Source organism: Pituophis catenifer, unplaced genomic scaffold (genome assembly GCF_029215685.1).
Source record: "Pituophis catenifer annectens isolate HBS135680 unplaced genomic scaffold, rPitCat1.0.hap2 SCAF_3, whole genome shotgun sequence".
Lineage (NCBI taxonomy): Eukaryota > Metazoa > Chordata > Lepidosauria > Squamata > Colubridae > Pituophis > Pituophis catenifer.
The window spans coordinates 168,376,242-168,448,330 of NW_027256883.1; the positions used below are offsets into that span (position 1 = coordinate 168,376,242).

The 72,089-nt window shown below is 39.0% G+C and overlaps 3 protein-coding genes across 4 annotated transcripts; 1 reads left to right on the plus strand and 2 right to left on the minus strand.

Annotated features, from left to right (window-relative positions):
* Positions 1–4,107: 4,107 nt before the first annotated feature.
* On the minus strand, positions 4,108–12,271 carry MED20 (mediator complex subunit 20). 2 transcript variants are annotated; one of them, XM_070939744.1, is made up of 4 exons: positions 12,132–12,271; positions 10,148–10,302; positions 7,550–7,803; positions 4,108–6,204 (listed from the first exon to the last, which is right to left on the minus strand). In XM_070939744.1, exons 1-4 carry the CDS (start codon positions 12,143–12,145, stop codon positions 5,989–5,991), a joined length of 639 nt encoding a protein of 212 aa, XP_070795845.1. In that variant the 5' UTR covers positions 12,146–12,271; the 3' UTR covers positions 4,108–5,988. The 2 variants fall into 2 exon arrangements, with proteins under 2 accessions (XP_070795845.1, XP_070795846.1); XM_070939745.1 differs by lacking the exon at positions 12,132–12,271 and having other exon boundaries at positions 7,550–7,798; positions 10,148–10,201.
* A 1,369-nt stretch (positions 12,272–13,640) lies between these two features.
* On the plus strand, positions 13,641–26,253 carry BYSL (bystin like). The gene is made up of 7 exons (XM_070939747.1): positions 13,641–13,935; positions 15,329–15,491; positions 18,904–19,042; positions 19,837–19,970; positions 22,065–22,225; positions 24,340–24,442; positions 25,801–26,253. Exons 1-7 carry the CDS (start codon positions 13,653–13,655, stop codon positions 26,147–26,149), a joined length of 1,332 nt encoding a protein of 443 aa, XP_070795848.1. The 5' UTR covers positions 13,641–13,652; the 3' UTR covers positions 26,150–26,253.
* Positions 26,254–31,562: 5,309 nt separating this feature from the next.
* Positions 31,563–55,132, minus strand: CCND3 (cyclin D3). Its single transcript, XM_070941519.1, has 5 exons — positions 54,752–55,132; positions 52,539–52,754; positions 41,866–42,025; positions 39,577–39,719; positions 31,563–33,735 (listed from the first exon to the last, which is right to left on the minus strand). The coding sequence occupies exons 1-5, from the start codon at positions 54,938–54,940 to the stop codon at positions 33,565–33,567; spliced, it is 879 nt and encodes a 292-aa protein (XP_070797620.1). The 5' UTR covers positions 54,941–55,132; the 3' UTR covers positions 31,563–33,564.
* Between the last annotated feature and the right edge of the window lie 16,957 nt (positions 55,133–72,089).

Below are 72,089 nucleotides of genomic sequence, written 5' to 3' on the forward strand. Positions count from 1 at the left end.
CCTTTACCCGCCCACCCAGTGGGATTTTTTGGGAGTCAAGAACCAAACGGTGCATTAGTGGCAACTGAAATAATCTAATTTAAGAATAAAGATTACTGGTTGGCTTTGAGTCTGAACCCTCCTTCAATATCCAGCAAACCCCAAAAGGAGAACCTGTCTTTCCTTTGCCTTATGCCACCTCTTTGGCAAAGGATTCTGCTGAACCATCTCCCCTTGTGTTTTCCAGGGCTCTATCAAAAACCCATCAAAATTGAGGTCTGTAAAAATCACAAAGCTGCTTTAGCGTGGTTGACATGGCCCATTAAGGAACTAGAAAAGCATAGAGAGCGGATCTGGAAAACTCTTGGTCTTTCCAATTGTATCTCCTTTCATTGGTTTATTAGCTGCTGCCTTATAGTGTGAGGAGGAAGGGCCACACCAGCTTTTATTTCAAACATGCTGAGCAAGCCGCTTCTGTCAGATGCTTTCCCTGGGTATTTTGGGGGGAAGGGGAGAAACTTTTTTCTGTGTGGCAAGAATTAAAATTAAAAAGGGAATTTTAATTTTAACCTGTACAGCTCAATGAAAGGCAATCATCACACCCGACAGAACACCAAAGCCAAGTCCCTAATAAACCTATTTCACATCGTTTTTATGATAGCTTTTTCATTAAATTAAGAGGCTAAAATAAGAGGCAGAATATTTGTTGCAATGTGTAGACTAGACTTTTCAAGAAAGACAGTTAAGAAACAGCAAAAGAGACACTTATTCTATCCATAGAAAATTTATATTGGACTCAAGCCTGTTATCTATTTGGAAAATATGCTATGGCTTCAAAGAACACAAAGCAGAAATGCTGTAGAATTTCATGACATAAATACCAGGAATCTGTAGAGAAGAACTACAGGCTGATGAAAGCAAAATATTAACCTGTCAGAGTACAATGACAGTCTTTAGAATTTGGGTATCAGTGTTTTATGGCAGCTATACCAAACCAACCTAGCAAAACTGCTCTTTGGATTATTTGAAAATACCTTGAACCAAGTTTAAAATCATGGTTTTGATTGGAAAAAAAAAAACCCAGGAATTACAGAATCTGCTCACTCACTCCTTAGCTTCCTGAATAAAACACACATTTGTGGAATTGTTCAACATGGTGCTTGAGTACCTGGCTGTAAATTAACATATTAAGGCTTGTGCAGGAAAACAGGACAAATTTGAAAGTTTATCCCAGAGTTACATTTTTGTTTCTCATCAAATGGGTAATAGATTATGAAATAATTCCAATATTTTGTTTTTAAATAATACAGAAAGTGATTAAGATATGACAGAACTAGATTATATTGGCAATTCTGAATCAAATCAAGAATTGAATTAATATAAAAGGTTATATTTTTTCTATTCATATTCAAAGCTTCAGAAATAGAATTTGAAAAAGCAGCTATTCAGATTCAAGTAATTAAAGTGATAACATTAAATCAACAATTATGTTCATAAATAAAAGTCCTTTCTTTGAGTTACAAGATTCTAGATGTCTGCATTAATTTCAGTGCTCAATTTCAATACCCCTTTGATTCAATACCTGTGGTATCAATACCAGTCATCCAGGTCATATTTGCCTCAAAAGTCCCTTTTCAAAAGGCAACTGGACTGTTATTTTCCTTGAGGAACAAAACATTTCATTTCTCATCCAAGAAACTTCATCAGTTGTGGGGGGAGGGGAGGAATAATAGGCACTGAGAGTTGAGCCTGGGTGGTGGGATGGAAGGATAGGTTCTGACAGGATGGAAGGATTGTATTTCTTTGCGGTCATCTGGTCTGTTAGTATCATCTGGTTAGGTCATCTGGTCTCTGAGAGCTCTTGAGGCTACTTGGGGGTTTATCTTTGCTCTTGGTGTGTAATTGGTTGTGGAATCTTTTTGGCACTGCTGCAAGAGCTGTGTTGTAGACTGGAGATAGGTGGTATCCTATCCTTTTGACTTTTTCCTTAGATGGCCAGTAGGTGGCTTTCATTACATTTTTTTTCCTTAGGCTAGCAATGTCTTTTCAGTTCCTTTGTCAATTTGCCTTTTATTAAATTGAAATACATACTGGTACTATATTTCTGTGGCAAAATCTCGGACTCCATAGTTTCACACAGTTTTCATGCCAATACTCGTTACAGTATTCAATTTCTCAGTTATATATTGAACATGGTAGCTCATTATCTGGATAAACCAAGCAGTAATTTCCTTGGAAAATCATTTTACACCCATGGTTTGTCTGTTCTTGTAGTTGAAAGACTGTTTTCCAAACATGGTATTTAATACACCATGAATCAGCATTTTTATATCTGTTTCTCATTAGTTCTACAAATCAAATTGTTCCCTAGTTTTTGTCTATTTGCAAAGAACAACAGGTACTTAACTTTCACTAATTAAATAAACTAGTTTGAGCTCTTGAAATACTAGAATATTAGCCAAGTGCACAAGTGAATTTGACTTCATTAGGTAGGTTATTAAGATTTATGGTACAAATTTTTTCTCTGGCAATACAAGGTTTGGCTTTGCTCCCACTTCTTTTCCAGTCATCTAGTCATCACTTTGGAGTTTATCTCTTCCTCTTCTACACAGTGCAACAGTCTTTCATATGGAGATTGCTTCTCCAGAAGCACTTCCTGCCTGCTAATTTAAATCATACTGCTTCTGATTTTACTTATTTTCTCAGATTGTTTTCTAAAATTACATTCTTACAAACAAAAGTCAATGTTTAGTTTTCTTCCGTCCAAAAAATATTAATATTAATCCCCTGATGTTTTGAAGGCAAATTGCAAAATGTGCTTCTTTTAGTTGCTTCAGATAATATTTTATTTTGGCTTTCTAAGTGCTTTAAAATTTCCAGAAATGAATCCATATGAGTTGATAATTCTTTGCAACTGAAAGCTTCTTGTTATAGAGTTATATAGCTGAGAAATCCTGCTGCTTTGCTGAAATAGTCCCTGCAGTTTACCCGCATTTTACCCCCTCCAAAAGTGTATTGTGCCCTTGGAGTCAATGAACACATTGACTCCTGTATTGTATCTTTTATTTTGCTTTGCATCATGACCCGATAAAACTATTCTAACCCCTTTTCCTGGATATTCAAATAAAATTTTATATTAAACTGATATTACTCTCTGGTAAAGTCCCTGCTCTTGAAAACATCCTTCCCTCAGAGATTAGAATGACTCAGACTCTCTTGTCTTCTAATAAATCCTTAAAAACTTGCCAATGCCCCCAGGTCTGGGGCCCCAAATGTGTGAAGGGCATCTTCAATAGACTCAGTTCCCTGTGTTGGACACATCCATTCAGACTGCTTAATTTGTCTTGAACACAAACTTGATACTTTAGGGAAATATCTCAAAGGTGCTTTTCAAATGGCAACTGGACTTCTTGGTTTTTTTCCCTTGAAAACGTTTTGCTTCTCATCCAAGAAGCTTATTCAGTTCTAAACAACCATGACCTGAATGACTGAGAATCTCCATAGACATTCAGGAGAAATACAATCTTTTTCAGAACTCCTCAACCAGACATAACAACCATCTACAACAGGAATATCAAACTCAAGACCCCGGGGCTGGATCCGGCCCGCAGAGTGCTTAGGCCTGGCCCATGGGGCCACCCTGGAAACAATGGAGGACTGGCCCACAATGTCTCTGCCAGCAATAATAAACTTACTTCATCCAAGATTGACTGGATTTGATCAGCCACCCTTTAAATCTGACCCAGAAAGAGGATGCTGATCACAAGTCTCTAGGCCAGGGCTGTCAAACTCCAGGCCTGCTGGATGTGTCACGCACTGGACATGCCCACGCCCGGTTTAGCGAAGGGGGAAAAAGTCTAGGCCAATTTCTCCTCTTATCACATTACCGTCTTTGATGATGATCCAATGATTCTTTGTTTTGTAAGGATTAAAAAAAAATCTCCTGACCCAGTTAAATTCCCCATTCCAGATCTAATAAGCCATTAGGACCAAGGATCAAATGGGTAGTTAGCTGAGCAAAGCTTATCTATATCCTCATGTCTTAAAATGTAAACCCATTCAAAGCAATCTAATCAAATAATACTTTGGATACCTTTACATACTGAATTATCAAAGCTGGAGTCCAGATCATGATAAATATGAATATTGTGACTTTATTTACAAAGGCAGTCTGGCTGGAAAGGCAAAAAGTAAGCTCTATGTACATGTATCATTCTTCAGTCTTTTTGACTTTTTAATGTTTTACTTCCATGTATATACATTTAGAACAAATATTTAACTCCTTTAAATGCACAATATCAACAACCCAAAGGCCTGAGTCTTCAGTCTTTTTTGCCTGCAGTTCATCAGCAACCACGAAAATCCCAACATATTAAAGTTACATATGATTCATGGATCAGATTCAATTATCTTACGTTAAAATTACTCATTTGCTTACAATACAGACAATTTTCTGCATATATTAACAATTAATTTGTCAAAACTTTCTGGGCTCATAGCCAATGAGTAAGATTAAAAATACTGAGAAACATTTCTATGTACTTCAATGTTTTAACATATAGACTTAAAATGACAGTTGCTTACCTAATAAAAATAAATAATTTGGGCAATATTTGTTTTGAACCAATCAATAATATTGACCATAATGTTTAATTCTATATAGTTTTAATGTTTTCTAATGGAAAAAAACATAGACCAAATATTAACGACTGCAGCACAAAACCAAAACTTCAAATAAATGTTTACTCTCTTTTTCAACAGGACAATGCTTATTATGCATAGACAAATAAAAGTTATTACATTCCAAAATCAGTTACAAAAGAAGAGTCGCTACTTTGACTATATAGTCTCTGACTGAATAAAAAAAATATCCATATAAAATCCTAATGAAATTTCCACGTTTATGACTTTAACATTGAAAAACTGAAATCTTTCTTTTAAAATACTGTATTTTTATCCTCTAGTTCTGTAACTTAAAACAGCTACCCATATGCAAGGAATCAAAAAGCTCAGGTTGCATTTTAAATTCACACCAGAGTCTTTATATGGACGGCAATAAAAATAAATTACTGAAATATACTTTTTTTCACAGCCAAGTTGTTAATCTATATGGAATTGATTTGATACTGACAATTCAGAATTGAAGATAATCTCTAAAGTATATTTAAATCTCTAAAATACATTCTGAAACTTGGTTCAACCATATGTTTAGCCATTCTACAAATATTAGTGTACCTGATTTATATTAGGGTTCAGTGATATTTAAGATGTACTGTTAGGTGTTATTAATGGCTACCATTCCCATTAGCAAAAACATATGCCTAAATTCTTTGGTCCAATTGATAATTGATAAATAGAACTTTTTTTTAAAGGCTATGGTTATCTCTGTAAAAGGAAGGAAATTCATTTCTATTTAGGAAGGGAATTCATTACTAGGGTCTCATTAAAACTTAGAGTCTTGTTTTTCTTGCATCAAACAACATAAAATTCAACAAACAGAGTATATGGAAAGGTTATTGTACAGAGATAGTTGCGGTACATAGGCAGTTAATTATCAAGACTTCGCTCAATTAATTAGAAAATAGCTTTTAACAGCTTTTTAATTGGGAAGATTAATATATTTATGCGAGAACTAGCAAAAAGTTTTGCAGGAGTAAAATACAAACTAAACAATAATTAATCCCTACTAGATAGAAGAATACAATTAATCAACATCTTTAAAACCAATAGAAACAGATTCTGTGTTTTCATTAATATCAAATTATTTAACTATGTATAACAGTACAGATATTGGTTTCCATGACCAGATTCCCTGAATCTAAAACAAGGGCAAAGAAACTATGGCACACATTTCTGAGAGTCTGATATGAGACAGCATTCATCTTCAACAAGAAGATATTTACAAGAGAGACATTGCTTTGATGGATAACAACTGCCATCTGGAATACTGGATTGAATTTGCTATTCAACAAGTGGTTGCTTACTTGAAGACACTTTTCTGACATTTCTTCATCTGATACCTGCAACAGGCACCTGCTGCTGCTTGCGAATTTTGTTGAAAAGTTCCATGTATTGAACTATTGTATCAGCTGGATTGTAGATGCTGTCATGCTTATTATTGAACACAGAGGGGATACCGGGGGCATGATTTCCCATAAAGCTCTGCATGAATTCCATTACAAGGTTCCAACAGTCAGTGGCTACCACACATGGACAATAGTCCACCTGACAACAATAACAAAAAAATAAATAAATTACGAATCAATCATAATTAGCTCCATAGCTAACAACAATTAGAAAACTTGAGGGAAAAGGGAATTTTCACACTAATGTTCCCAAGTCTAGTTACGTTTAAATTTGGGCATGTAGCATATTGCTGTTCTGTGACAAAACAAATACAGGGCTTTCTTGCAGATAAGATTCAAAATGTAAATATGCATCTTATAAAATGACTCAGCAAGTAAGTTTTTAAAATTTTCTACAAAATTATAATAAAAAACACCAATCCTTTCACAAACTTTCATTCTTTGCTACAGACCTATACTATCCCAAAATCTCTCTACCAACATATCTTAAAATTTCTCCATGCATTTCCTACTTTTTTACTAAGCATTCTAACAATACCTGCACTCACTACAAACTATTTAGTTGTTAACTAACACCATGGCATTGTTTGTGATCGAAAGAGCGTGCATATTCAAGATCTCAATATATCTCTAATGTTATCATTGCATTATTTTTTTGTGTCATTTCATCTTGTTTTTTTACCCATTCAGTCAAGTCAGTGAAATAACCCTGGATTCCATCCATTTGGAATGTTGCAATTCCCCCCTCCCCCCAAATTCATTCCTGGCTCTTGCATTATTACCCTTCAACTATCACCAACCTACAAATTTCTATTTTCATATGCACCCAGAACTCTCATGCTGGCTGGGCTGGGAAATTCTGGGAGTTGAAATCCACAAGTCTTAAAATTTCCAAGGTTGGATACTCCTGATCTAGATGATTGAAAAACATTTTTTTTAGCTCCAACCCTGTTATTTATTTACTGACTTAAGTCACCTAAATTTTAGACTCTAGGCAGCTTTCATTACAATTAAATCTATATTTTCACTTCCATGTATATATTCTACTCTCCAAGATCAGAGCAATTTCATCCACATTTATATCATTCTTCCACTTTCTCTTAGTCTGGTCAACTTTCTAGTCTGGTGGTGACTTTTGTCAATTCAGGTTCTTATATAACACTTTATAGTAAATAAGAGGAACACGTAAATTACCGGCTTTAATCATATCCATGCTACATTAAGCATTCCCTGCTGCTAATCCTAAGGCACAGATGTCAGTTTTGAATATTTTAGCCAGTTTGCCACAAGACAAACTCCAGTTTTATCCCAAGCTTATTCATTCTGTTCTAGTCAAGATAGGTTCCCTACCAACATACTATGGTCACCTTTCACTAACTATGCTATATGTGCAGCATGATGAAATATTCAGGATATGATCTCAAATAAAAAGCTATTATTCTAAATATTAATAATGCTATTTATTTATTTCAGCCAACCCTTACCTCAACAGATATTCCACGGGCACTGGGCCCCATGGTGACTGTGCCGACCTTCACCAAAAAATCACAGTACTGGTACCGAGTGCCACGGCTCTCTATTTTGTTCCCTTTGGCATTTTGAAAGAAGCCTTTCAATTTCACCATAAGTATGTCAAAGTTGGTATCTGCTATGAGGCATGGTCCATTTTCAAAGAGAGCAAAACAGCTGAGGGGATATTCTGAATTGTGCATCACATACATCAGTTTGGCAGCCTGTCCTGAAACAATAGCAAAACAACAGAAAACTATTTTTTTTCTCAGAAACCAAAAAAATTGTAACATCTGTTATATCTTTGTCCCTTTTTCAAAGCACTTGATTTTATTACAGAATCTTTATCTGATTCTTTCTCCATAAAAGATTTGATGGTTGCTGATGATTTATGTAAGTGAAATGTAATTATGTTATTCAGCTACCTCAAACACTATTCCAAGCTAGAGGAACATTTACCTTATCTAACTAGAATCTTAAAGTAGCAATTGAGTTACTTTATTCAATTCAGAAAACTATTGCTTGTTCAACTCTGTTCAGTACTATTTTGTATGGAACTGATTTTTTTTTCCTGTTGACATTCTAATGCACTGGTCCCCAACCTTTCCAGCTTTGGGAAACTGACAGAAGTGGGGGGAGCCCCCCCCAGCAAGCATGCTTACGTGCACAGCTGCATTTGCGCGAGTGGTGGACACACTCACCCACCACTCATGCAAGTGGAGCTGTGTGCACTTGCACACTTACCTGCTGCTTGTGCAGCCCGGTTCCAAATAGGCCATGGCCTGGTACCAGGCCACAGTCCAGGAGTTGGGGACCACTGTTCTAGTGGGCATACTTTAAGGTGCCTGAAAACAAAACCGACAGGAATCATTCTTGCACAGAACCTTAATAAATATCTGCAAAACGTAACAATACAATCCAGGAAAGGAAGATAACTTAGCAAAACATGGAAGAGACTTCATGCAGTAGGAATTTACTTCCAGATTAATGGATTTTAGCCTTAAATGTGAAGGATGTATCTTTCAAACAAGCATAGAGCTTGCTTCCAGATGACTTGAAAGAAAAGGGATTTTCTCTGCTGTGAACGTTTAGGCCTAAGCAAAACTAATTTTCAGGAGAAGCAGCAGTATGTTCTGTGGACAGCCACATAAACAAATGTTTAAACAGAATATTTAATCCTGACATGAATTTCCTTACAGCTAGCATCTAGAACTGGTAAATACTATCTACCTATCTTTTCTAATACAGATCAGGAGAACGCTCCCTAAATAAGTGTTGTTAATACTGCAGTGTTTTAAACCTTATAAAAAGTTAATTCTCTGCTTGCTCTATTGAGTAGATAGAAGGCAACTTTTAAAACAAAATGGTACCAAAAAGGAAAGCATATTTATTTACATAAAAACAGGACGAAAATGCAGAAATAGTTCTGAAAAGCATTAAAATAGCATTCTACTCATAACGGGACAATTAAATCACTGAGTTCAATCCTGCTTTGTCCAAAAATCCTATTTAAAGCATTCCCAACAGCTTATTTAGATTCTTCTTCAATGCTTCTAGAGCAGAACTGGTAACTGGTTCCACTGTTACTCTTACCATTTGGAATTTTTTCCTAATATCAAGAATTTGACTTTTTGTAACTTAAGATAATTTCATTTTTTCTATTCTAACATGATCATGGCCTTCTTCTCTGAGACATCTCTTCAGATGTCAGTCACTGTTTTTCAAGGAATATTTAATCAGTTCCTTTAGTCTCTCCTTATAGGATTTACTTTCCAGACAGTTATCCTCACTGGTCTTCTTTAGGAAGGATTATATCAAACAGAAATGTGCAAAATACGGTTCCTGTAACTGGTTATGTAAGACAAGAGTTTACTGGCCTATATAAAATAAAATGGAACTATTTCTTCCAATCATTAGGAAATTATATTTCTAGTAATGGAACCCAAAACTGAGACTGAGTTTTTAGCCACATCTTGCTACTGTTTGTGACTAACTACAGTTCCAAGTTATATAGTAAATAATTCTTTCTGGCAACCAGGCAAGAAGTAAGAAAGCTTGATATTGACCAGGTGCATTTGAGCAGACAAGAATTTTTTTGCACTTGGGAAAAAATGCAGTGTTGCTGTAAATATCAAGATTCCTGTTACCTCAGATGACATACTATTAAGTCTTGGGCGATAGGAAAAGCTTATCGCCCAAGACTTAATAGTATGTCATCTGAGGTAAGACAAAGAAACAACTAAAGCACAGAAACTTACAATACTTCAGTAAAGTATCCAAATTAATGAAACAGCCAACAGGAGAGCATTGTGTGATAAAATATTTTACATACACTATGTACTAGATTTCCAACATGCTTCTTTACAACCTCATTAGTTCATGATTAGTATATGAAGATTAATTACTATATGTCCAAAAGTTACTCTTTGCATGATAAAAGTTACTTTGCAGAAAAAGTTGGCTATAAAGTTACTTGCTGAGATGCATCTAAATGTCTCTATGTTCCAATTAAAGAATAGAAATGTACTGGAACGATCTGAATATATCAATTTTTGAAGACAGAAAAAACTCACCTTGACTGCCCATTGTGGAGGCTGCAGTGTGGTAGGTTTCACAATCCACACAAAATGTTCCTTGTTTTTCTGCACCAAGTAGCTCCAGTTTTCTTGTTAAGATTTCAACTGTTTGCTGAACACTTTTTCCCTCTGCTACTGGCATCTGAGATACACTAGCACAAGAAATATGACTTTTTAACTATGAAAAACTAATACCTCCAAAAAACCTATTTTTAATGCAATGGGAGACAACACACACAAGGAAATAAGTGTAAGAAATGGAACATCCTTACTCTGCATCAAATGAAAAGACTGCTTCTATATCACAATAGCACTTTCACTAAACATTATCTAGTACTAACTATAGGCAAGAAAATGTTCTATGTCCAATAACAGACAAATCAGGATTGATTTAGCTGTTAGGCAACATTTTTGCCTGTATTCGCAGTGACTAGCCAATAACATTTTCTGATTTCACACTATAGCAAAAAGCCACAGTTGTCCAAATGTGTCCAAAATCACTTTTATGCTTTTTGTGTCCTTGTTATCTCCTTTCCTGTGAGTATGAATTGAGGAACAGGAAGAAAACATAGTTTACCTAGAGAGACTTCACTTGAACACCCCCCCCCACACACACACTTTAATTTCCCACCCATGTCCTTTTGATCCTGAGAAGCCAAAATTAAAGTACAAGGTAAGCCATACATGTGATCCCTTCAGATAATACGTTAGGACTCAGAGCAAACTGGCAAAGACAGCATATGACTGAAGTCTTTGTCTCTGTATGTTAAGCTGTCAATATTTTCCCCAGTTAAACATAAATGACATCTAAACCATAGCCTCATACTCTTGGAGTCTGTCGTTGCCCAAATACTTTTCTACGAAAATAAAGATAAAAATTATGTTTGGTCCAAACAAAACTGAAAACAGTGAAGCCTACAATCCCACACAGTCGATTTACTAATACATTAGTACACAAAAAACATTTTTGGAGCCGACATTAAACATGCTCCTTCCCAAGTATATAATTAGTTTTACTTTTGAGCAACAGCCTACATACAAGTTAAATAAAGTATATTTTTCTTACAGCAGTTTTAGATTCGGATTACTTAATAAAAATATATCAAGCAAATTTATAGCACGTAAGAAGTTATTTCTCTCTGCAACCGGTGCAACTTCAAGGAATGATTCAGATATAACACTTTGATTTGATAGAATAAGATCAGATGTAGGTTCACAATTCTATTTCTGGAGGTGTAAACGTTCATGAGGAAATACCCGGAACATTTAGGAAATCCACCACCACCACAATTGAACACTTTTTAAAAGATTGGCTGAGGATGCGGCCATGGGCTAGCTAACCGTTGCTGCAAATAAAAGCAGCAGCAGCAGCCGTCAAAACATCACAAAACCACGGAACGTGAGGCTCTCGGGGATTATTATTTTTTTTCCATGTTAGCCGCGTCTTTTCTTCGGTATCGCGATCTGTGACAACCCTGGCGCCCTCCGGGTGTGTTGGACGACGATGCCCACCTTCTATAACTGAGCGGACTGAAAGCAACGGGCGGTAGTCTAGAGCATCTTGCGTTATAAATATTTCCTTGACAGCAAGAGGGTATCAAGGAATCAGAAACTCCACCACCCGTAGGAAAAGTCTCTTTAAAGCAGTGTTTCTCAACCTTGGTAGCTTGAAGATGGGTGGACTTCAACTCCCAGAATCCCCCAGCCAGCGCTGCTGGCTGGGGGATTCTGGGAGTTGAAGTCCACCCATCTTCAAGCTACCAAGGTTGAGAAACACTGCTTTAAAGCGTCTGCAGCTTACTCGGGCTGTTCCACGGCCTCTCTCGTTACTTGCGATTGGCAGCGTTTTAAGATACAAACCTATTACAGTCCCAGATCCTCTTCGGTTAGGCGCCAACCTCGTCCTGGCACATTTAAGGGCTCTCAAACCAAAACGTTTCACTACATTATCAGCTTCGTAACATCAACAAAATAACCTTACCAGGTGACGCCCATGCTTGCCACGGCCTCCGCGTGCGATGGGGTCGGTTTTTTTTTTTTTTGCACCAAGGGCGCCCCCAACTCCGGGTTGCTTCCTCTCGGATTGTTCAACGTGCAGCGACTTCCCAGCCAGACCCGCCTTCCTTGCCTTCGCTTCCAACAGAAGAAACCAAAGCGGAAGTGACGTAGCCGAACGACGACTGGGGCGCTCGTGGCTTTGGGAGCAGCGTCTCTTGCTTGAATAAACGCTGCTTATTCCCTTTGTGATATTTAGGGAGAATTAATCCCACTTAACTCTGCAAGAAACACACCCCGATAAGAATAAATAAAGGAGATTTAAACAAATAAATAAATAAAGGAGATCGTTTGCGATAATAGCACATTAAACCAAAGTGGTGCTTTGTACATGTGCCTCAGTGCACCAGGTGCCTCCACATTTGTGGTGTGCGCGTATCGTTTTTAACGGAGGCGAGAGGAATGCAAATTTTAAAGTAGGCGAAGGAGGTTTGTTCTCCCATGCATTGCTGAATTATCACCTCCAGCATTACTCAGTTTGGTCATTTTAAGTTGGTCTGTTACCTGGAGACCGGTGGATTCCCACTTCGGCTTTAACGGGCACATTAAACTTAGTTTCATTTAGGTATCGCTTTGACTGTTTTAACTATAGAAGAGAATATCTGTAGGTCAGGGTTGAACTGTGGGGATCTTGAGTTTGGGTTTTTTTTTCCCCCTTGCAGACGTTTCATTACCCAACTAGGTAATCATCAGTGTTAGAAGGGTGTGGGGTTTTAACTATATCTAGGGCAATTGCGACCACACTACTGTAATCTTAAGGATCATGCAAGTGACAATCTGAACGCCTTGTGACTTTGAGGAAGTGAGCACGGCTATAAGGAGGTGGAGAAAGGGCTTTGCTCCCGCCTCTCCTCAAGTCGACGGTCTCAAATATAAACTTACATAATTTTTAGATTGAGTCGAAAGGCTACTTTGTTTTCAATGGGGGCGACAGGAATTACCAATTCAGTACCAATTGGTAATTTGGTACCAATTACCAATTGGTACTGAATCAGTACCAATTCAGAACTGACCAATTAATCAGTTCTGAATTGATTAAGCACAAGTCTGCGGCGTGCTCTCAATTCGCAATAAACAATACACCGCAGAGTCTCGGGCACCTTCATCTTAAATTCTCGACAGGTCAAAGACTACTACACGAATGGCCACCGCTGATTCTGCCCAGCCGCACTCCTTCTTCCCCCTGAAATCAGTACATGGCAACTGTGTTGCAATGCCACATGCAGCGCTCTTCTCAAAAAGGTCAGGCGAAGATAATAACCAAAAAACAGCTTCCAAGAAAAAAAGCAGGAAATTGCCTCTTATATCTCTCGGGGAGGTTTTAAGGATCTCCGGAGTCACCTCTGCTTTCAGCTGTAGCTCCGCAACCGGGTGACGCGCATTGAGCGCATGCGTGTATGGGCAGCCCTATTTCTTCCCGGTGCTGCGTGCTCCATCGGCGGGGAACATGCCTAAAGTGAAGCGGCCGAGAGGCTCCGGTGGGGCAACGGCGACGAGCGTCCCCTTGGCCGAGCAGATTGCTCAGAGCGATGCCGTGAAGCCCGTCACGAGGGTCAAGCGACGGGGCCAGGCAGGGAAGCGTGGTGGTGGGGGAGAAGTGGAGGACGAGTATGTGGACGAGAAGCTCTCCCGGCGGATCTTGCAACAGGCACGCATCCAGCAAGACGAGCTGGAGGCCGAGCACGGCGCCGGCAGGAGCCACGAGCCCAGGAAGAAGACGACGGTCCTGGGTGAGTGTGTCTAGGAAGCTTGTGGCTGGAAAGGCGGGACAAAGTATTTCCTTGGCTCAGCCAAAGTGTTCTGAAAAACACGTGGTTTTTTTTTTAAAAGAACATTTTTGCTGCGGTTTACCCGAAAATGATAAATGATTTAAACACAATATGCAACAAATTGGAGGGAGGGAGAGAGTAATCCATAAGATTTACACGGAGTGGCCAGGCTGAACGCATAAGATTTTTAGTAGGCGTCTTAAAAGGTATAATGCAGTGGTGAAACTCAGTTTTTTTACTACTGTATGTGGGCGTGGCTTGGTGGGCATGGTGTGGCTTGGTGGGCGTGGCAAGGGAAGGTACTGCAAAATCTCCATTCCCACCCCACTCCTGGGGGAAGAATACTGCAAAATCCCCATTCCCACTCCACTCGGGGGCCAGCCAGAGGTGGTATTTGCCGGTTCTCCGAACTTCTAAAAATTTCCGCTACCGGTTCTCCAGAACCTGCTGGATTTCACCCCTGGTATAATGGCATAGGTTTCCGGGATTCCAGAATGCCGTTGTGAGAGTCACAACAGAGAAAGGCCACTTATGAGAAACTGCAAGATATATAAATCTCTCAAGTGACCCCACCAAGAATATAAATCTCTCAATTGACCCCACCAAGACCTCACCATGAGAAGCTGTGAGAGATCAAGCAGGAGTTTGATCAGCCTCCCTCAAGGAGATTAACTGTCAGAGAAACACAAACTGCCTAAATTCTAAAATTATGTCTGAACCCGACTAAAAAAATCATTGTTTTTCCTTCATACAGACTATCAGTAGAGGGAGGCTGGAGTTAAATTTATGACCATAACTCCTGGGTTGTTTTCATTTTTTTTAGTAGGATGATTAGCTTTGCAGTCAATAATAGAAATGTGAAATCTTCCTGGCTTGTGTTACCTAGAGCTCTTATTTTCTTTATCCCGGATAGTGAAATAAAATTCGATGTAACATTGTTTTTTAATATCTAGTACAGGGCTGATTTCTAACTGCTGTTATGTATTTATATTATTGTATGATGTATTTTATATATAAGACTTGAAGGACCAGGTTAGGGAGACATCATTTTGGAGAAAATCTATGTGGTGGCCAAGAGTCAACACATGTTTCATGGCACATAATCAGTTAATCATTATATAGGTTTGGTAAACTCTCTAATATATTGTGATTTAGTTGATTTGCATAAAGTATGCATCTATAAAATCCCATTTCAATTTATGTAGGCCTAACAGGTAAGGTAGATATTAATTAAATACCATTGGGATTTAATGGACATTCTAATGTAGCAGATACCCCATCTCCTACTTTACTCATTTAAATGAAAAATGTAATCTAAAGTTGCTTCCTCTAAAATATTTTCTTTCTTTTTAAGGACCTACTTCAAAGGATGGAGACTCCGATGCAGAGGATGATGAGTGGCCAGAGCTGGGGGCAGCTGGAGCCATGGAGAAGGAAGAGTATTGTGAAGAGATGACTGTAAATCCAGATGACGAAAAAGCCATTGAAATGTTTATGAGCAAGAACCCACCAGTGAGGTAAGCCAAATGATCAACTACTGATATTATGGTAACATCTAGGATAAATTGTGAATGGATGATGTAAATAGAACTTGCTGAGATGGCTAATTTGAGCCGAGAAAAGGCAATATCTATGTTTATTCCTGATTGGCAACACCTCAAGGACTTTTAGCAGAAAACAAAAAATAAATTTATGATTCAGGGTTTTGATTAAGCTGGATAAATTACAGAAAGAAGGGAGACAGGTTGTAATCACAGAGTAAGATAAAATTTATAATTGCATTTACAAATAATGTAAAAAGGAACAGAAGCCTCAGGTCTTTTCCAATGCGTTGTCTTTTCTCATTTGATGCCAAATTATTGAGCTTCAGCTTTCAGTATCTATCCTAAAGAATAGTCAAGGTTGATTTCCTTTAGGATGGACTGATTTGATCTCCTTGCAATCCATGGGACTCTAAACAGTCCTCTCCAGCACCACAATTCTAAAGCATTAATTCTTCGATGCTCAGCCTTCTTTATAGTCCCAACTCTCACAGCCATACATTACTATCAGGAAAGCCACAGCTATACAGACCTACAGGTGATGTCTCTGCTTTTTAGTATGCTATCTAGGTTTGTCATAGCTTCCGTCCCAAGGAACAATTGTCTTTTAATTTCATGGCTGCAGTCACCATCTGCAGTGATCTTGGAGCCCAAGAAAATAAAATCTGACAGTGCTTCCATTTCTTCACCTTCTATTTGCCAGAAAGTGATGGGACCGGATGCCATGATCTTAGTTTTTTTTTAATGTTGAGTTTCAAGATGATAAAAGGTATACCCTGTCCAGTCGATTCTGACTCTAGGGAGGGAGCCAGAGTTATTTGAAGACATTGCCATGTCCTGTGGTCAGCATGACTGTATGCCGAGATGTTGTGACCTAGGCTTAATGAGTCACTACAAGACACAATTAGTCCCCAAAAAAACCTATTTTATTGTAACAGCTGAGAATTACGTTTATTCCCAGCTGAGTCTCAATTAGTTGCAAAAAAGTCCTTCGGAAGAAGTCCTTCGGGATAATCACCAACCTTTATCTCCTTTGACACCCTGCTAAGGGCCTTACTTCGCAAAGCCCCACGGAGTTCAGAAACAAACGAGATGCTGACTGGAAACAGAGTTAGCAATGTTGCTTTCCTGCAAAAGGCCCAAGTTCCTTTGTTTCTCTTTTAAGCCTTATGGGAGGCACCAATTATCTCCTGGCCTTACTCCCGAGTCGTCCCTTTTGCTTTAGCTCAGTGGTTCTCAACCTTCCTAATGCCGCGACCCTTTAATACAGTTCCTCATGTTGTGGTAACCCCCAACCATAAAATTATTCCTAAGACCATTGAAAATATGTGTTTTCCGATGGTCTTAGGCGACCCCTGTGAAAGGGTCATTTGATCCCCAAAGGGGTCCCGACCCACAGGTTGAGAACCACTGCTTTAGCTGCTCTTGCGCATGTGTGCACTAGGAACAGGCTCCTGTTATTCTGCCTCTCTGCTGTCCGACTCTGGGGGCTCCAAAGTCCACGCATCACTCCCAGGTGGTCCTGGCCCCATCTCTGCCTCCGACGCAGAGCCCTCATCCGGGCCTTCCCCAGACTCCAGGACTGGCCCATGTTCCTTCCCAGCCTCCTCACTGTCTGACTCCCCTGCCAGCTCTGTAGGCTGCTGGCGGATCACAACACGAGACACATAGAACACTTACATTCCCACCAAAGTGATACCTATTTACTTGCATTTGCATGCTTTCAAACTGCTCGGTGGACCGGAGCAGTTTGAAAGCTTGCAAATGCAAGTAAATAGATATCACTTGCATGGCTTTCAAACCCAGGCTGCCTTGTTTCCAGCTGATAAACTCAATATCTTTTAACTGCTGAGCCACTGCACACACACATCCTTAAGATTATAACACAATGTAAATTTAAATGCTTTCAATCATGTTTTCCTGTTCCATCTATTATAATCCAGATTTTTAACCCATTCTATCAAACGTTCTTTTGCTTTTACTTCTTTTTAAAATTTCAATAAAATTTCAATAAAATTTCATACATTTTAGCATTGAACACAATTCTGTTTCAAATTCAGTCTTACAATGTTCAAAACGATAGATTTGTCTAAATTTTTCTACCAACCGTAAATAAGATCCTGGTCATGTTTAGACAGCCAACTCACTTGTTTCCCATTACTACCCAAGCCCTGGTCCATCTTGCAGTAGCCCCATCCTAAATAGTAACTCTTTCATTCAGTGGTTCTCATCAAGATTAAGGAGGTTTTACTTTCCCTTTATCCACAGAAAATTCTCTAATTATAATTCCTCATATAAGTAAGTGCAGGAGATGAACAGATTTTAGGTCACTAGTATAATCTCTTATAGTTCATGTTTACCGTAGGAATTATGTGGGCCACATTTTATTCTTATCCACTATAGGAACTTCTCCATTGTATTCAGATAGGGCAGTTCAAATGGTACAGATCAGAATGACAGTTTCTCCACATGTCAGTGTCTCCTAATGGATCTAAGCAGCTTCAGACTACCTCAGAAAAATTTACCTGTTCAGGAGCCTCCAATAGTAATGGATATACAGATGCAAATCTTAAGGGGTTGGGGATGTTCTCTCACTAATGCCTCAGTATTCCTTAGTAGATGGTGAAACCAATGCTTCAGCTAGCAACAGGGTACTCTATAATTCTAAAATTTTGTTGTTGTTTAACCAGCAGATGGTGCTTTAATTATTGGGTACAGAATATTGCATTTAGAATCTTGAGATTCAAATCTATTATAATATTTGTGTGTGTGTGTGTGTGTGTATACTATCCTTACAAATTTGAAACCCAACACAAATATTATATAGTTTATCTCCCTTAAAATTTTACTTTTATTGGCATAACTTTGGAATGTAACTTTTTAGGTATATTCATTTTTAACTTTTGTGGATTAAATAGTATGTGGATGTATGAGAGGCTGTAAAATTGGCATTTTCAAAAGTACAACATATTTATCAGTGGTGGCTGTATTTCATCATTATGCATTGCTTGTTTTCTTCCCATTGCAACCATTGTATACACCCCAAATCTGCTCTGAAGAAGGCTTTGTTCTCATGGGAGAACAAAGGAATACCTGAATTACCCTAAATGTAGAAAATAAGCTTGTATTTTTTGAAGAGATTGGACAGGAGTATTAAATGATAATATAAATAAAGATGTTGCCACTTTCAAGTTGCTTGTTTTTAACCAAAATCTTCTGAACTGAACAATCATAGGCAGGTAATGGTGAAGGGCCACCTAAGAAACTTTATTCTGATCAGATTAAGTCAGATTAAGAATCATCTTTAATGCTGTTTCTCCTACTTAATTTGCTAATAAGGGGCTGAATAAGTTATCTGTTCCATTTTCCTCCATTTGGCACTTATTAGGCGCACCTTAGCAGACATTATCATGGAAAAGCTAACAGAAAAACAGACGGAGGTGGAGACAGTAATGTCAGAAATATCTGGCCGACCCATGCCACAGCTTAACCCACGTGTCCTGGAAGTCTACAAAGGTGTCAAAGAAGTAAGTGTAATGGGTATGTGTTTTGCTAGCTGTGTGTTTGTAAATCATGTATATAAATAATTGTGAGCTAATTGCTGGGGGGAAAAAACTTCTAGTACATCAGTCGCGTGATGTTCATAACTAATACTGCACTTCAGTTTATTATAGCTTTTAATATTAATTAGAAATGTTTTTGATGAAGCTTATTACTTAGCACAGGGGACACGGTGACTCAGTGGCTAAGATGCTTAGCACATTGTAAGCCGCCCTGAGTCTCCGGAGAAGGGCGGCATATAAATCAAATTAAATAAATAAATAAAAAAAAGATGCTGAGCTTGTCGATCGAAAGGTCAGCAATTCAAATCCCTAGTGCCACGTAATGGGGTGAGCTCCCGTTACTTGTCCCAGCTTCTGCCAACCTAGCAGTTCGAAAGCGCATAAAAAATGCAAATAGAAAAATAGGGACCACCTTTGGTGGGAAGGTAACAGGGTTCTGTGCGCCTTTAGTGCCGGGTACATGACCACGGAGAAGTCTTTGGATAGCGCTGGCTCTTCAGCTTTGAAATGGAGATGAGTACCGCCCCCTAGAGTCGGGAACGACTAGCACGTATGTGCGAAAGAAACCTTTATCTTTACCTTTACTTTATTAGTTAGCACAACCATAGCTGATGTGAAAAAAATAGAGTGATATTCATGAAGGATCTCCGATATCTCTCTTTGCTATAAAGACTTTATGAACAATAAATATAGCCTGTAATTAAGCAATGCTGTCTATTGCTACCATATAATTAATCACTTTAAAAATGTTGCTAAAGGTGTTGTCAAAATACAGAAGTGGAAAGCTGCCCAAAGCCTTCAAGATTGTCCCAGCATTATCCAATTGGGAGCAGATGCTTTATATCACAGAGCCAGAAACATGGACGGCAGCTGCCATGTACCAGGCCACAAGGTGGGATTCTGCTATAAATAATGCTGCTATGCTGGTTTTCATTCACTAGCAGCTCCTTTCTGATCTGGATACATTCATAGTGACAGTTTCAACACATTAAATCAAGCTTGTGTTACATTTATTCATTCATTTATTTATTTATTTAATTTGTCTACCGCCCTTCTCCAACAGGACTCAGGGCGGTGAACAGACACGGTAAAACACAACATATAAAATTTAAAGCAGTTTAAAAGACATTAAATAATTTTTGCCATCAATTTAAAACAACCCAGTTAAAACCAATTACAAATTAAAACCACAAGGCTGGGATCAAGCCAGCCCGGCTAGATGAAATAGATGTGTTTTCAGGGCCCGACGAAAAGTCCGGAGGTCTGGTATCGTGCGTATCTCTGGGGATAGGTCGTTCCAGAGGGCAGGTGCCGCCACAGAGAAGGCTCTCCCCTGGGGGTCGCCAGCCGACATTGTCTGGCCAACGGCACCCTGAGGAGGCACTCTCTGTGCAAGTGAACGGCCGGTGGGAGGCTATTGGCGGCAGAAGGCGGTCTCGTAGATACCCCGGCCCTAAGCCATGGAGCGCTTTAAAGGTGGTCACCAACACCTTGAAGCGCACCTGGAAGACCACAGGAAGCCAGTGCAGCTCGCGCAGGAGAGGTGTCACATGAGAGCACCCCGTCGCTCCCATAATCCCCCGCGCGGCCGCATTCTGGACCAACTGGAGCCTCCGGGTGCACCCCAAGGGGAGCCCCATGTAGAGAGCATTGCAGTAGTCCAGGCAGGAAGTGACGAGTGCCTGAGTGACCGTGCGTAGGGAGTCCCGATCTAGAAAGGGACGCAACTGGTGTATCAGGCGGACCTGATAAAAAGCCCCCCTGGCCACGGCTGTCATATGCTCTTCTAAAGACATCCGTGTATCCAGGAGGACGCCCAAGTTGCGAGCCCTTTCTGTGTGGGCCAATGATTCGCTCCCAATAACCAGCGATGGCACCAGCTGGCTATATCGGGATGCCGGAAGCCACAGCCACTCGGTCTTGGAAGGGTTGAGTCTGAGCCTTTTTCTCCCCATTCAGGCCCGCACGGCCTCCAGGCACCAGGACATCACTTCAAGGGCATCGTTGGGGTGGCCTGGGGTGGAGATGTACAGCTGAGTGTCATCAGCGTACTGATGGAACTCCACCCCAAAGCCACGGATGATCTCACTCAGCGGCTTTACATAAATGTTGAACAGAAGGGGCGAGAGGACCGACCCTTGCGGCACCCCACAAACAAGGCGCCTCGGGGTCGACCGCTGCCACCCTGCCAACACAGATTGCGACCGGTCAGAGAGGTAGGAGGAGAACCACCGCAAAACGGTGCCCCCCAACCCCAACCCCTCCAACCGGTGGAACATGATACCATGGTCGATGGTATCAAAAGCCGCTGAGAGATCTAACAGGACCAGGATAGAGGAGCAACCCCTATCCCGAACCCTCCAGAGATCATCCACCAATGCGACCATTATAATTATAAAAGTAATAGTAGATGAAAGCCACTTTGATGACTCAGTTTAGGGACATTCCATATTTTTTCTCAGATTAAACAGGTTTATCTTGACCAGAATGTTATATCTTAGACATTTTCAATCATTTCTGGGGAAGAAATATTTCCAGAGCCCTTTTGAATTCACCAAAAATGCATCAGCCTGGGGGAGGTTCAACATGACCTGGAAGGGGAACAGAAATTCTGGAATTCTCTGGAATTCTATTCCTGAATCAATCATTTTTATCCATTCTTTTCTTCTGAATATTAAAGCCCCTGCAAACATTAATTTTCTTGTTGAAGATAGTTGTGAGAATTTTATGAGATCCAGATATGTTAAAGTTCTAGTTTTTATAGGTTTTTATAGGTTCTGGCCTTTTTAGGTTTTGCCTTTTGTATGTGTGAACATCTCTGAAGCCTGGTGGTTGTATAAAAAGTTTATTGAGATTATTATAAGCATACTAAAATGATATTTAAACTGTATTATAAAACAGTTGATCTTCACTTATCTAGTTTTCCCAGCTGAAATATTTCCTTTTTCACCTTCTCTCCTACCTTCCATGCTTTTATCTGTTCTAGAATTTTTTCATCTAATCTTAAAGAGAGGATGGCCCAGAGATTCTACAATCTCGTGCTTCTCCCACGAATCAGAGATGATATTGCTGAATACAAACGCCTCAATTTCCATCTTTATATGGCACTGAAGAAGGCCTTGTTCAAACCCGGAGCATGGTTCAAAGGTGAGTTGGTTACAATTGAATGGTAATTTAAGATATAAAATTGTCAAGCAATTCTTAAGTTTCTTGGTATTAGCTAGAAAATACATTGTTAATGTTCTCATGAGTATTTGTTTCAGATTTATTCTCTTACACTTCACTGCTACCATTGTTCTGTAATACATTTATTTTAAAAGGCAATACGATAGGATATGCGAGCTAGAAGTTTCATTTTGATCTGAAATATGTGTTCGCCTTTGTTCTGTTTTTGCTTGTCAGACAGTATTTCTTCCCCTACTACTATAAATAAATAGTTTTTATATCACGCAGCACTTTAGCAAGAACAAAAAAAAAGATTCTGACAGATTCAAATTCAGTGAGGCAAATTTCTTTCTTAAGGATTGTAATCTGAGATCGAGGAGTTTGTGGGATGGGGGCACCCATTTCTGTTTGCAGTCCAAATAGCTGAAAAAGAAATGGTTCAAAAGGAAGAGGAACTGGCATTGCTGAATCCTCAGCTGGATCAGAGGAGAGGCTGACTTCCTCCAGTGCAACCTCAGAATAGCTTCCGCCAAGCAACAAAGGATAGAAGGAGGAACCTGATGGAGGAGGGTCCTTTTGCAGAGGTGATGGGATCCAGCTTTCTGATATCCCTCTGCAATCTAATAGGGCCCTGCACACCAGAACAACTAGACACAAGGACAGTTTTTTCCCGAATGCCATCACTCTGCTAAACAACTAATTCCCATAACACTGTCAAACTATTTACTAAGACTGTATTACTATTATTCTTCTCATCCCCCTTATTACCTATCTCCTCCCACATATGACTATAACCTTGTTGCTTGTATCTTTACAATTTATATTGTTTGATTTGTTTCACAATATGATTTGATTGCTTATTAGTACTCTATGACTATCACTAAGTGTTGTATCTTATGATTCTTGATGAATGAGGTAGCATAGTGTTTGAAAAAGATTAAAACATACGATTATTGATAAAGACAGACAATTAGTAGAGGTGAGACCAAGGCTGGCTAACCCTGTTCATACTAATTAGCTATAACTAACAGCAGAAAGTGATCAGTGGATCTGTACAGGTAATCCTCTAGTTATGACAGTTCAATTAGTGACCGAAGTTATGAGATAACCCCTCCCAAATGTTTACGACAAAGTCCCAAAATTACGAATGTTGCAGCACCATGGCAGCGTTCGCCCTTACGAACAACCGCAGAGGCACTGCAACATTCACCCTATTCCCCATAACTGCTTCCCCCTTCCATCCTGCCACACTGGACTCAATTACCTTGCAAAGATCTGTCTCCACTCTGCCATGGTTTCTTTGCCTTTGAGGGAGAGGACAGCAGGACAATTTCCCTTCCAGTGTCCGGTCGGCTTGCAAGTGCTTTTCATACCGAGAGTGAAAGGTTCTGTTGTCTGATCTTGTGTAACTTCAGTTACCCATCCGTTTTTGCAGAGAATGGGTGCCTGAAGTCAAGCAAGATGAAGGCCCCCAGAACCTTTCACTCTTGGCACGAAAAGCATTTGCAAGCCAACTGGACGCTGGAAGGGAAATCGTCCTGCTCTCCTCTCACTCAAAAGCAAAGAAAATGTGGGAGAGAGGAGACAGATCTTTGCAAACTAAATGATTCCTGCATGGCAGGATGGGAGGGGAGAAGCATGAGGTATCTCAGTGGGTGAAGGAGGCCTCAGGTGGCCTGTTCCATCACTAAGCCACTCATGACCTTTGCCACCCTGATATACCTTGTGCACTTAATGACCTGCATACTTGATTAGCGAAACCGTTGGCAAAAGCAAGGAGTGATCACTTTCAAGTTACATGATTCACTCCTACGAATCCTTGAGTTACAAATATAATTGGCAGGCTGCATTACATTCGTAACTTGATTACGTGCAACTGGTATACTCCATAAGGTAGTAGGTCAGTAGAAGGACATTGGTTAACCTAAGAGCAATGTAATTCTTGAAGTTTCAGGTTCTTGAAGCATGAAAAATCAACTTCGTGCTGGTGTGAGCTTCTGATAGGAATTTTGTTTTTGTTTGAGCTTCTGATGGGGATTTTGTTTGTGTTACATTAGAAGAGGCTATGTTATCTCTGACCCTCCCTTTCCTCCCAGGAATTCTCATCCCTCTGTGTGAGTCTGGAACATGCACATTGCGAGAGGCAATCATTGTGGGCAGCATCCTTACCAAGTGCTCTATTCCAGTCCTTCATTCGGGGTAAGAGAGCTGAGCTAATTAACAATGGAAAGAAAATAGTCCTTGGATGTGATTTATTTATTTATTTATTTATTTATTTATTTATTTATTTATTTATTTATTTATTTATTTATTTTGTCGCATTTCTATGCTGCCCAACTCCCAAGGGACTCTGGGCGGCTTACAACAGAGAATAAAACAATGCAACAATATCCCATACAAAAGTTAAAAGAAGACATTAAAACATTAAAACACATACACTCCAATTTGTGGCCGGGTCTCGCAAGATCACTATAACGAGATCAACGGCCCCAGGCCTGCCGGAAGAGCCAGGTCTTTAACGCTTTCCGGAAGGCCAATAGGGTGGGGGCGGTCCATACTTCAGTAGGTAATTGATTCCAGAGAGCCGGGGCAGCCACAGAGAAGGCCCTCCCCCGCGGGCACGCCAGCCGACATTGTTTAGCTGACAGGACCCGGAGGAGACCGACTGTGGGATCTTACTGTTCTCTGGGAGCTATGTGGTAGAAGGCGGTCTCGAAGATAGCCTGGTCCTGAGCCATGAATGTGAAGAAGGTCTCCCTTGCCATTTATAAATGTATCCTTGACTCTCAAATCTTGCTGGCAAAAATTTATTTTAGTGTCTTGAAAGAAAAAAAATATTTCAGACTGTATTCATAATCTGCAATGGGAATTATAAAAATAGCCTGCTACAAAATCCTTGCTTGATTTGTAATATTCTTGAATTTAAGCGTTTACATATTCCTTGGGTTCAGCAATGTAATATGATTGCTGTGGCCTAAATGTTTTGGGAAAATTACTTCATGCCAGGAATAGGGTTGCCAGTTTTTCCACTGGTTCCAATCTGATACCCTGACAATAGCAGGTACCCATGCAAGGAGGAGGTAAAGCTTAAAAGAAAAGCCTCAGATTCTTATCTCTACAAATCAGGCTACCTCCGAAGCATAGAAGAGTCATCTGTAACAGACATTAGCAACCTAAATTGTGGACATGTTGCAATTCATTGCTCCAACCACAACCCAAATTGCTTTTTGGCCAGTGCCCGTCAGATTTACTCATCATTCCCCAATTTGGTGTTCTCTGTATGTGTTAGACTTAACTATAATCCCAGCTGGCATGGCCAAATCTATGCCTGGAGCTATTGGATTTGAGGCTGAGGGACAGGATTTGCTATTCCTCTAACTTCATCACTAGGAATCCCAATTTTCTCCTTCAAAGCAAATTTGAAAGCACATGGAAATTCCCTTAATGCTTTGGCCCCTGATCACCCTTCGCTTAAGTTTTGCAATCAGATGATCAAATTGTTATATAAACATGCATTCAAGTGTTATTTCCATTCTTTTCTCCTTTTCTTGTGCTAGAGCTGCTATGCTAAAGATTGCTGAGATGGAATACAGTGGTGCCAACAGCATTTTTCTCCGTTTGCTGATTGACAAGAAATATGCCTTGCCTTTCCGGGTTGTAGATGCTCTAGTTTTTCACTTTCTAGCCTTTCAGAAAGATCAGCGAACCCTACCTGTCCTTTGGCACCAGTGCCTCTTGACGTTTGCCCAGCGTTACAAAGAGGACCTGTCTTCTGAGCAGAAAGAAGCTCTCTTGGAGTTGGTGAAGTTTCACAACCATTCCAAGATTTCTCCAGAAATCCGCAGGGAACTGGTGAACTCCAAATGTCGGGACATTGAGGGGATTCCACCAGTTGCAATGGAGTAAACAAAGTAAGGGATGGAGGACTCTGTGTATGGCTCACGTCAATTGTTGTGATTTGTTTATGATGGGACTTGTAAATTAAAGAATAAAATGATCCTATAGCATTGGATCTTAGCAAGTCTTTTTGCAGGAATTAAGGCTTTTATAGATTTTTTTTTTAAATCAACACTGCTTGGGACAAAATAAGATTATTCTTGCAGATGAAAGCCCTCCTTAAATAATGTTAATAGTAAAATTATAAGGTTCTCGGAAAACCCCTCTCTCAGAAAGGACTGTGATAACGACATGTCCTTTGAAGGCATTGATAGAGGAATATTAATAAAGAGCAGCAAGCTGAAGAGCTGCAATTCTGATTAATGGGAAGATAAAAAGAGTGCCAATTCTGAGAGGCAAACGAAACCTCTGAAAAGAAACATCATTGCTTTGTGGAATAGGGCCCCTTATAAGTGTGGATAATCAAGATCTTGTTCCTTTAAAATAGGAATGATCACATAGTGACCCATGACCCCAGCCACCTTACCCAGTCCCTAGGGATTCAAAAGTGGTGGGTGTATGTTGCTGATTTGGGTTACCCCTTCCAAGTGCTGAATGAAAGGGCGGCTGGTCAGACCAGACGGGTGTGCAACTTGAACATGCGAGATAGAACTTGAGCTGCTTTGCTTTCTGAGAGGGATGTCCGAGTGTTGCATAGCGTGCATGAATGTCTTTGCACCACTTTTTAATAACCATTTCTCAATTTTGGTCACTGGGAAAGCCAGCGTTTTGAATCCTGATAGTTTTGTATGATGATGAAATGATTGCCTGCCTCAAACATACGTGCACATGTATGAATAAACGACTTTGATCCAGTAGTTGTCAACCCTGAAGCTGACCTGACCGGGGCCATTTGGGGCACTAGTTGAGATCTACAGCATGTTTCAGTTGTACAGTCACAAGACAAGTGGCATTTAAACATTTTCTGATGGGGAAAGCAATAAGTAATCTTGTTGCAGCTGCTCTTTTCTTTCTGGCTAACAGATGCAACCAGAAAGGTCATCTTACTACACAATCATGTTCTTTTCAAAAGTCAAGAGAAGTAGCCTTCCACTATCTTGCTTCTCTGACTAATATTACAATTAACCTCAGATAAATTCATCTCAACTAGAAGTTGGAAATGATGCTATTGTTGAATCCTTGAAAAGTGCCTTATTTCATAAGATGCTTCTAAACTAGATTATCTTAATATTGTCATAGAGAAATGCCCTTAAGGTATCTAGGACAATATAAAGTTTGCTGTGGTCTGGGCAGATGCTATACATCTCTCAAGCAACTTGGGTGAGAAGGATTTGGATCCTTAGGACAGAAGAGGAAATTTTCCTGCTTTGAATACATAGACTTACACATCACACCTCTTACTATATTCCTAATAAGCATGATGTGGTCCTTCTGGCACTTTTTTTTTTTTTTTGCCAAAGTCTAAGATTCAGAGGATCATCAGATGGCCACAAGTATTAAAACTTGTGAATATTAGACCTTTCTGAAGTAGAATTGGTACTCTATGCTTCCTGTGTCCTGAATTCTCTCATTTGTTCAGAATGCTTTTCCAATGTTGTACCCCTAGCAACATCCAGCTGTTTTGTTTTGTTTTATGCTCCCTCTTGCCAAAATGGAATATATTTGAGCTACCATTCAAGCCGCAGGAATGTTGGATGGGCACTATTGTAGAATGTAAGGTTTTAACTATGAGAAACAGCTGGCTCCAGATGCCATCTGTGATGGTTCTGATGTAGCCGTTGTCAACATTACTTCTTTCCATACTACATTTCCTTCCCACTACAAACTGGGGTCTGCCATAGTTACATTCTAACACTGATTATTAGCACAGATGTGAGGATACCAAAGGTCAGTGCCTACTTACTGGCGGGGAGTCGGCAAGACACTTTCTCCTGTGCTTTTCAAACTGATGCAGCTCCAGGGCTGCATTAGGATCTTTATGCTTTTGGCCATGATTGATAAGCAGAACTCATTTTTCTGAACTGTGGACAAGCTTATTGGCTATTCCTGCTGCAGCTGGGAATGGAAGAGTAATTGGTTTGAATAGGTTTCAGCTTGAGGGGAGATTTGGTTGAGTGGCTGCTCTGAACAGCAGGCTTTTCGTGTTACGATACGTCCCTTAGGACAAGACACTTGCTAGAGCACTGATTACTGAACAATTTGCATGTCACCCATCCATCTATTTGGCAGTGAAAGTGGTCATAGGCTGAAGCTGTTAATGCCTCATAGAGCTGGTAAATTAATGGCTGATGCAGCCTAAACCATTTCCGTGGATGGAGTTCTTTGCTACTGACTCAGAACAGGTTGCTAGCATGACTCTTGAAGGGTGAAAACAGAAAAGCCAAGCCAAAGGGAGGCAATGTCTGGAACATGTTCCTAGGCAGAGGAACCAAGTCAGGAGGCTTCGAATAGACCAAGTACACATTGTTGTGCAAAGTGAATGGAATGGAGTCAGTGTCTCGTTGTCACTGTTTTCTGGTTGCATTTACATTCATTAAAATTATCTTAGGAAGAATTGGTTTAAGTCTTTAGAATGTTAGGCTTCCTTTGTACAACTGTAGGATAGGCTAAGGCTTGTTTGTGGTTCAGCATTTGCTAAATATTAACTGCTTGGACATAGCATGTTCCATGAATGCAACCATTGTGTTTTGTTAATCCACTCTAACCCACAATCTTTGTGGTCCAACCTGTAAAAGAGGGCCATCTAGATTATTGAGTCCAACCTGTTGCCCAATGCAGAAATCCAAATGAAAGCATCCATTTAGGTATCAACCATTGGTCTGTAGTTCCTAGGTTTCCCCTTTCCTTCTTGAAACATGTGCCTCCAATCACCTGTTTTCTCATTCTTAAAAAAAAGATCACGCCAGATCAGTAAGTTACTTCAATAGTTAAGGTACAAGTCATCTGTCCTCACTGAAGGTCAAGAGGCATTGTCTATACCAAGCAAAATCTGCAAACATGCTCCTTTATCTCTCTTCACGGTTATATTGTGAAATACATATCCTCTTCTCAGAAAAGGCTTAAGCCAAAATAAACTTTGCCTTTTGTTATCTATAAGCTTTTTGCTATCTTTATTGAGCAACTGGTATAATTATTTCCTTTTTTTTTTGAACCTATCAATCTATCTGAAAATTTAGTTATTGAATTCTAGTTTCCATTAACCCTAATCACATAATTGGCCAAATTCACTCATAGCGTTTGCTTAGTCAAGATTTACTGAACAAACTACACTTAACTATATTCACACAGCATAGCAAATTAAGCAAATGACATTATGACATAGAATGGAGTTTCAGAAACTTTCAGGCTGAGGAATCTGTTAAAAAATAAAGGCCAAGAGGGGTGCGGCTTCTGAGCTGATAAGCTCACTCTGCTATACCTTAGAGAAGGTACAAAGAAAAACATTTCCACAAGGTACCTCCTTGTGAAGTCTGTCTTTTGTGGAGAATTTTTTCTTAGTCCATTAGAGAGTTTTGCTTCCCTTTATTCCCATGGAAGACATTCAATTCCTCTGCTTAACAGCAATCTGTGAATTGGGTCATAATTCACCATAGGGAGGATCATCTATTGCCCGCATTTTGTCTATCATAAAGGTGACATTCTGCCCTTAAACTAGTCAGCTATGGAGGCTTTTTAAGAATTTGTTTTTCCAAGACTCACTTGCCATGCTTGATTGGATCAATTAATGTGAATGCGCTCATATAGTCCTGCCTGCAGCTCTTTATTCTGCTTTTCTAAGCTCCTCATAAGGACCCTCCATTAACATATTGATGTATTGAGTGCACCAGTTTTCTAGAGTATTATGTTTGAAAGGAAATGTAGAGATGCTCATTCCAGGATGGTTCTACTGCAGCTTTTTAGTAGATTGAGATTCATAAATACATGCCTTGTTTTCCTAAACCATAAGAACATAAGCAGTGCCTTGATGGATTATATCTCTGACCCATCTAGTTCAGCAGCCTCTTCTCACAGTGGCCAAGCACAAGGAAACCACTGGATGACCTTAATTACATTTGCTACATTACACCTGGTCTTCAGATTTGTTACCTTAGTAGAAAAAACAAAATTACAGCATGGACCACTAGGTATTTTGGATTTTAAAAACCCATCTTTGTAATATTTAAAATTTCAGAGGCCAGAAATCAGATTAGCTGAATATTAAAGTAGGTGCAGGGATCTTTGTACTGAATTCAGAAGGCAAAAAACGTCATTCAAAATAATTGATCTCAATTATTTTGCCTTAAATGATATCCAGCATGTTTGCAGAGGAATCCCAGTCCTGAAATATTTTGCTAATGGCAACTTTCTCATTAAACCGTATTTCCTTTAAGCTAAAGTTGCCTTTTGAAATAAAAGGCATGGAATTTTTTAGTAGCATGAATATAAAGCGAAGTAGCTTAAATGTGAAAAACAGTTCAGGTTGAAAGACACATCTAGCCAAGAATAGCATCAGGAATGGCTCCAGGCTGACTTTCCTGGGGAATGCATTTCACACAGGAAGGGCCAACCATAACCCAAAACCCCATGTTGTAACCTATCGCTTCATTTTACTTATTACTAGGGATGTGGTGAAAGGCGATGATGGTGAATGTGGAGTTCTGCAGGCTAATGGTGTTTTTTTACTTGCTATATATTCTCCATTGCTTAATTTCCACATGCTATGAGTAGCATACAAGTATTAAACAAAAAATAAAATACTTTTAAGTCAACCACATGCTCTCAAATCCCACTGCTATCCACTGGGCAGGCATGATCTCAACTTTCTTCACTAAGGGTAATGTTTGCACTCCTACAGAAGCCCAGCCAGGAGGGAAAAGTCCAGAACTATGACCTGTTTTCTGTACAGTCCTGAGAACCATTAAGAATTTGTTAACCTCAAGTATTACTGATCGCACCATGCTACAAACAAACAAAACCACTCTGGAAGTTTAACTTTATAAGAAATGGTGTCATAACAAAGTTTCAATGCAATCTAAAGGATCTAGCACTAATATGCATGGAAATTAATTAATAGCCCTTGTAATTGTAGTGGTAACGCATTTTCTCTCTCCACACACACACATATCTCCTTCAAGTTAGTACCTGCTTCAGTTCATGCTGCATTTTACTTTTATAATATTAAAGCATAGTATTGTTATAAGTTGCTATTTTTACCATCTAGTTGCTGGTTTTAGCTGCCATAGCTGAAAAATGTGCACTATTGGAATGGTTATTATAACATGAAGTCTTTGAAAGGGACAAACCAAGAGCAGCTTGTATTTTTAATAGTGCCATGGAACAGCCTTCTTTAGAAGATGTAGTCAAATCACACTGTAGATCTATTTGGTTCTTTTAAAATTGTATTTTATGTACCAGTATGCCCAGGAAAGACAGCAAGAACGAGCCAGTTTCAAGAATATTTTATTGCAATATGGTAAAATACCAAAAATTGTCCTAACAACAGAATTTCAAGTGACAGTGAATATCATATTGTCAAACATATATATATCTATATATATCTAAAATGCATTCTCCTCATTTCCAAACTTGTATGAAGTTCTAATAGATAACAGACTTCCATTTATCAGAAATGTTGATGGCACTTTGATTATGACATAACCAGGCTAAGCATAGGGAAAGGGGAAATAAAAAATTAAAAAAGCCTTTTTTGGTAAATATGTGGTGTTTTGAGTTCATTCACAATCACGACAATGCCAAAATGGTGAAAGATGTCATGACTTCATAATCCAAGTTCTTCCCTTTCATACCTGTGTCACCACATACTTTTTGTCACTTGCCTCTTCTCCCCACTGGGGATGTCTATGCATCGGTTTTCATCAACCTATTCTTCAAAGCACCTGAAGGCAAGACAAGAAACTCGAGGAGAGAACCAACCTAGAACTAAGGAGAAATTTCTTGATAGAACAATTAATCAGTGGAATGATTTGCCTCCAAAGTTGTGGGTGCTCCAACACTGGAGGTTTTTAGGAAGAGATTGGAATTTGTTTGAAATGGTATAGGGTTTCCTGCTCAAGCAGGGAATTGGACTACAAGACCTCCAAGGTCCCTTCCAACTCTGTTATTCTTGTAAAGCTAGAGGGCTGAAGAATGGACTACCACTAGAACTCAAATGCAAAGTTTGCTTCCATCACTATAGTTCACCTATGCTTAGTAATTCTCAAAGTGATCTTTCATAAAAGCAGCATTTAGGGGGGAAACAACCCAACACAGTTTTCCTGAACAATCATGGATTCAATTCTCAACACCAGTGCAGTCTGTAGCTCATCATATTGTAAACTCTTAGGGGAACATTTTTCATCTTTTATCCCCCTTACATTATTAATGCAGGTAATTGCATTATATATTTTTTTTTACTTACTCCCACTCCATACATCCTTTGCATGCAGTTCTCCTGCCTGCCTTTTAAAAGGGGTTTGGCAGTATAGACAAGAAGGATTTTACATACAAGTATAGCAGCAAGTGTTGGGTGTACTCTGAATGTGAATGACTTCTACAATGGCTAATCAAAGTAAGCAACCCAGAGGTATGAAGGAGAATGAGGAAAGAATATTAAGGCACTATTTTATATGGCAAGATGGGACAAACCAGACTGCTAATGTCCCTTAATTCTGCAGTTTTACAAGATCGAATTCTTACAATAAATAAAGCAGCTCATAGATCTCACAGGAATAAGCAAAGGCAACCAGGTGCAAGTAAAATTTATCCCTTCAGGCCTCCCCACATTTTTACTATGACAAGCAGCACCTTTATAAGCACCTACAAAAAGCAAGCACACCCCCCACTCATTCTCAAATGAAGGGCTCAAGGATTGTGCTACTCTAGATGTTCAAAGAATTAAGACATCCTTGGCACTGAGTGAAGCTGGAAAGGGATTCCAGTGCTGTACTCTATATTGTTTGGGCTCTTATAATGCCCACCAATGGCAGCCTGAGCAAAACAGCTTTAGCCAAGGAAGTTTCAGGTGAACGTCACCAAGTCATTATGGAAGGTGAAGGTGATTCAGGCAACGAAAGTGCATTCTCTCCCTTGACTCACATGCAATAGGCATGTAGCGAAGATTGAGATAAAGTAGCAGTATATCAGCAGTGCCCCACCAATGAAGCGACCCAAACTGATGAATCTTTTGAACGGATGCTATGCTCACTCATCCTTCCCAAGTTTTAAGTTTGATATAATTACCCCAGAAGGCTCTCCTGATCCTTGGAAACCCAGGCTAGCAACACAAACGGTCCTACTGCAAGAGTCCCACCCAAGTCTACTACAACCCAGTCTTATTAGAAATATGGTATCTACTGGGGAAATTCTCTCAGTTAATCAGTGATGGCAGAATGTTCCAGGGGCCCTTTTCGTTCTGAGAATTGGGTGGTGGTCACCAAGAGGACTTGTTACAGGTTGACATCTGTGACATCCGTAGGTGTGCTGGTCAAGCTGACTTCCTGGCTCTCCAGGTAAGTTGCATTCTTGGAGGGGCTATATTCTTGCTGAGGCTGAGATATTCGTTTCAGGTTATCAGCTAAGGCAGCTTCAATCTGCTCCTGACAAGCTTTCAAGCAGTCCTGAAAGAGGAGAGGAACAAAGAAGAGTTGTTCATGTCCACATTTTGCACCCTTCATGCCTTTTTTCAGCACAACCAAACATCTTCAAATATTTGAAGCATTTGTGTTAGGTACACTGACACTGGAAAGTTCCAAGGGAGAAGCACAATCAATGACTGGTTTGTTAAAGTTACTACCAGGGACAAATAAATGCAATTTATACCAGCTAGTTTAACTAGAGATTTGTATAGAAATTGGCAACATAGGGCCACCTAAGACCATTCATGGTTTTATCATCTGAAGAAGGGTCACTCCAAATAGCCAGATCAAGTCTGATTCTTGTAACAGTGAACAAAGAATGCTGGAGTGGTACTGTTGTTCTATTTTGGCCTTCATACAGCTGAGGGACACATCAAAAATTGTTGCAAAAGTAGAACTACAAGAATTCAGCATGATTACAGTTAAATATTTTTAATCGTTTATTTATGTGCACATTAATTTATTTCCCTCAAAGAAGTATTTCCTGGTGTACTGGGAACTTTAAGGAAATCATGCCAAGAAACAGTCTGCAACTCATTTCTACAATGTTTGCAGAAAAGACACACTTGTATTGAAGTATGTCTTGCACAGGATTGGAGAGGAAAAACTGCTAGAAATACACATTATTGGTGAGCTATCTAGTGAGAAGTATTACCATAATATTTGAAATGGTCAATAGTTCCCTCCTCCCAAGAATTCGAACGTGCTAGATTGCCTGTGACTGTATTCTCCAGAGAGTACTGTTACTGCATTTATCTTAATGCAAGGGAAAATCTTGACCTTCAATTTGGGAGGGCCTATATGCAGCAACAATTTTTCTCAGGGAAACGTGGAAACCCCTTCCGTTCTGCAATGAATCACAGTGGTAAGCCCTAAGTATAGCTTGCTGCATCTTCTGCTATAAAGCGAAGGACCATCTTCTTGCTCTAGCCTAAAACACAATGATTCTCTGCAGGTCTTAGGGGTTTGAGTGGATCCTCAACAGGCTCCTTGAGGCTGCTCAGTTTGCAGGATCCTGTCATGTACTGTATACAATCTTACAAAGAATCCTCTGATGGTTCTTAGAATCTGACAGAGGATGTGGCAAGTAAAAATAGCAACACCCAAGCTCTTTTCCTCCAAGACAGTTCCAGTAAACGTGGCCTCTAAAACCTCTTTTAACACCCATCAAAAGCTTAGTAAAGCCCACCCTAAATCACTTGGCCAGCTTGCAAGCGGATGATAAGGAAATACAGGAAGGATTGATTATAGAATTTAGAATGTTGGACGTCTCATGATAAGTTTCTTCTCTGAAAGGGATTATTGTATGTTTCTACTTCTAGCTCCAACAGACAAAACTTTAATGATCAAGCATGAACACAATTCTCTGAGAGAAATAATTATTCCTATTTTGGTACATAACCCAGATTTCAGTTGGTCAAACATCAAGCTTAGTGACAAAACAAAATCTCTCTCTTAGAGAAAAAAATAAATGGACTGAAATGACAACCCCACTTCCACAAAGGCAAGGAATGCTGAAGCAGAGGGTGGATTTACATAGACCCTCTTTGTGTTTTTTTTTAAATTTACTCATGCAGGGATTGAGGGAACTAGAAGGGATTTGTGTGAGGCAGCAGTACAGGTGGGCTGTGGTCCTTTGTGGATAATGCTTAAATCTCAAATATCTTATGCTGCTTCAGTCCTACTTCAAGACATTCTCACACAAGTCTCTAAGAACTTCAATGATACTCAAATAGAACATTGCAACAATAATTGTAGCTTCTCTTTTCCTCATGTTTTGGCCTTGTGATCCTTTGCCAGAACACTAGCAATGTCTGGTATTTTTTTTTTTTGGGGGGGGGTGGTATGTTTTAAAAACTGATCTGAAACCCTGTTTGCCATTTAGTATGCAGCAATATAGTGTTGGATGGATCAAGGGTCTATTTCTTGTAAAACATGTCCTAGATTCTCATGACTTGGGACTGTTGTTTAAAAACATCATGCCCATTCAAAGCACCTATTATCAGTGGTGGCAAACCTTTTACTCACCGAGTACAGAACAGATACGTGCTTCACATGCTTTGCATACTTGTGGCTCCTCCCCATGCACTGCGCATGCAACCGCACCATCTGCACATGCGCACAGCTTTTGTGTGTGCGCCCATGCGCTGTGCAACAACACCATCTCTGCATGCACTAGTTTTGTGTGGCTCCCCATGCGCTGCACATGCAATTGCACCATTTGCGCATTCATGTGGGTTTTGCACACACGTGGATGCCGTCTAAGCATGAGCTTACTGCGTAAAAGTACTCTTGCGCGAATGCTCAGGAGAGCTCTGGAGACCAGGTAGGTCCCCTGAATTGCGTGCATGCGCACCGGGGCGCATGCGCAGCTGCAGGTGAGTTGGGCGACAACTTGCGTGCCCAGAAAGATGGCTCTGTGTGCCACCTCGGGCATGTGTGCCATAGGTTCGCCATCACAGACCAATATATTCTCGACTCTTGTTCTAGAATCTTAGACATCTGATACATCTAGTGAATTGTATGCAAGAGACACTAGGGACTGGCATGGGCGATTCTAAGAATTAAATGCAAGTGGGAGTGGATGGACAGGTGTGAAAGATGAAAGGGGTAGAAAGTATGTACAGGTCCTCCAAATGCTAACCTGTTCTTTGTTGTTTTGGAATCTGTCTCATTGTTTCTATTTTTATACAATCTAAAAATTAAGTATGTGAAAAGAATGGAAATGTCACAAAATTTTAAAACTAGTTCCTGATTACATGTTTTATGATAAACTGTCATTCAAAAATTGGAAGAATGTATGTCCCTCTCCTTATAAATCTCAGTCGGCACTCTAGATTCACTATAAATGCAAAAAGCAGGTTTAAAAGCTATTTTCAAAGAAACAGGAAGGTTCAATAAAACAAAACAACTGGAAATAGTTCAAATCTCTGCTTGATGCCTCTACCCACTAAATCTTCAGCTGAAACTTAGTAAGAATATCAATTAGGGCAAGAGAAAACACCAGCTTTTTTTTACAGCATCTTACAAGCTTCAGTTAGAAGATAAAAGCTCAAAGAATGCAAAAAGTGGGAAAGAAACTAAAAAGCACTGGACAGTAAAAAAAAAAAAAAAACCCAATTGACAAGATAAAACATGGCATTCCAATTCAGGCAAGAACTAACTACAGCATGGGGCCTTGAAATCCTCACTTCTTCTCTTTATGAGATGTTCGTCTTTTGTAATCCTCTATACTTTCCACCTGTCCTTTACTGTTTTCCATCAACTCTGCTCATAGGCTCAGCATTCAAATCTGATTTCCAGACTCACTCTCATTCACAGAGCAGCTTGCGAGCAGCTGACCTTGGACAGTTCAGAAAGCATGGGGCAAAAAGCCAAAAACCTTACCAAACATGTTCTTCACTTCATGGTTGTCATGCAATTTACTACTAGATCTGCAAGACAGGCACAATTCACCAGCTCCTGCTTTCCCTGTTGGTTTCAGTCATGTAACAGAGTATTCAGAATGTCAAATTTGCTTTTCCTAGCAATCTGAGAAGGCAACCCGGGAGGACTCTGGAATGCCACCTGAAGTGTACTTCTCTAGACTCCATATTTGTCTGTGGTAAAAATCCTACATTGACCCATATGAATAGTAATTAAGCCAATTCCAAGCCTGTCCTCATTCACCAACTTAATCTCCAACATCTATCTGTTCGGATGAATTTCTGTTTTTCAAAGACACCCCCCCCCCTTGCAAAAGAAAAGAAGAAATAACTAATCTGGCACATCAGGTAAATAATCAATGGAAGAACCATCTGCAAATATCCAGCAATCATGAACTCAGTGGTAGGTCAGAAGCTGCCACAATACAACAAGAAAAAGCAGTTGGGTTTTAGAGAACAGCCAATTTGTATAGCAACCCCACTGAGTACTGCAGAGTCACAACTGTTTTGACTTAACAGTGAAAAGGCAGCTCTGGCTTGGGAATCCAAGGATGCAGAGCAAGGAGAGGGAGCTTGCCAGGAGAACAGATGTCTTCCAGGGACAGCCATGTAATCTTTGCATTGGCCAGGCAAAGAAAGGCTCTACTGTCCCCCATTTCTGAAGATGACAGGCTTTCTGAACTGGGCTGTAACTGAAAAAAGACTCAGACACATTAATAATATAGTCACATGTGGCGGACAGTCAGTGGCTGCATATAAAATCTTTTCCCAAATTAAGTAATTTCTGAAATGTCAGGGGCGACTGGGTGGCTTATATATGTATAAAATGAATGACAACTTTTTCAGAGCTCAGAACAAGAATCTGAAACAACTAATTAGGTGCTTCTGCTTGCCGAATTAACATTTCTCCTTTCATCTGTGGCTTCTCATAATGCATCTGCTCTTCCAGACACGCCTTCATTCTAGGCTTCCAAACGTAACTTTTGAACAGCCACCCAAAGTCACTTTATCTCTGAAATGGGTGGCATAGAAATTTAATAAATAAACAAACAGCTCCTGTGGTAGAGGAAAGACTGTAGAAACTTAGCATAATGGCTTGTACAATATTGACAGGCAGGATAACCAGGAAAAAAGGAGCTGGAAGATCTACTATGTCCAAAATCTAAGCAGAACACATGATCAAAGGAACCTATTCTCTTGCTCTTAAGATTCTATCTATTTTAATAAAAAGATGGCATGATGAACAACCCAATAGGAAAAAGCTGGTAAAGAGGACCTATGCCTTATATTTTGCAATACAAGGAATTTTTAAATTCCTGTCATTCTAAGTGAACATTCCATGCAGGGTAAGGAAGTCAGACCAAAATTAGCTAATTCTATCCCTACATAGCCCATTAGTTGCACAATTAACAAAAAACTGTGGGTTTTTAAAAAAAGTTTATTTTAATCTTTTGTAATTGTAATGTTTTATACTTAGAATTGTTTTTACACCCATATGTTGGAAAGGTGGGAATTTATGAACTCCACTTCCATACTTTAAACATACCTCATAAAATGAAGTATATTTAATCCAGATTTGGGCAAGAGTAATTCACAACAATTCCTATTGAATCCTGAGGGTTTCACTTTAAACTAAAAAGTGAAAATAACAGATGAATGAATCTACCAGCAAGATTTTAACAAGGAAATATGGGTTTTATTTTCTTCAGCATATTGCCCCAATCTCCCCTTAATTCTCTGAATTGCAACTCTATAGTCATAAGCACAAGAAGTTCCTTAGGCAGAAAAATAAACTGCAAGTTTCAGTCCTAGTTCATGCCCTTTTCTCTTGTTTGTGTAGCAGTATCAGTAATCATAATTCAAAACAACTTTTGAAAGAGTTCTCTTTATTTCCCTAGATGTTTTCTCCATCTATCACATTCCTAAAAAGACAGCCTTGGTTTAGTGTGGCTAATTTTATGGCGTATAGATTGATTTGAGGTTTGATTATTGCTATATTTTTCTTTTGCTATTGTTGTTAGATGTTTCGATTAACCAATAGAAACTTGTGATGTGAGTACTTGAGTCTTTATTATCCAGGTCGCTGTTGCTGTAATATTGGATCATCAGCTTAGATTTGGCAGCTCAAAAGCTTTGTCACCAGAAACTTTTGCAAAGAGGCAGATGTCTCTAATCATCAAATAGAGGCTTAAGAAATGATTTGACAGCCTGGTGGTTTCTGAAGGAGATGCTAAATGCCATCTGTTAATATCAGATTTTCTGACCATCTTATAAACAAGAACCAATTTGGAATGCAAAGGGAAGAAGCTACAATAGCTTTCCTTGACTCAAGAAAGAAAATGTTACCATAACTCCAGTTCCCATTTTGCATGCTATTGCCTTCAAGCAAGATACTCACCACCTCTGTGCCAGTAATGCTAGCAAGCAGCTCAGTAAGTGCCTCGCCAGAAAAATGGTCAGATGAGGTAGAGAGGCCATGGACTGCTGCTCCAATGCAACCTGTAGCAATCATGGATGGTGGATACATAGCAAAGGTGTACTCTACAAATAAAGAAGAAAGAGGTATTAGGAGGAAGAGTTATGAATACATTCGTTATTTCTTTCAGCAAAGAAAAATGTCCACAAAGAAAGCTTAAGCAGATATTTTAAGATAGAAGACCAAGCAAATTAAAATTAAGCAGCACAGGTTAGAGTTTCAAGTTTCAGAAAGGAATAGAACATCTTAGCTCTTTGAACATTATTAAAAATATTTAAACTCTGCCTTATTCCTAACCAAATGGCTCATTTCAAAATTTCAGCAATGTAGAATTGGATGCTAATTTTGAAATAAGAAAAAAAAAACTTGCAGTAGAAGCAATTGATATGGGGACTTATTGCCACCAATATATTCACAGTACTTCTCCTGGAATTCACCAAGTTCACTGTCTTCTAATGGGAATAGGAGAGTAAAGATAAAGGTAAAGGTTCCCCTCGCACATATGTGCTAGTCGTTCCTGACTCTAGGGGGCGGTGCTCATCTCCATTTCAAAACCAAGGAGCCAGCGCTGTCCGAAGACATCTCTGTGGTCATGTGGCCGGCATGACTAAACGCCAAAGGCACACAGAACGCTGTTACCTTTCCACCAAAGATGGTCCCTATTTTTCTACTTGCATTTTTTACATGCTTTCAAACTGCTAGGTTGGCAGAAGCTGGGACAAGTAACGGGAGCTCACCCCATTACTTGGCACTAGGGATTCGAACTGCTGAACTGCCGACCTTTCGATCGACAAGCTCAGCGTCTTAGCCACCGCGTCCCTAATAGGAGGGTACGTTAATTAATTAACTAATTTAAAAATGAGAAGATGAGTTTTTTAAAGAGTAATTTTGGGCATTATTGTTGTTATTTTGTTGTTGTTATTGTGACACAATAATAGTGGTTAGAATGCAGTATTGCAGCAAACACTGTCCACAGCCTAGAGGTTTGCTCAAGGTTGACTCAGCCTTCCATCCTTCTGAGATTGGTAAAATAACAACCTGGATTTTGGGGAGCAATATGTGTGCCATAAAGCACTATGGGGTAGTGTTAAGTGCTATTGCTATTATTATGAAGCCTCAACGGGATGAGAAAAAATGGTAGGCTGCTTTCTTTATAAAGTATATTCTTTTGCTCCATTAAAAATGCAAAGATAACCTTGAGATTTCAGAATTTTGTGGCCTGTGACCAACCGCTACACACTTTCATAATTTTAAAGTGCCTCCCAAATTGAAAAACAGCATACTCTTAGCTTATGTAAATCATTTTGCAACAAAAATTATCATCATATTTACAGGAATCAGGAGGAAGCTTTCATTTGATGAAATCCCAGCTTCCAAGTCATCATCATCATCATGATCAATTTTCATCAGTATTTTAACAGTCAATGCTATTGCATATCAGACATTAGTATTTGATTAATCTGCCAGCTACAGAAGAAGGAACCCATTACTGCCTAAAAGGTCTTCCATTTACTCCAAAGTCACCAAAAACTGGAATGAAATCACTGGAAGTGACTGGCAGCTTCCTACAGTAGGACATGAAATCCATCTAAGATGTTTCATTAACTAACCTAAAAATAATCTATAAGGTTACATAGCTGTTTCTTTTTGATAGCATGTTACAACAAGCAAAAATGCCTCTTCCTGGAAGAAGAAAAGGCAGGTACTCTCCCTGCACATATACAAGTAGCCTTATGTGAGAAAAAGATGCATTTCCCCTCTAAGACTGTACAAGAATTCAGCAGTGACCTAATGCCCAGCTCAAATGATCAACAGGATGTGTCTTTCTTGTGATAGAAGAGAAGCTAGAGAGAGTAAGTTGATCACAGATTTTAGAAAAAAAAACCCTCTGCCATGGAACCCAATTGCCAAATGCTTCTGTGAACAAACCTCTAGGACTAAATTTGTCCTTATCATGCAAACTATCATTTTGGGATTACTATGTCATATTTCATTTTTATAGATAATGGTACACTTAAAGCTGAAATATTCACCATCCTTGCTTTCCAGAGACAGAAACCAGCTTTCAATCAATGGGGGATCCTTGGTTCTTTGAAGAAAGAAATCAGTTTACTACAGCTATCAATTAAAACAAGGTCTCTCTTTTCAAAGTTCATAAATTAAGCTGCTTCTCCCTTCCAGAGAGGCTCACCCTTTCAAACACAAACATACCTGTGGCGCACAATGCAATGAAGGTCTGGGCGTGTTTCTTTACCAAGTGCACCTTATGCTGAGGAAGCGACAGCCGATGGAGAATGTGATCCAGGAAGTCGTTTGCTATTACCATCACCAGGTCCCATTTCAGCTTCTCTAAAACCAAATATTCCCAGTCCTAAAGAGGGAAGGGAGAGATTATGCAAGAAAAACAGGAGAATTATTTAGTTATTTTTTAAAAAAAAAAATCACACAAGAAAAAAAGCCAAATCCATGAGGCTTACTGTCCTTTTCCACAAGATCCCAGCAAAAGATTACTGCTCCTTGGAATCTGTATACAGGTAGTTCTTCACTCACAACCGTTTGTTTAGCAATTGTTAAAGGCTACAATGCCACTGAAAAAAGTCACTTATGACTGGTCTTTGCACTTGTGACTGCCACAGCAACCCTACAGTCAAAGTTTGGATGCTTGGCAACCGGCATGTATTAATGATGGTTGCTGCATTCTGGGTCATGGGAATTATCATTTTCTATCTTCTAAGCCAGCCTCTGACCAGCAAGTCAATGGAGGAAGCTCAATTTGCTTAATGACCATGTGATTCACTTGACAACCTCAGTGATTCGCAAAGCAACTCTGAGGAAAAAAAGGTCATAAAATTGGATGAAACTGTCTTAATAACCGCCTTGCTTAGCAACAGAAATTCTGGTCCAACTGTGGTCACAAGCTGAGGAATACCTGTACTGCAGTATGTTTCCACCCTCCAAACTTGCCTCTTGGCAGTTTGGGCATGCAAACCTTCTGTCATTGCACCTGATGGATGCAGCATTTGTCCTCTCAAACAAACACCAGAGGAAAGAGCAATACAGGATCTTCATCTGTCAATTATGTCTTCATTCTCCTGTGTAGTCAGGGACAACTGAATACAGCCTTTTCTAGGCAAGGAACGTGTATGAGTGCTTCTTAAATTTGGTAATTTTAATTCTGCAATCACACTACAGAATTCTAAGATTTGAAATACACATCTTAAAGTGGTCAAGTTTGAGAAACACTGATGTATACTATTTATTTGCCAAATGCTATGGAAACATTTTCAATAAATTCCCCATTCTAGCAGAGGGGTGCCATTTTCTTTCTTCTTCTCTTACTTTTATCAGAATTCTTTATCTTTCTTCATCTTCCATCATCCATAGATTAACTTCTAAGTCCTATCAGCCTTGATCTGGCCCAAAATTTCCAAAATCCAAGTGTTTTAAGGGCAATTTCAGAGAGGCTGTTAATGCTTCTTTTAATGTCTTTGGCATAAAAGACCATCTCATTTTTAATCCTCTGGTTCATCTTCCAAAATCATTTCTTCCTAATTTCTTAAATGCTCTATTATAGGATAGAAAAATACCAGATTTCTTGGCAAATGGAATAACAAGAGCAATGGTATCCTATTTACCTTAAATAAAAAGGCAGCACCTCAATTTTCCCCTTTTACATTGAACAGCTCAGGTCAAGCAGTATAAAACAAACAAATTCAGAAACACATATAAAGATTTGTTTCTTCTTATAACTGGGCAGAGGCTGTTAACTCAAGATAGAGGACATTCTTTGTATGCCAAAAATTTCAGATTCTGACCCAGCATCTCCCTACGTAGGGCTGAGAGCAACTCCTTTTAAACCCTGAAGAGCTACTGCCTATGTTATCTGTCTCCCCAAGTTCTTGTTCTTAAGCAGCATACTCAAGCATGTTCCCCCACACCACGCCCGTGTTCTATTCTTCTATTTAGCTTTCAAAGACTGATTCCAAGACATAACAAATTGCTTCTCAACTCCCAGAGTTCTTCAAACAGATATAAGGACTAACCAGAAAAGCTATATGAGAAAAAGTGGCACTGTGCCTGTCCCTGATTTGCCTGCAGATTTTTACGACTTAGTCCCAATGTGCTTTTTGCAAGCTTCCTTGAAAGACTGAACATAGCCTGTTTTCTTTCGCTCTTTCAGGACAGAACATCTTCCCATTGAAGTTGGCTCCTCAAATACAGGTTACATGCAATGTCTTCTTTAATTCCTTATTAGGCTGCCCGTAGGGCCACATCACATCTGAACAGGCTCTCAACCGATTCTCCCAATCATTTGTTTCTTTTTTAGTTTAATTCCTGTTCCCTCACCTTTCCTTACTTTTCGCAGTTTCAGACAGCAAGTAATTTTAGAATTCTATAGACACATTATTTTTATGCTAATAAGGAAAAATGGCAACCAGGAGTGCAATCCTAAAACTGTACAAGCAGCCTCTACAAGTTAAGGCGCTATGGTCTCCAAGTCATAGACATCCCACTCTGACAGTAACTTTCCAAGAATGAGACAGACCTTTTTATAATGATCACAATTAGGAATCTTCTTTTTTGTTGTTGATGTTGTTGCAATAAACACTTGCTTTTATCAACTCGTAGGCAACTGCTAGGAAACATGCATGGCTCTTTTGAAAGACTTCTATTCTGTGAGGAATGTCCTAGTTTTGCACCTCCTAAATGTCTCTGTTTCCTTTTCTGTAGGTAATTCCTCATGTTATATTAACCGTGGCTTTCAAAATACAAGAGCTAGAATTTTAAAGACAATTTGACTGTCTGCAATTGTTATCAGTCTCTTCCTTAAGTAAGAATCAGGTTTCGATTGGCTCTAGTATCGATATTAACTTTCATTTAATATTGCCATGGGAGAAACAAAAGTGACTTTTGTCTGGTTTTTCAAGCATAAGGTCAGAGAGAAGCCTTCTTGGTTTATTCGGGTTTAATCTTCTCAGTTTGCACATGACTCAGAGAAATTCTTACACTGCAACTTTACTGTTGTTTTATGGAAAAACTCACCCTTCAGTTGAAAAACAGCATATTACCACATCAAGCTGAGGGAAAAAAAGGCAGAGCAACTGCCACAGATGCAGCTAGTATCAAATTTGTTCAGTGACAAATGGAGATCCTAAAATTAGGAAGAACCAATACTGTAAATAAGAAACGTCGGTGAATTTTAAGCAATGTTCTATTGATCAGAGCAGACAGCAACAAGTCAAACTTTAAGGAACTAAATTCCTTTCTGCATATCCAGAATGAGGTGATGGGCTCTTTAGCTAGTGGTCTGGACTTCAGTAATTCAAGTTGTAATGGGAGAAGAGAGAGAGACCATTTTTGAACAGTGTTCCCTACATTTTAAAAAATCTAACAAATCACGGAGGAAAAAATACTTTCTATTACAAGAAATAATCTTTAAAAAATATTTGGACTTCCGGCTGACGTTGCAGTGGAAATGGACTGGAAAATAGCGGGCTCTGATGAGCCATGCAAAATCCAGCTGGATGAACTGCTGCCGGGAGACTTTCAAGCCATAGCCGTCTTGCAGGGATGGTGAAGGAAGGAGATGCGTTTCGTGGACTGCAAGGAATTGGCAATTTGCTCGCTGGAACAGAAACAGCTCTCCCGAAGCGACAGCAGAGGGGGGGGGGAGGGGGAGGAATCTTGTGGGGCCACCTTGAAGCTGGGGCAACCAGACCTAAGAATTGAGCTGGAGCAGCGTTTGGACGGAGTGCTAGAACTGGGTGAGATAATTGCCAATTTATACTAAGAAAAAATTGAAATTGGAGTCTTAAATGAAATTCCTGCTTGGACTAGCGGTTATCTGGCATTTGGGAAAAAACCCCACACATGCGGAAAAAAGAAAAAGCAGGGACTGTAATATAAAAAGCCTAAGAAGTTGTTTTAAATCTGGAAAATTGGGAAAAGCAAAATATTTTAAAAGGGGAAAAAAGTGATTTTCGGAAAAAAAAAACAACTTATATGAGGATTTTAAACATTTCTGGATATTTTGATAATTAATTGGACTTAACAGACTATTTTGTAATGGAATAGAAATGGAGAGTGCCATCTGCTGGAGGAAAGAAAAAGTACTGTAATACTCTACTTAAATAAACAATACAAAAGAAATAGCAGCTGGAAGCCCTGACCTTGATCATATAGAAGAAGGTAATTTGGATTCTGTGAGAACATTTAAGGAGTGACTATGTTTTACATCTGAGATTTTGTTTCATTTCCCTTCTCTCATGGAAGATAGCCTTTTAATTGGATTTGACTGTTGCTGAATTTGGACAATTAATAATTGAGATCTTTTTAAATTTGTAAAACAAAGGAATAATTGAAGTAGGAAAAGAAGAAAAGAGGAGATATAAGAAAATTAAATAGACTTTAAATTTTGGCTAATTGCAAAGAGACAATTGGAGAGGTCTTAATAATCTTTTAAATTGCTACAAAATGGAATTGCAGATATAAGAAGAGTTAATTTTGATGTTTAAAAGTATGCATAAATCTTTATTAGGCAAAAAAGAAACAGAAAATTCATTGTAATTGTAAACGAGAATTGTAAACGAGAAGCAAGAAGTTAACAATGTTGAAGAGAAAATATTAAAAAATAAAAATCAGATAGATAATATTATAGAAATTTTTGGGAATGTAAAGAGTAGAGAGGAAAAGGGGAAAATTCCTCCTAAAAAAGAAACAATTAAAAGGGGAAAAGGGAAATATCTGGGAGAGACAAGGGAAAGTCTTGGTGAGGAATGCTCAAAAAGTACAACAAAAAAAGATAAAAGGAATCCAGAAGATGAAATGTAACATATATAAAAAGGAAAAAAAGAGAATTGAGAAGTTAGAGTGAGATAAAAGGTCAAGCAAAAAACTATTAGAAAATGGAAAAGATTGAGAGATGATGGTTAATGATGATGAGGTAAATATTAGTAAATATATATAATAAGGTAGATTAATGAATGGGAATGGGAAAGTAGACAATATAACAATAATAGTGAGTTTGATAGTCTTGAATTTAAATTGCTATTGTATTGGTAAGAGAGAAGAATTATAGGATATACTCTGATGTTATTTAGGTGAAAGCATTGAATATGAAATGATAAAGAAGAATGTAAAGAGAATAATATGGCAAAAGTTGAAATAAGATATGGTGAAAAATGACTATAAATGATTATATCAAAAAGACGAGTGAATAGAATTTGTTTATATTAAATCTCAGCAGACAGAAATGTGAAAATAAGTAATTTGATAACATTAATTTTGATAACAATGTAAAAATGAATATTTAAAATGTCAATTGTAAAGAGAACAATGCTGAAATCATGTAAGCGATTATTATTGTAAAGAAGAATGAATAGAACTTGTTTGTGATAAACCTCAGCAGATGGAAATGTGAAAATAAGTACTTTAACATTATTTTGATAACAATGTAAATTAAGATGAATAATTCAAATGCTAATGATTGGGAAAAAGGAATTAAGAGACATACTTCTGGACATGAAGAAAGATGGTAAATAACTGGAATAATTGAAACTGAGGAGAAATATAAGGCGTAAAATGATCTTATTGTAAGTAAAATTGAAAATGATAAAGAATTATGGAAAGAGAACATGGCAGAAGTTGAAATAAGACAGGGTGAAAAATTACTAATTTGTGATAAAGGACTATATAAAAGAGATATTTAAAAAATGGGAAGATTAAAATACATTTTAACTATGATTATGTATAAGATGTGGCCCGGTCAACACTGTTCATAAAATATGTATGATGAAAGAAAAAAATTAATAAAACTTGTATTTAAAAAAATATTCAAAAATTATTTTGATTTAAATTTATACCAGTAAAGTGCCTTGGGAAAAAAAGCCAGGTAAATGTTATTGTTCCCCAAGTCATAAATGAAGATTGGCTAAGTGTCTAAGGACTTTTGTAAAATAATAGCTCCCTATCTATGGAGCAGACTGGACCAACTTCAAGATCAACAGTCCAAAGTGCTGGACAGGCCAGATGGTTAATGAACAAATGCTGAAAGTAAATCCCATCAAGCTGAAGACCTTGTGACCTGCTGACACGAAATACTCTTTGTAACTATCTTTTCAGCTAAACATGCATGCAGCAAATTGGCTCAATGAATGAAGTGCACAACAGCTTAGATAATACCCGTGGACGGAAATCCAGCTTCCTTCAAGGGGATAAATTCCTTGTTGCATCATTTCCTTATACTAAGAATAACTTCAGCATGATTTTGAGCACTGAACTGGTGTCAAGCAGGCATCCTCTTCTTCCCAAGAGGAAATCGGTCTTGCTAAGAAAGTGAGATAGCTTTCCTTCCAGGAGCTGGCAGATAAATTGCCAGGATACAGCCATTGTCCAAACCATGATAAAGTTGCTTTCTCTCTTCTTTCCCTGGATCACTCTCGCTGCCCAATTGTGAAAGAAAGAAGCATGGGACATTATTAGCACACAGGAGGGAAGTGGTTGGGTAAGTGAAGAATTAACACTCTCAAACCCAAAAGCAGATGCCATCCTGCATGACTCAAAGAAATAATTGACCTATCTTCTTAGTGTTGGTGAACTTCAAAGAGCAGAATGGAAGGCATTCCACAGTCCAGTCACAGAATACAGGATATCGGTTTCACAGATGATTTTGGATTCTTCTTCCATGTAAGAAGATCAAACTCCTAACACAATTTGATGTTTATGCCTTTGTGTATATATATTTCAAACAGAACTGGTGGCCAGATTCAAAGTACTGGCAACAAATATATTTTCATTCACCATACTGATCAGAACAGTTATGTAATCCAAAAGGAAAGAAACTGAGTTTAGAGGCTGAGTTGAGAAGGATGTTATCACCTTTTCCTTCTGAAACTTCATTATTGTTAAATAAATCAGTTGGGGTTCTACTGAGTTTCCTGCACTTCTGCACATTTACAGGAGCAGAGTGGAATCAGGATGAGACCCAGGCCCTGACCTTATTGGTGATCTGAAATCAAGACGAATACCAGAGATCTCTATGAGTAGATGGGTTACATAAATGCATGGCTAATCTAAAAATGTATGAATGAATGATGGCAATGGGTAACTTTTGTTTCATAGAAAACCTAAAATGTCTAACAATAATGATAATTTCATTCTTAATTGTCCATGATAATACAACTCCCTCCCTCTTTGATCAAATGCAAACCAATGGAGTAGACAGTGAATGCTCAAGTAAATAATCTTTGAGGAGTTGAAAAAGGAGATCCATGAAATGTCCAATGACATTAAGAAAAAATATACCTATTCAGAAAGGATTCCTGTTCTCCTGGCCTACAAAATGTATCTAGCGAACACCTGTAGAAAACAGAGTGATAGAGAATATCTGACCCACTCCCCTTTGCTCTCCCATTACAACTCCATAATCCTCTGTAATCATGACTAATGCTGGGCTGAAGATACATATAGTACAACCAAGCTAAAGACATTAGGCATTAGCTATAGCTGTGATGGCAAACCTATGGCACGGGTGCCACAGGTGGCACTTGGAGCCATATAGGTGGGTACGCGAGCTCAGCTCTGGCACACATGCGTGCGCCAGCCAGTTGATTTTCGGGCCTTCTGGGCCCACCAGAAGTCAGGAAACACGCTGTTTCCAATCTTCGGAGGAAGGCTGTTCTTGCCCTCCCGAGGCTCCTAGAAAGGCTCTGGAGCCTGGGGAGAGTGAAAAATGGACCTACTGGGCCCACCGTGCCATCGCGTGCCAAAAGCAGGGGGAGCATGAGGGGGGGCAGGGCGCATAGAATTATGGATGTGGGCACACGTGCGTGTGTCCCCTCCGCTCCCCCCCCACTTTTGGCACGCGATGGCAAAAAGGTTAGCCATCACTGAGCTATAGCTTCTTTGAAGGAACCAGTGCCATGCTGACAAGGAAAGTAATTTTAAAATCTGACTTGTTATATATTTAAATCTGATTTCTTTAAAGAATATCAATATTACATGTTCAATAAAAAAAGTATACATGCAAAGGTGTTAAAAGTCTACACACCTTCATATTTGTTTATATTTGAATCCAAAGCTCTTTGTCAAACAATCTAAGCTATTTCATTCTTTTACCTAGAAAAGCAACTAAGGACAAGAGAAATAGGCTTTGAAGAACAGACATTATTATATATGAGACAGTAAGCTACACAATGTATCTATTATTATTTGGCTACTTATCTATGCGGTATTTAACTTTGATCATTGAAAACAGCAGGCAGAGCAATTCTTCCCCTGTATGCCTTGATTGATGGATGCTGAAATGGAGATAACTCCACTGCCTGACAAGCAAACAAGCTCTGACAGTTCAATTATACTTCTAGGGAGATCCATGGCATCCCTCTACTGCCAGTGGAGCTCCTTCTCGAGAAGTACCCCACCCCCAACAGACATCTGGGACAGGATGGAGGTTACATAGCAACTTGCTATGATCAATATCCATATGATAAGGATATAATATCCTTATATCAACCATTTCAGATCCAAATTCCTTGAGGAAATATGAGGGTAAAAAAGTAGAAAGCTGTTTTAGAACAATTATTTAATTCAGGCCATTTTCCAGTGATAGATTACATTCCTTTGAATTAAATCAACCCATCCTGCTGACAGAAGCTTGTCACATTCAATGGATAAGAATCCTGCAGAAGCTCCTCAAAGGTTAGACACAATTTATTACTCTGAGAAGTTAGGTAAAGCCTAGTATACATTTCTCAGCTCGGTTAGCAGGATAGGCAAACTCTTCAAGTATCTCATTAATTCATTCTTGAATTTCTCTTTTTTCTACCTGTAATTTGATGTATCTGCAGAGTCTTGAGTGAGAATTTTGGGATTAAGTGAACCCAAGTGGAGCAGAGATGCTTGCTTCTTTGTAAGAAAGACTCGGCAGAAAGGTAAAGTACAGGAAGAGACCTAATAACTAGTGGGCCAGGTGTCACGATAGGAGAAGCTTCTTAGGCTATGCAGAATTAGGCCATGGGTGATGAGTAGCAACTTGCTAGTTTCAGGCAAGATTTTTCCATCTGGTCAGGAGATGACATGGGTCTTCTGCATGAAAAACAAGTGCTCTGACACAGAGCAATGGCTAAGGTCTTGGAAAGCCAATTACCCTGGGTTACTTTTGAATATAGTAAGCATAGATAAGTCTGTTCTAACCATCAGCATATATAATCTTGCTTACTTTTCCTCTACCATTTTCTTAAGAGATGTGTTGGTTTCTAGAAATTCTGCACTATATTCAATCTAGTCTGAAATCTAATGAAAAGACCCCTGCAGGAACTTCAAAAATATATTTTATATAAACATTCAGAATACAGACTACATTCATATGGAGTGTCTCACTAAAAAGAGCTTCTTTATTAAAAATGAACATAGAACTTGAATCTGTAACAGGGTAACAAAGACTGTGATGTAAGTGGTGAATTGTTTTTGATAGAACTGATTGCAGCAACTTTAGGTCATTCTATTCATGAACTGCCTGATAGAAAAATTACATGTTTCCAGACTAAGTACTATAACATTGGCCATACCTTCTGAGAGAGCTGATGTTTAAATATTTAAAAAATATTTACAGGCATTCTTTTCTAATTGGTGTACTCTGCAGGTTTGAAACTATAACTACCATGAAAAATGGCTATTCTTCGATCATGTCTACATTTCACTGTCCATTTTTAAATGAGATTTTGCTAAATTTGAAAAACCTGTATTTGTCTCAACCTTCCCCAAATAGCTAGCATCAAAGGACCAGTTCTGCCCTTAACAGAAATTGCTAATCTATGTGTTTTCTTCAAATATTATTTGCTGTATGATTACTATTCATTGCAGATGAACAAAGGAATGAATTTCTTTGTAACATATCTCTTAAGAAAATGGTGGAGGAAAACATTGTACATTTGGAAAGAATATAACTACAAAGATTCACAGAAGCATAACTAGATTATGCACACATATGAAACACTCGGCTAGGCAAGTGTAACAACAGTTTGTTTGGTGATTGTTCAAAGTTACAATGACACTGAAAAAAGTGACTTATGACCATTTTTCACACTTAGGACTGTTGCAGCCATGGGCACGTGATCCAAATTCAGACACTTGGCAACTGACTCATATTTATGACGGTTGCAGTGTCCCAGGGTCATGTAATCCCCTTTTGTGATCTTCTGACAAGCAAAATCAATGGAGAAGTCCGATTCACTCAACAACTGTATTACTAATTTAACAGGTTCAGTGATTCAATTGACAAATGCGACAAGAAAGGTAATAAAATGGGGCAAAACTCATTTAACAAATGTTTTACTTCACAACAGATATTTTGGGCTCAATTGTGGTTGTAAGTTGAGGACTACCTGTACATTTCTTCCTAGTAGGGCATTTCGTACCCATTGTGGCTAAACATTGTCACCATAGAGGGAAGCTCACAAGTGCAAAAGTCTATGCTTCTTACTTATGAGTTCCAGTTTTGGGAGGAGGGGGGGAATTGTCCCATGCACATCACTTTAGTCTTGTTTCACCCAATAACATTTTCTACATAGTATGTCCATTTGGGAGTTCATATCTATCCATTCTTAAAGTAATTTGATGTGCTTAGCAAAAAGAGGCAATTTACTATTCACTTCTAACTTCAGATAATTTATGGGCAATTGCACTCAACAGGCCAGAATCAAGAGTCTAAAAATGATGTGCATGTAGAAGAGGGGAAAAAATAGATCAGGATGTAGCAGGAAAAGGAAAACCATATGATACTTAAGAAGCAACCACATTGCCCATTGCCCATCCACGATTAAGTAACAGAACAAGCCGAGTTGTAGAAATATGAAATATAACATCTAATAATGAAGGAAACTTACCAAAACTTCACATGGTGTGATGGAATTGTCTGTGTAAATGCAGAGTTTCTGTACACTTAAAGGCATGGTCTCTCGCAACTTGGAAGCCAAAAGCATGCAGACAGCTCCCAGGAGTTGCAAGTGGTTTTTGCGGGTGGGGACACAGGACAAGTAGCGATCCACATAATTCATAGCCAAAGGAAACACCTCTTCTTCACATTTTTGCTCCTCACAAACCTGATTTTAAAAAATCAGTAACAATGGGAAAGAATTTTATAAATAGGGACCACCTACCATGCCGAAAATAAATTCTTCAAAAATAGTCCTTATCAAAGCACTTTGTATTTGTAAATATGAAGGAACATATGAGAGTTAATACGTAGAATAGGGGATGTGAAAATGTGTTTTCTGTTTTTGCTTCTAGATCCTGCTATACAGTTGGTTAGGTCAAATCTGCATTACAGAATCAGTATTTGGTTTTTATAAGTCTAGCCTGATGCATCATGTGAAATGAATAAGATCCTAAATATTCAAAAGCATCTCACTACCCTAATTTCATTTACTACAGAACATTAAACCCCTTTATATCTCATGCCAATAAAAAATACCAGTGAAATAAATGGCACTTCTATGGAAGAAACCATCATATGATGACAATATTAATCAAGAATTTAAAAAGCCTATTTCCCCATCTTCTCCATTGATTAGGCTAGTTATTTATGCTGATTTATTACTGCACCAACTGAATCTTTTAAATTGACTTAACAATTAAACTGTGACTATAGCCCTTTTAACAAAAACTCATTTTTTACTGAATGACTTTCCCATATAGGAATTGGTGCTTTTTAAAATGAATGCAGTTAACTTTCCTGTTCAAGATACTGCTTTCTGTCTCAACAGTTTAAAACCATATAAATGAATTTAAATTCACAATCAGTCCTAGTATATCTGCACAGGGCTGCTTCCATTTATGACATGCCTAAGGTATAATGGGTGGAGGAATTCAAATCTCTCTTCCATTCTGGGCTCCTTACTTTCTTTTCCCCAAAAGCAATTCTTACCTACCGGTATTACAGATGATCAGGAAAGTAAGATTTTATAAGCCTGAATTTAATAACCCTAATGCATTAAAGGAATTGCAGAAAGTGATCATTTTCCCTGAGTGCTTTGATGTCTTGCAAATGAAGATAGTAAAAATATATTATCAATATAAAAGTTAAGAGTCCCGTCCTAGACTACAAATCCATTTAATTCAAAATCTTGTTTCCCACAGGAAGAAACTTAACAAATAAAACTGTGTTTCCCCCTTGCTTCACTTAGAAAAAAGCTCTACCTAATTTATTTATGCTTGTTGTACAACTATCTAATGCAATTTATTTATAAGATAAGGAAAGATTATTCTATTTCGATTTACAAGTTTCTTTTTCTGGTAGAGAAGGGTGGTTAAAATTTGTCCTTTACTAGTTGGCTATTTATTTCTCCCATTTCACCCATCTCTGGGTATTTTAGTTGTGAAAAACTGCAGATTCTAAACTGTGTTTCGATTGGTTCCTGAACGTTGTGTACAAGCAGGACTAGTGACCGGGACCCCCTAGAGGTTGCACGCCTTACTGCCAAGAAAAGGTGAACGCTCCTCGAATAAGAATCTTTCCCTTGGCTTAGCACCATCAGGGTGGTTTCTTTTAATCAGCCTAAATCGAGAAGGCGAAAACCGAGGGGCTTGGAGGCCTCATTTACTTTTTCAATCCCCCCCCCACCATAGCCTTGCCGTTTATTAAGCATCGATTCCTTCAAACCCCCCTCCCCCCCCCCCAAACGCAAACACTTCCCACCACCTCTCCCTCTGCAAAAGCCTTCCCCAAAAATGCCTGAATTTGGATCCCTCCCGCCACTACCATTAGACTCAGCTTTCCCGCTCCATCCAGGCTAACCCAAGGCCTCACTTCTTTCTAGGGAAACTTCTCCGGATTCCGGAGAAACCAGATTCCAGGGAATGAACGGAGAAAAACGTGCCATAAAGCCGCCTACAGACCTCGACGCATAACTTGCCCGAATATCGATGCCACTGAAACTAACCAGGCTTCCTTTCCGAGGGGTTGGAAAAGAAGGGGAAACCCCCTCCCCTCATTTTATAAGGCGATCGACTAAAAGGTAAGCCGGGCTGAGCCCCCAAGAAGAGAGGGTGGGTGATCGAGCGAGCGATCTCCCCTGCCCCCCCCCCCCCCGGCACAAACCTCCAACATCCAGAACGCCAACATCTTCCGCATGTACGGCTGAATCTCCTTCTGCACGCACTGGAAGTAGGAAACGCGCAGGCAGCAGCGCTCTTCCTGGCTGAGCAGATTCTGCAGGACCCGCCGGTCCCTTAACAGCTGCGGATCCCGCTTGGCCCGGATCACCCCTTCCACACACAGCAGTTCCATGTGCGCGAATTCGGAGACGGGACGGAGGAGCGATGGACAAGGAGGGAGCCGAGGCTGCGAGTGGGGGAGCCCGAGGCCACGAGGAAGGGAGAGGAGGGACTCTTCGGCTAGTCTCCGCCCGAGCGCGGGCTGGATCCAGCGGCGGTAGCGGCGACCCCAGCCAAGAAGCCTCCCCTCCCCCTGCGAGGTGCCTCCAACCTCCCGGCAGCACTGACACCAATGAATGTACGGCCACGGGTCCTTCGGAGAGGCGGAGTCGGCCTCTGGCCCACCTTCTTCTGACGGACGCCCCTTTTCTAGGCCACGCGAAAGATTTGCCATCATAGGGGCGGGGGATCCTCTTTTTTTCTCCACCCCGAGGAAGTTATTTTACCAAGAGCCAGAATGTTCTTTGCAGCAGCAGGGGCGCTGGCGGACGGATTTGTCCCGTTTTCTGGGCATTGCTTCAGGATCTTTGGCTATTCCGGCCGCCCCAACAAGGAAAGGAGGTGAAGCGAGGGGATCCTGCAGCGCGACGCTTTGCAGGTTGCCTGCCTTGCACTGGCACTTATGGATCTGGGTTCTGCGCCCTTGCAAAGCAAGGCATCAGCGGTGCTAAAGGAACCCTCGGTATTCCTGCAGTTCTCTCAAAAGATGGCATCTGCCACGAATAGGGTTATTATAACTGCCTGGTGTCTCGCAACCACATACCACCATCACCGGTCCTTGGCGCAATATCCCCATACCGAGATTGCTGCAAACCTGGGAATTGCCTGTGGCATTTTGGCTCCTCCCTTCGTTCCAACATGGCCGCTGATAAGGTGCCCTAACCCAAAGTTTCAGGACGAAGAAAGCAGCGCTCCGTTCAAGGCCATCGCTGCCCCCTCTTCCAACTTCCTCTCCCCAGAAAGGGCAGATTTCTAAACAGTAACGTGGACAGTTACTGGATGGCAGCAGAATTAGGACTGTCCTATGTTTTTGCTGCTATGAGTTGTTTGGATTTTTTGCAGTCTATATCTGATTCCTCTGACATCCGATTTTCTTTATAGACACATTCACACTTATTTCAAGGCTGCTGACCAAAATGGACAACTATTTTGCCCTGTCCCCCCCTTATTTTTTTCCTGCAGAGATTGTTTCTGCCAATCGGAGGGGGGCCTTTCCTATTCTCCTACATGCATTAATGCTTATTTAACTAAACTAAACTTCTGAACTCTTAGTTCAGAAACTAAGACATTTCTGAACACCTGAGACAACAGAGCACAACTTGGATTTACAGCAAAACATTGTAGTGTTCATATTTATAGTCACTGTCTTCCATTCCTCCCTTTTCTTTTTCCCTTGTTTTAATATTACGGCAGCTAATCAGCAAACTCATTCTATTGTGAATTTTAGGGGAATCACCTCTGAGAAAAGATTGATTTTCTTTTCTTTCTTTTCTGCAAACCTTGGAGTTCTGAACATGCTTTTCCTTTTCTGGATATAGTAGATGGATGATACTGTCTTGACATAATAATTATCACTACAAAACCAGAAATTCCTGTGAGGAACCCAGGCTGCAAAATGAAAACATTAGTGTTGCACATGCCCTAATTTCATAGTCATGGTCATATTGCAATATTATCTTTGTGCCAATAAAGAAGAATATTTGTAGCTCAGGGTTGAAACCGGGTCCTTGGTGCTCTCTGAGTTTGATGATGTTACCTAGTTTGGATAATGAAAGAAAACAACCAAGCTCAGAAAGCACCAAGAACCCCTCAATACGGTATTATGCAAGAAAACAACCAAGCTCAGAAAGCACCAAGAACCCCTCAATACGGTATTATCTTTGCTTGCTGTAGCTTATTTTTATCATTTGAAGGCTACAAGAAACTTAAACGACAAACCCATAGCTAAATCTTTCTTGCGGTGAAAAGATAAAATGAGTGACTGCTTCTTGTCTAGCACCTATACCAGCAAAATATTTGTTAAATGTTAGCGATGAAAATGGCCATTTCACAGATTTTGCCCAGTTGGATGGTCGAAGGAACACTTTTTCAACAAAGGAGCTTATAAACAATCCTGTTTTTGATCAAAAGGAAAAAAAAGAGATAGAGCCCACCTGCTATCCCTTGACAAAGGACTTCTAAGTCATGGAAGGAGCTACCGTAAACATCCCTGCTAGATCAGACCAAGTATTCTACTCCCTTAATGGTCAACTTGATGCTATTCATATCCTCTTGCTCATCGTCACCAGCAACTGCTATTTAGAAATTTCTAATTCCAGTATAAAATCTTCAACCTAGGCGATCATATATTAGTCATCCATACATTTGGCTGATTCCTGTCCAAGTTGCTTTGACATGAATACTTTCACATGAGGACTGTCAGTTCAAAACCAGCTCAAAATATTTGCCATCTCTTGATGTCTATGTTTGAATTAACGGGATTTATATCTGGCTCTGCTCCAGTGTTTTAAAAATAGGAGTAAAATTAACTTTTAAAAAAGCAAAAATACTGCAGCATTGGGGCAGCCTCTTTCCCCATTTTCAGGAATGTTGGCCTTGCCTTGTCCTCTTGACTTCTGTGCTCCAGGCCTTTGAAAGGGAAATGATGACTTGATGCCAACCAGGTGCATGCACATAGCACAAAGTAGATCTGCGCAGGTGCATATGCAATTTATTTTATTTTCCTTTTGTATGAAGTGAGTGAGAGATTTTTGGTGCTGCCAGACTTAAAGCAATCCAGAGAGGTGTCAGTGATTTTTGTTCCTTCCAAAGTTGGCATGTAGATCTCTTAAACAACTTTTGACAGATGGGCGAGGAGGAAGTACTGCCAATAGGATATTGTGCCATGCAATATTCTCTCCAGTGCTTTTTTAAAAAATGAGAAGAATCAGTGCCATGAAAGAAATACTCATAAAATATGGAGAAATTACTGCAAATATCAAGAATAATATAAACTGGGTTATAACATTAAGATATAAATCCATCAGTTCAAGTGTTCTGTGTCACAAAGAGAAGATTTTTATATCAATCTCATATCCAGGATTCTAATACCGTACCTTTTCCTTGAGTTTCATAAAATCTTCCAATCTCTATGATGATGTAATATATGAAGAATCCAGGAGTGAAATGCTGCCTAAGACAAACCAACCAATGGAATTTAAACTACAATTAATATCCTTTTTTTCTTTTCTTTTTCTTTTTTGATGATCTGCATCATCTGCTTTGTGCAAAGGATTCAAGTTTTACATTTTCTGTGAAAATATACCCAGGCTAACTTATTAGCCAAACATTGGGAAAGCAGAATGCTGAACCTTTGCCACTTAACATTTTCTGGATTCAGTATTTTGAAACTAAAGATTCAAGCCATCCACTATACACATCCACAATCTTCCAACTCAGATTGGCTTTAACAGATCCTGGAATATTCTGAAGCTAAACCTAGTAACACTTAGGGGAACAGAAAGGAGGGGAAAAGAAAGAAGCTGTTGCAAAACAGGCAGTTCTGCCTCCAGATCATGACTTTGCAAAACTAGGATACCCAAAGATACATTATCAGACCCAAATGGCAAGTTAAAGACACCAGCAGCTTCCAAAACTGCACCAAATAGCACTTTGGGAAGAAGAAAACAAGGGGGGGGGGGCGGAGACTGTTCACCACGGATGAAAGAAAAAAAGTTCCTTGCTTTTCTGGCACAAAACTTAGCAATTTGCAAAGGAAATTGCCATACAATCCCATTGCATTATAGTATATGATGGTAACTGGAGATCTTGTTACAAATCATAACACAGAGATGGTTACAAATTCACACATAATAATATTGTAATATATTATAAATATTATATTGGTCCCTCAGCCTAACCTACTTCACAGGGTGGTGGTTGTGAGGAAGAAGAGAATGGAACACTATATATGCCACCTTGAACTTCTGTAAAAAAAAAAAAGGCAAGATGTAAATCTAATAAATGAAGTTAAAAAAAAAGGGTGTGATTCAAATGATGGTAATCAATCTGGGGTGCAGCCAGTTCTTCTATATAAAAAAAGAAACCATGGAATCAAGTCCATACAAAAGGTTTAGAATACAGTATTTTGTATTGACTATAGTAACACAATCTTGCAACGTGACTATGCTTTATTTTCCCAACCTCCAACTCTATGTGAATTACAGAGGTGTCTGCCTGAGTCTAATGCACATGCCTTCTTCTAATTTGGGGCTTAAGACACCTTTTTCCACTTTTCGCTTTAATAATGGATCTGGCCTGTCTCTTGTCAGTGGCATTTTTCTTACTTTTAACAGTACACATATATGCCTCTGAATTGCTGAAGTAGAATTACCAACATAGAATTACTCAACCCATTGGCAATATGGGTTGAGGCTTCTGGTAGTTGTAATTCAGAATACTTTGCCACACTATTTTAAAGAGCTGTGGTGCTTTATTCTACTTAGCGATACGACACAATGGGAAAACTTTTTAAATGAAAGAAATGCTTTCATTCTGCTACACTGCATGGAGCTGAATATTCAAGCAGTCCAAAATACTGTATATGTGTGTGTTTATTATGTGGCTAGAAGGAAACTTCCAAGGATAACACTGGCAGCATTCATTGCACAAAGTTCAGCTGTAACAGATACTAACTTAGGCCCTTAACAGCTAACCTACAATTATAATTCTAAGTATAAAGAGTAAAAGGTAACTCAGCCTACAATAAAATGAAGGTGTGGAACATTGCAAGAAGGTAATAGTGAGAACTGTGATATGATAGAGAACCAAATATAAAAAGTCTACAAATAAAATTACAATGACAGAAGACTACATAATTAAATACTGATCTGCAAAAGGAAAATAATTGTTAGAAGAAATAATTGAAAGAACAAATAAATTGTAGTTCAGATTGAGTAAATCAATAAATAAGAAGAAGCATCAAGTGAAGATCAAAAAGGCTGAACAGACAATGTTCAATAAACATAGACTCTTACAGCCTTCCCCAAGTAGCAAACTGTAGAGGAATCTAGGCCTTGCTGTGGGATACAATACCCTGTTGGCATAAAGATACCTCTTGTTACTCTAGATTCTTTGCAGCAAACAAATAAGATGAATTCCTTGCACGGGTGAATTGATGAATTGTTTTATGTCGCAGCATTTCATTTCTTTCCATTGTACTAATATATGGCTCTCTCCATGTCCACATCACCTGGTTGCTGGGATTTGCCAACAACAATTTATAGCTGCTCAGGTCCCATGAATATAAATTGCATAATAAGGTGGCAACTTAAGGAAGGAGGACTGGGTCCTTGATGGTAAAGGATGTGCATTTCATGGATAAGACTACAAGGCCTAAAGAATGCTGTTGTGGCAATTCTCTTTTCTTTCAGTCCAATGCCAGGAGGTGTTGGCAGGGGGAAGAACTTTTCCCTTTCTTTCGAGTGGAATATCTGCAGGCGCAACACTCTCACCTCTTCTGATTATTATCTACATCAGTGGTTCTCAACCTTTCTAATGCCGCGGCCCTTTAATACAGTTCCTCATGTTGTGGTGACCCCCAACCAGGGGTGGGTTCTAATTTTTTTTACTACCGGTTCTGTGGGCGTGGCTTATTTTGTGGGCATGGCTTAGAGGTCATGTGACTGGGTGGGCGTGGCTAGCTGGTCATGTGACCGGGTGGCCATGGCTATGTGTATAGGGACTACTCAGAGGGCTGAAAAAAGGGATTTCTGACAGGTCCTCGCACTTTTGACTGGTCATCATTTATGCCCATTGTAGCATTCTTAACAACCGTGTCACTCATTTCACAACTGCTTCTCTTCACCATGGTGACAAGATAGGGCAAAAATGTAAATTGTGAGGACAGTCGTAAGTTCGAGGACTGGTCAAAAGTGCGAGGACCAGTCAAAAATAACTTTTTCAGCCCTCTGAGTAGTCCATATGCATAAAAGGATACAGCAATAGAGAGGGATGAAGGAAGGGAAGGGAAATTAGAGTAGGAGTGAGGGTAAGAGAGGGAGGAAGAGAGGAGGAGAAGGAGAAAGGAAGAGGAAGTAGGGAGAAGAAGAAGAAGGGGGGGAAGAGAAAGTAAGAAGGAAAGAAAAGACGGAGGTGGTAGGTTTGAGGAGAAAGATTGCTGTACAATAAAAAAGATGAAAAGGAAGAAAGCCAACCCCAAACAAATATAAAGATATTAAGATAAAGAATGAATTGTTAAATTTTAAAGAATAAAAGAGAACAAATAGGAATAAATAGCAATAATTAGAAACACACATACAAACATACAATGTATTTTCTTTGAACAGAGTATTTGGCCGGTTCACAAATTTAAACAGTTGTAGGAGGTTAGCAACCACCCCTTTCCTAGAAGAATGAAATATTAAAAAGGCAGAATATTATATTTCCCTAGATGAGAAATGGAGAAGCATATTTTACAGACAAAGCATCTCCCACCTTCCTGCCCCCCACCCTTTGTTAATGGGCCAGAGGCAGAAAGTCAATCCTTTGTCAAAGGACATTTGCAACACAATAGCAACAGAAACTAACACAATGGGCCCCATCTAGCTCACCACACGGGTGACCTGGGAAGCACATGTGACCATCAGCCGGCAAGGCTAGCTAAGACCCCCACCCCCTGGGAGTCTGACAACCAATCAGGATACTCTTTCGGAGGCCCAAGAAATGCAAAGCCAGAGAGAGCATAAAAACCCGAGGATTTACTGTATCTGCCCCTTTTCTGTTCAGGAACTCAAGCCATGTAATCCTGTCCACCATTAAACCATCTTTTCCAGCAGTCTCCATGTTTCCAGTGTCTTTTTCCCCACTTGGAGCAGAACCCAGAAGGATATTTCTTCCAACACAGGGTTTAGTCATTTCAATTAAATTTACAATTTCTATATTTCCTTTTTACCATATTTATTCCTCATCTATTTTTTAAAAAAACTAATATTACCCTTCATCCTCATCTCTAATCTTAATCAAATTCAATTTTTCCCTTCTATTCTATATTATACCCCTTCGCATTGTCATCTATTTTTATATCCATCCTCACATTGGTTAATTATGTAATTATGTAATACAGTTGTTTAATACAAATTCAACATTTTAATATAAATCAATTAGTTATATAACTATCTTTTTTGTATATTAATCAATATGAACATGAATATTCCAATTATTTCCATGCAATCCAATTTCTTACAAATCAATTAATTATATTTACCAATAATAATAAACCAAATAATTTCCCCCATATATTCCTCCAAACCACAACTTAACCATTTCTGCTTTCAACACAATATACAATTAATAGTATCTCAATTATTACAATTCCCTAGTTAAATAGAGCTTTTTTTCTTTTGTATTTTAAAATCTTGAATCTCCTATTTTGCCCTAAATTTCCCATTGTTTGCAGTTTTGCACCTACCTTTTTTGGTGAGGAAAAAGAAAAAGAAATCTCTCTGCCTCATTTTGTCACGTTGCAGCAAAGACCCTGCTTACTTTCAATTTCGCTTTTTCAGCATAGCTAGGGGCAAAAAAATCTGCTCCAGGAATTTACCTCTTTGCAGCTAGCTAGCAACAGAGCCCTCCGCAAAACAGCTGAGAGTAGGGCGGCTCTTTGAAGCCCCGCGGCAAGAATTTAAAGTTTTTTTCCCTCTAGCCATCAGCTGGGACTCCGGAGGCAGCAATAGATTGGGAGTGGGCGGGGTAGGTGAACGGCAACCGGCGATCCAACAGAGGCAGAGGATGAGGGTGAGTGAAGGCGTGGGGGGGTGAGAGAGGGCTTTGGCGACCCCTGTGAAATGGCCGTTCGACCCCCAAAGGGGTCGTGACCCCCAGGTTGAGAACCGCTGATCTACATGAAACCACTGGGCAAGGTCATTTTTAATAGAGGGACCAGGGTCCAGTGTTGATATGTTGATAAAACTTAGTTATACAGTGGTTCCTTGGTATTCAACTGCTTTGAAACTTAACGAATTTGGTACTCAACACATTTGACATGAAAGTTATGAGTGCCATGTGAGCCAAACTAATTACCAGCAACCTTCCAAATACAGTTCAAGATAGTTACTGTGGCCTATACCAGTGATGGTGAACCTATGGCACGTGTGCCACAGGTGGCACGTGAAGCCATATCTGTGGGCACGTGAGCGTTGCCCTAGCTCAGCACCAGTGCACATGCATGTGCCAGCCAGCTGATTTTCGGACCTATCCAGGCCCACCAGAAGTTGGGAAACGGGCTGTTTCCGGCCTCCGGAGGGCCTCTGGAGTGGGGGAGGCAGTTTTTGCCCACCCCAGGCTCCAAGAAAGCCTCCGGAGCCTGGGGAGGGTGAAAAACAGGCCTTCTGGGCCATCACGTGCCAAAACCAGAGGGGGAACATGGGGGGGTGGTTGCGCGTGCATGCGCGGGGGAGGCGCAGGGAGGCATTGAATAATGGATGTGGGCACGTCCACATGCGACCCCCCCGCACGACCCCCACTTTTGGCACACAACAGCAAAAGGGTTAGCCCTCACTGGCCTATACAGTAAAGTTCACCATGGCAGTTACAGTACATCATTTCATCTACTGGGTCCAAGAAGTAAGTCTTCCTTGTCATAGTACCCGCCTAATAGAATGATGTCCCCACCACCACTCATTGGTTTACATTGCTCTGACTGTGTTGTTCTAAGAAACCTTGAAATCCTGGCTGTTTTCCCAGGTGCTGGAATAAGGAGTGATTCTCCTTGGTTTTATTATATTATCAAGCCTCATTTTTTATTGTTTGCGTAATAAGTTTTATCAGCTCATGCCATCTTATTGGGGATTTTTTTACTGGTTGTTTTTATTGTAAACCACCCAGACTTGAGTTGGGAAGTTCTATAAACCCGATTAAACAAACTTTAGTGACTAAGCTATTTTGCTGACCTAGCAACTGACATAACACAAAAGCATAAATTTGAGTTAACAGACACAACACATTGCTGTGTTCCCATGAAACTTTATTATAAAACAAGCAAACTGCATAACTGTTAAACATAATGATTCAGTTCACATAATATGATAACCAGGGGCATCCAAAGGGGAAGGATTGTCAAGGTAGCCAAGAGGGTGGGCCTGACCCAATGATTGAGGCCATGTTCCCTTTTAACATGCAACATGTGTGTGTAAAAAAGGACTAGGGATGTGGTTGCATTCACCGTCTGGACTTTTTTTACTTCCTTGCAGATACCTCTGATTAAACTAAAGGCTAATCTACAAGGAGAAATTCAGCTAAATACTCTGAAAATGAAAAAGTTCAGATGTTATATACTCACCTAGCTTAGGAATTTTATTTATTCATTCATCACATTTCTACACTGTCCTACACTGCCCAGTGACTGAGCGGTTTGCAATTAAAACTGCTGCCCCTCCTTTTGTTTGGCTGATTCACATCCTTTGACTAACAACAGAAAATATGTGCTCTAAAATAAAAAGTATATTTACACTACCAGAAAGTTTATAAAAATCAAGCTCCATTACCACCATTTAATTAGATTCTGATTCTGAGAATCTAAATGGATTCTATTAAAAACAACATTATTCCATATGGATCTCCATGAAGTTGTCTAGATCCAATAATACATAATTAAAATATCATTAGTATAAATAAATGAAATTTCTTAATATAGCAAAGGGACATAAAAATATACCCCACATACCATATGTGTTCATAACTACTAATTCTCAGATAGGAAATGATGACTCTTCATAACAGATAAAGTGAGTTACAAGTTTCCATTTTGGATCCCAAAATATTTACGAGGTTCAATTATTCTCTTTTTAATTTCAGAAAGATTTTCATGGACAAAATAATAATTCTATGGTCTGACCTTCTCCCTAGAATGCAAGAAATGTTAAATAGGACCACCTGTTAACAGGCTCAGTTCCAGTGAATTCAGAAACATTTGCTGTTGGCAATTTAAGCTAATCAGCAACATGGTATGCACACAGTCTTCAGTAACAGCCAGAGCTGCAGGCAAGTGCGGGATGCAAGAGTAGGGATCAATTTATAAAGGTAAGGTAAAGGTTCTCCTCGCACCTATGTGCTAGTCGTTCCTGACTCTAGGGGGCGGGGCTCATCTCCGTTTCTAAACCGAAGAGCCAGCGCTCTCCGAAGATGTCTCTGTGGTCATGTGGCCAGCATGACTAAATGCCAAAGGTGCACGGAGCACTGTTACCTTCCCACCAAAGTGGTCCCTATTTTTCTACTTGCATTTTTTACGTGCTTTCGAACTGCTAGGTTGGCAGAAGCTGGAACAAGTAACGGGAGCTCACCCTATTATGTGGCACTAGGGATTTGAACTGTTGAACTGCCGACCTTTTGATCGACAAGCTCAGAATCTTAGCCACTGAGCCATCACGTCCCTTCTATTGTCTATCAATTGTATAGGGGCTGCAATACTGTGATATTGGGGAAGGTTTGAGTGGAACCCTCCTGCCTGACATAGTGTAGGGATTTGTCTGCAGAGATTTGTTTATTTAAACATGTTACACAGGAATTGCAGAGGATGGCCAGGGAAACAAGAAGGTATTACTTTTACATCTTTGATAGCAAAGAGGCTATTTTAACACCCAATCAGTATCTATTGAAATGTACATTCTACCTATCAGAAGCTGCTTAGCTATCTCAGCTGTAGGGCATCCCCTGATCTCCCTTGAAAATTTCTTCTGCCTGAATGAAGCAGCCAGTATATTTGCTGCTTGTTTGATTCTGAAATCTATTGTCTGCTTCATCCCCATTAGGTTTACAGTATAATAACCATACTTCTGTGAAAAGGCTAAAAGTAGCAATCTTTCTGAAGAAAGTAATTCTAAAAAGGCTGATCAGAATTTGTCAACGGTCTAGAAATGATAACGTATTATATCTATTTTATTGAAAACTAGGGAGAGAAATGACCAAGTAATGACTAAGAACAAAAGGCTATATTCATATGCAATCTATTCTATCTCTCTATCATCTAGCTTTCTATCCATCCTGTATATAGTGATGGTTTTCCATCAAATGCTCAGTAGTTTTATGTATGATAGATGGATTCCAAAAATATGCTGAACATGACTCAACTCCTAGCAAGTAACTTAAAAGTTGCAACCTAAAAGCAACTACACATTCCTTCACCATTGTATGCCTTGACTGCTTCAAGGCTACTTAATAATAATAACCTTTATTGTCACTGCACAACATATGTATAATGAGATTGGTGGAGCTCCTTCAGTGCACCCCCCAACACAATACAACTCACAGTGGAAACAAAATCCCTAACCCAATAAATCATATTAACTTCCTGCTTGCCCCTTTTACTACATTCCCCATTCTACCCCATTCCCTACAGCCAAAATCCAAGAACCATGAGTTAGTTTGAAGCAAGAAGCTTTCCATGTTTTAATATGGGATCAAAAGAGTTGGAAAAGTATTTTAGAGTTATGTTATTTCTAGTATAAAGGATTCTTTAAGGATGATTAACTCTTTGGTTCTTTAAATTTTGGATGAATCTGAGAATTTTAATGGGGGAGACAGTGGTGCAAAATGGGGAAAGTTGTGTTAGATCCATAGAAAAAGTTAGAATTTTCCAGGTTTGGTCTTTGGTTTTTGTGAGGTTTTTTTTTTTTTTCTTACTGTATGAAATTTATTTTAGGGAATTCACAAAAGTTTTTACACTTTCCATATATTAAAATATCAGGAGACACACTGCTAAATTTGGCACATGATTATAAAGGGCTCTAGGGCTCCTAAACTAAGATTTGGGGTTTTATAGCCCTAAAGCTAAAGGTTGCCCAACTTTTCTTTAAGTTGTGAGAGAGGATGCTCCTCTTCCAGGTTTGGTTATACATATGCTCTTTGAGCATATTTCTTTTCATCCTTAAGTAGGTTTCAAGTTGAAAGAAGGGCTGCCCTGTTGGAGCTTAAAATAACAGATGGGAATGACAAAAGAAACTAGCTTTAGAGACTGTTTTGCTAAGGCCTTTTTTCTCTTCCATGTTTATCAATCTAGTTATATATCCTAGAACATGAACCCCATGTGCATACCATTATAAATTCAAAATACATGTGAAGTTAATAAAAAGAATAAAGATGTTTTTATAGTGTAGTTTTCCCAATATTGCTTTTCAGGCTTATTGAGAATACACCTTGTCAAATATCTATAGTATTAGTCCAGAGGGGATTTTCAAGTGTTATATTCTTTTTATGCTGCAAATATATTTAAACATAAAAAACACATAGAAACCATTACATTCTACTTAAATTTGTCTTGGCTTTTTATGGTATTAAAAGACTTGTTTAAACTGTTTCTGCTATAGTTTATCTATAAACAGAAACTATAAACAAGATTTTTTTAAACTGATGAAATACCAACAATAGACTGTCAACAGAAAAAAGATAGTGATTATACAGTGAAGAAAGAAAAGCTAGATATGGTATTGTGATTAAAATAAATTACATATGGCAAAAGTGAGAGAAAACTAATTTTACAAAGTCCTTAAAATATATCTCATAAAGAATATGTAATTGTTTCAATTCCTAAATTATAATTAAATCTAGATCAAACAGAAGCATACTGTATCATCTCATTTTCAGAATATAGAGAATTTTCAAAAATAAGATAACAAGCTCATCTCCTAGACCTAGACCCATTCCTTTAAATTCAGAAAAGTTTGTTTCTACTTTTATGAAATATTCCTCTTTGCCATGCCTCAAACTCAATGCTACTTATAGTGGTCTCAGCTAATATGGCTGACTGTTTAAATTGTTTGCCACTTCATTGTATTTGATAAATTATATATCATTTCAACCAAATTTACTTTATGAAGCCAGAATTTATTCATTGGCCATTGGAATCTAGTTTTCTAAAATTATTCTGCTGCTTTTTAATGTAGGGCAAAAGATAATTTAAATATAAGCCACAATTCTATAATTTCAAGAAAAACCTTTTACTCCAAGATCTTATAATATATAGGAAAGCAATATTCTTAAATGTTGACATTTAAATGTGTTTCTATATAAAATATGCCATAGCTAAGCAGCATTATAGTTTTATTTTATACATTTCTGAAATGAAGTAACCTGGAGAACATCAATAGAAGCTTAACAGATGCTATTCTTCAGATGTAGGGTACTTGATGCTCTCTGAGCTTGGTGGTTTTCTTACAGACATTTCATTACCAAACTAGGTAACATCTAGTTATCTAGTTTGGTAATGAAATATCTTCAAGAAAATCACCAAGCTCAGAGAACGTCAAGAACCCTCCAGTTCAGCCCTGAGCTACATATATTATTTTCTATCGGCACTCTTCAGATATATTTTATTTCATTAGTCAGGGTTGCCAAAGGGAAACAGGGTTCTATTTAGACCTTATGCAATTGAAAGTAAATCAAACACATAGGTCTTGCTCACCACCACAAGCCTTTTGTTATTCTAGATCATTTATGTTACTATACCATGTTTCCCCGAAAATAAGATCCTGTCTTATATTTTTTTTGAACCCTGAAATAAGTGCTTGGCCTTATTGCTATGCACTCAAAACCCGATTGGGCTTATTATCAGGGGATGTCTTATTTTGAGAGAAACAGGGTATTTGTTATCTGAACAACTGTTTTGCTCTAGGAGGCCAGAGTCCCCAAGTACTAGGACTTGGTGGACATACCGGTATTTGGAATTTTGAAAATATCTTGTGGGCACTCTCAGATATGTTGCAGAGAGCTTTCTGGTTTATAGAGTGGTGATTGTGGGACATAATGTGTGTGGGGAGATGCATTGGTCACAATACACTATCTCAAAGGTCCTTTTCCAAAAGGCAACTGGACTGCTTTTTTTTGAGGAAGATGTTTTGCTTCTCATTCAAGAAGCTTCATCGGTTCTGGTTCAGCCTTTTGGAAAAGCAGCTTTGAGACAACTATGACCTGGATGACTGAGAATCTCCACAGTTACAGTACACTAATTTACAGAAAGTGCCTGTTACCCTCTCTAGTTTTCCTTGTATAGAAGCTCCAGACTACTCATGCTTACCTTTGTCAAGCAATTCAGCGTGCTTCCAAAACATTGGCCTTCAATATCCCAGTGTTTTTAATCTTTTAAGAAAGTTTACAGCTTTCATTTTATGTTAAGAGCATTATTGGAAATAAAATGATGCTGGAGACTAGTATTTTTCTTAACAGCGTGCCAACGTCCTCTTATTATTATTTTAGATGCTAGAGCAAGGAGACCACTGAAGCAACTGTAAGGAACTTCTGTACATAGGACACAGTACTGAGAATCTGGGTACTATGGTGAGACTTTAGAAAGCAGAACATTTTAAAGTCATTGTTCATTTTGTAAAAAAGATTGTCCTAACTTGCTTTAAAGGAAATTCTATATTTCTGAGAGAAACACATTTTCACAGAGTTATAAGCAATGCATTTGGTTTCAGGAAACCTGAGGTTCATCCTTTTTGATACCTCAGCTTATGTGAACTGGAACTTGCAGTGTGGTTGTATGAATTATCATTGATAATGTTTGAATCATTTCTGAAATAGCACCAGCAGCGCCTGTGATAATTACACAAATCATCTGTATGCAACATTTAAAAGTGCACTTATAAATGCAATTTTTGTCAAGCTAAGAAGTAATATGTAACAAAATTGTAGTAAACAGAGAAGAACTCTGTTAGGTTCGCTGTGGATGTAGCACCACACAACTCATAGATATTCTAACCTGGTTTGCCAAATTGTGTAAAACTATAACATATTTTGCTTTGATTTTATGTATGATAGTGTGACAGTGCAATATGTGTGTAATGTGTGAACTCAACCAGGTGTTCCATATTAATAAACCATAATGAATTGAACCTAACTTGCAAGTGATTTGTTCTTCCCCTTTTTCTGTTTACACGGGGGGGGGGGAGAGTTGTACAGGCAGGTGGAGAATGAAGGACACAATCAATTTCATTTGATATTGTGTGAATTAGAAAACAGACTAAATATGTTTCCAAATGAAATAAAACATCATTTCACATTGAGAATGGTCAAGATCTAGCCTTTCGTTCAGAAAAAAAGAGAGTAAATCTTGGTCATTCCTCATAGCAGTTCTGTACTAGTTTAGTAACATTTCATAAAATTGCATATCTGTCTTCTCTAGCACTACAGCATTAATTTATTGTATGAGGTTATGATGTAATATTCCTGTTATACTATTGCAACATCTTGATTAGGATGTACTGATGTAGCAATCAATGTGCCCCTCCTCAGAATTTATTTGCAAGTATTGCAAGTCTCAAGATCAGGAACAACTTGAGAAACGTAACAATTCATTACAACTCATTCTCTCATTACAAAGAATAACTGCAGAGAGTTCTAAAGGAAGTTGGGTCTTGTCCTATATAACGGCTTCTTTAAAATAAATTTTAAAAAATTGATACAGATTAGTTCAGGTACAGATTATATAGAGTTATGCTGATATATCTTTGAAACATAAGTTCAGACCAAAATTCTCCTCTCAAATCAAAGACTTAACTAGCCTATGCTACACAATCCTGAATACCTACTCTTGATAAAATAATACTCTTCAGGATCAAATGCTACCGTGTTTCCCCGAAAATAAGACCCTGTCTTACATTTTTTTGAACCCCAAAATAAGCGCTTGACCTTATTTTGGGGCAGGTCTTATTATTTTGGGGCACGTGGAGCAAGATGGGGCTCCTCTTGCCATCTTACCAGATTTCCAGCTCTGTGTTTAAATATTTTCGGGGAGGTCTTACTTATGGGAGGAGGTTTATTGGGCTTATTTTATTTTATTTTTTTTAATTTGATTTATATGCCGCCCTTCTCCGGAGACTCAGGGTGGCTTACAATGCGTTAAGCAATAGCCTTCATACTTTTGTATATTTATACAAAGTCAGCTTATTGCCCCCACAAACTGGGTCCTCATTTCACCTACCTTAGAAAGGATGGAAGGCTGAGTCAACCTTGAGCCTTGGAGAGATTCGAACCAGCAGTAAATTGCAGGCAGCTGTGTTAATAACAGGGTGCTTAGACCACTGTACTATCAAGGCTCTTATTATCAGGGGATGTCTTATTTTAGGGGAAACAGTGTATTATCTAGAAGGTGATGTGTCCTCCATTTATTGGAAGTGGGTAGATTTCTGAACAGAGATTAGACAGACATTTGTTATGGTTATTTTAATTTGGATTCCTGCTCTAGGTAGAAAGTTGGAAACATCCTACATGGCATTTTCCAACACTGTTTTCTATGAATCCTTCTAATTCGACCATTCACCATAGAAATTCGACAACCAGCCATCAGGAACTAGCAGAAACAGGCCAATGATCTACTGTATAGTCTACTTTCTGACTGTTCCTTATTCTTTATAACATCTGCAAAAACCAGTTAAATTAAACTAGAAACTGTAAAAGCTGAATGAACACTGGAAAGCCCCTTGAGTATTTTTAGTTAATTAGGGAGCTTTCTGGTAAGTTTATGCAAACTGAGAAAGAGTTTTCAAATAAGGAAACATTTTTAAAGTAAATTCCTTTTAGTCCATCAAGTTCTTTTTCTCCTGAGCATTACATTGAATGACCTCTATAAAGAAAAAGAGAGAGAAGGCACTGAGATAATCTCACAGTCCTTTAACTGCAGTTGCCATCGTAGAAAGATCACTTCCCAGTCTCATATTGTAATATGTAGAACTCAGTTTTATTGTCTATATTTATTGCAGATAAAAGGGTTATTGATATGGGACTTGCAAGTTTGCTAAGTATAAGTAATCTGATGTGATTCGTATTTCCCATAAAGCCATGGTTTGTTTTATCCATGGTTTATTAAATAAATTACATGGTTCATACATGAAGCCAATCTATAAAATAAGATTTACAAACTACAATGGGTTGTTTTCTATAAAACCAGATCTTAACTGGTGACATTATGGCTTACTTATGTGTGAACCACCACTCTCCTACACAGGATTAGTACTGTATGCCTAACTTAGTTTATATCAACTATCTGCAATGTGTATATTTTCATCAGTTGCAGAAGGAAAATGCAGTCAAATTGTTTTATTTTGGCCAACTGCCAGAATGGTAGGTTTTAATTCTTTTCTTCAAATAAAGCTGGAATGTATTTAGGTATGTGGGTAGGTAAAATTCAGTATCATTTTCATTAAAACCTGACTCTAAAGAGTAGCATATTGCACTAAGGAAACATATAATATCAC

What these genes read in the sequence shown, in the direction of transcription:
- MED20 (XM_070939744.1), bottom strand. An exon ending in CTCCACAATGGGCAGTCAAG is followed by an intron (nt 7,804 to 10,147) that starts GTGAGTTTTTTC and finishes CTATTGTTTCAG; the next exon opens with GACAGGCTGCCAAACTGATG. An exon ending in CCCGTGGAATATCTGTTGAG is followed by an intron (nt 6,205 to 7,549) that starts GTAAGGGTTGGC and finishes TATTGTTGTCAG; the next exon opens with GTGGACTATTGTCCATGTGT.
- CCND3 (XM_070941519.1), bottom strand. Translation starts at nt 54,940, where the DNA reads ATGGAACTGCTGTGTGTGGAAGGGGTGATCCGGGCCAAGCGGGATCCG. An exon ending in TCACACCATGTGAAGTTTTG is followed by an intron (nt 42,026 to 52,538) that starts GTAAGTTTCCTT and finishes TTCCCTCTTTAG; the next exon opens with GACTGGGAATATTTGGTTTT. An exon ending in CATTGCATTGTGCGCCACAG is followed by an intron (nt 39,720 to 41,865) that starts GTATGTTTGTGT and finishes CTTTATTTGTAG; the next exon opens with AGTACACCTTTGCTATGTAT.
- BYSL (XM_070939747.1), top strand. Translation starts at nt 13,653, where the DNA reads ATGCCTAAAGTGAAGCGGCCGAGAGGCTCCGGTGGGGCAACGGCGACG. An exon ending in GAAGAAGACGACGGTCCTGG is followed by an intron (nt 13,936 to 15,328) that starts GTGAGTGTGTCT and finishes TTTCTTTTTAAG; the next exon opens with GACCTACTTCAAAGGATGGA. An exon ending in ATTCCAGTCCTTCATTCGGG is followed by an intron (nt 24,443 to 25,800) that starts GTAAGAGAGCTG and finishes TTCTTGTGCTAG; the next exon opens with AGCTGCTATGCTAAAGATTG.